This window comes from Vombatus ursinus, unplaced genomic scaffold (genome assembly GCF_900497805.2).
Source record: "Vombatus ursinus unplaced genomic scaffold, bare-nosed wombat genome assembly UNPS02014809.1, whole genome shotgun sequence".
Taxonomy (NCBI): domain Eukaryota; kingdom Metazoa; phylum Chordata; class Mammalia; order Diprotodontia; family Vombatidae; genus Vombatus; species Vombatus ursinus.
In genome coordinates, this window is record NW_020954587.1 from 15,506,275 (window position 1) to 15,578,363 (window position 72,089).

At 38.3% G+C, this 72,089-nt stretch overlaps 4 protein-coding genes across 5 annotated transcripts; 2 read left to right on the top strand and 2 right to left on the bottom strand.

The window, feature by feature from the left end:
• Window positions 1-3,281: 3,281 nt before the first annotated feature.
• On the top strand, window positions 3,282-3,653 carry KCNE2 (potassium voltage-gated channel subfamily E regulatory subunit 2). The gene has a single exon (XM_027875449.1). It carries the CDS (start codon window positions 3,282-3,284, stop codon window positions 3,651-3,653), a length of 372 nt encoding a protein of 123 aa, XP_027731250.1.
• Window positions 3,654-5,879: 2,226 nt separating this feature from the next.
• SMIM11A (small integral membrane protein 11A) lies at window positions 5,880-28,576 on the top strand. 2 transcript variants are annotated; one of them, XM_027875577.1, is made up of 4 exons: window positions 5,880-5,923; window positions 18,023-18,134; window positions 24,274-24,455; window positions 28,413-28,576. In XM_027875577.1, the coding sequence occupies exons 2-3, from the start codon at window positions 18,114-18,116 to the stop codon at window positions 24,439-24,441; spliced, it is 189 nt and encodes a 62-aa protein (XP_027731378.1). In that variant the 5' UTR covers window positions 5,880-5,923; window positions 18,023-18,113; the 3' UTR covers window positions 24,442-24,455; window positions 28,413-28,576. The 2 variants fall into 2 exon arrangements, with proteins under 2 accessions (XP_027731378.1, XP_027731379.1); XM_027875578.1 differs by lacking the exon at window positions 5,880-5,923 and adding an exon at window positions 17,072-17,326.
• Window positions 28,577-41,254: 12,678 nt separating this feature from the next.
• FAM243A (family with sequence similarity 243 member A) lies at window positions 41,255-42,013 on the bottom strand. Its single transcript, XM_027875450.1, has one exon. The coding sequence runs from the start codon at window positions 42,011-42,013 to the stop codon at window positions 41,255-41,257; it is 759 nt and encodes a 252-aa protein (XP_027731251.1).
• A 6,664-nt stretch (window positions 42,014-48,677) lies between these two features.
• LOC114052762 (small integral membrane protein 34A-like) lies at window positions 48,678-64,506 on the bottom strand. Its single transcript, XM_027875466.1, has 2 exons — window positions 64,440-64,506; window positions 48,678-48,988 (listed from the first exon to the last, which is right to left on the bottom strand). The coding sequence occupies exons 1-2, from the start codon at window positions 64,504-64,506 to the stop codon at window positions 48,678-48,680; spliced, it is 378 nt and encodes a 125-aa protein (XP_027731267.1).
• Between the last annotated feature and the right edge of the window lie 7,583 nt (window positions 64,507-72,089).

The window sequence follows — 72,089 nt, forward strand, 5'->3', positions numbered from 1 at the left end:
TATGGTATACTTGGAAAATCCTAGAGATTCAATCAAAATAAATTAATTGAAACAATTAATAATTTTATCAAAGTAGCAGGATATAAAATGAACTCATATAAATCATTAACATTTCTACATATCACCAACAAAGCCCTGCAAGAAGAGATAGTAAGAGATGCCCCATTTAAAATAACCATAGACAATATAAAAGACCTAGGAGTACACCTGGCAAGACAAACCCAGGAAATATATGAACATAACTATAAAACACTTTTTATTCAAGCAAAATCAGATTTAAATCATTGAAGAAATATTAATCGTTTATGAGTGGGCTGAGCCAATATAATAAAAATGACCATTCTACCTAAACTAATCTGCTTATTCAATGCCATCCCAATTAAACTACCAAAAAAAGTATTTTATTGATCTACTAACAAAATTCATTGGGAAGAACAAAAGATCAAGAATATCAAAGGAATTAATGGGGAAAACAATGTAAAGGAAGGAAGTCTATCAGTACCAGATCTTAAACTGTGTTATAAGATGGTAATTACCAAAACTATGTGGTACTGGCTAAGAAATAGAATGGTGGATCAGTGAAATAGCGTAGGTATACAATACACAGTGGTAAATGATTATAGTAACCTTCTGTTTGATAAATGTAAAGATCTAAGCTTTTGGGATAAGAACTCATTATTTGGTTAAAAAAAAAATTGTTGAGAAAACTGGGAAGCAGTCTGGCTGAAACTAGGTTCAGACCAATAATTTACACCATTTACCAAGATAAAGTCAAAAAGGAAATATGACTTAGAAAGGGAGAGATCATAAGCAAATTAGAAGAATGTGGAACATATTACCTATCAGATTTATGGATAGGAGAAGAATTTATGAATAAACAAGAGATAGAGAGCACTGTGGTATGCAAAATGGATAACTTTGATTATATTAAATTAAAAATATTTTGTATAAGTAAAACCAATGTAGCCAAGATGGAATGAAAAATATTGGGGAAAAATTTTATAGACAGTTTCTCAGATAAAGACCTCATATCTCAAATATATAGAGAACTGAGTCAAATTTATAAGAATATGAGTCATGTGTTTTGGTTTGTTTTGATTTCCTTGTCAAAGGTATAAGCCAAGGTGAATATATAGAAAATTCTCTTCACAATTTTTTTTAAGTGGTGCTTGGGCTGGAACCTATTGTTGGCCAATCAATGGTAGCCAGAGTAAATTGGGTTTAAGAAAATTATCTAGTGGCAGCTAGGTGGTGCAGTAGATACAGCTCTGGCCTTGGAGTCAAGAGGACCTGAGTTCAAATGCAACCTCAGACACATGACATGTACTAGTTGTGTGACCTTGGGCAAGTCACTTAACCCTGACTGCCTCACCAAAAAGCAAAAAAAAAAAATCTAGCCCATAAATCCCAAGATAGCTTGCTATATTTCAGCCATCAAAATTTAAGTTCCTTTGGGCAGAGCACCTTCAGATATGGGCATGATACCCCATGTGGAAAGGAGAGGAGAGGAGGCAACCCATATCTTATCCAAGTACTTATTAAGCAATATATGCAAAAGCATCTTGCTAAATAATAGAAATAAAAATTCAAAGCAAAAAAAATCCCTACCTTCAAGGAGCTTATAGCCTAATTATTCAGATAAGGACCCCTGCTTCAAGATATTTGTTTTTCTGTGTGCAAGCCTGATGATGCCCTTTGGGTGTGTCCTCAATTGAGCCTAGCTGAATAATATCTAACTCCCTTGCTAAGCTTGTGCTAGTCAGATCTTGTATATTTCTCCATGGTTGGTCATGTTGTCTTAGTCCTCCTTGGGCTATAATTTAATGGTCTAAATTGACGGCAAAACTTTATGATTTCAAGTTAAATTAAACTGTAAGAAAGCTAGAACCTCCACTCATTTCCTTGCATACTTCAGCCTGGAGAGTGAATCTTTAACTCTTCCTGAAAGCTTGCTCCAGGACCTAATTGATTATAGACTTGGAGATGAAATTTGATTGCTATAACAGTCAGGTGGCAACCAGGGGAAGTCTGTTCTTTCTGATGGGTTGTTGATTGTTACTATATCTTCTTGCCATATAACCTACTTATTAGGAAGTACAGAGATCAGGGGTGATATTTAATGGAAGTATAGACATTCCTGGTAAATGTTTATTACTAACAAACACCTGTATCTGATGGAAAAAAAAATAATATGAGTCATTTCCCAACTGATAAATGGTCAAAGAATATAAGCAAGTAGTTTTTGGAAGAAGAAATCAAAGGTATTTGTAGTCATATGGAAAATGCACTAAATCACTATTGATTAGGGAAATGCAAATTAAAACAACTTTGAGATATCATCTCATACCTATCAAACTGGCGAAAATGATAGAAGGGGAAAATGACAAATGTTAGAAGGGATGTGGAAAAATTGGGACACTGATTCACTGTTGGTGGAACTGTGAACTGATCCAACCATTTTGAAGAGTAATCTGGAATTATGCCCAAAGGGTAATAAAACTGTGTATACCCTTTGACCCAGAAATCCTACTATTGGGTCTGTTTCCCAAGGTGATCAGGGAAAAAGGAAAAGAACTTACATATTCTAAAATATTTATAGCAGCTTTTTTTGTAGTGACAAAGAACTGGAAATTGAGGGGATGCCCATTAATCAGGGAATAGCTGCATGTGATAGATTATGATAGAATACTACTGCGTAGTAAGAAATGACAAATAGATTGATTTTAGAAAAACATGAAAAGACTTGCATGACATAATGCTGAGTGAAATGAGCAGAACCAAGAGAACATTGTATACAGTAACAGCAATCTTGTTCAAAAAGTAACTGTGAATGACTAAGCTATTCTGAGTAATATGAACATTCAGATCAATGACAAAGGACTTATGAAGGAAGATTCTATCCACCTCCAGAGAAAGAACTGATATATGGAAGTATGTATTGTATGGTTTCACACACACACACACACACACACACACACACACACACACAATGTTGGCCTTCTCTAATTCAGAATTGAGAGGCAGGAAGGGAGGGAGGCAACTCAGAACTCAAAATGTAATAAAAAAAAAATTGTTTTGAAAAAAGGAGAACCTTGTTTGAATTCCTGGCATCCCCACACATGTAAGTACGTTTTCACTTGCATGAATGATTCAAGATCTGAAAGTCAGCTTGAAAAAGATGTTCAAAATGAGTAGAAAGAGATTTTTTAGAAATTGGAAAGATCCTTTTTTTTAACCTTCAATAATTCCTTTTGTCTTTCCAATAGAAGTTGGTGGGAAACATGTCTGTTTTATCCAATTTTACACAAGCATTGGAAGATGCTTTCAAAAAGATCTTTGTTACTTATATGAACAACTGGCGCAGCAACACAACAGCAGAACAAGCAGCTCTCCAGGCCAAAGTCAATGCTGAGAATTTCTACTATGTCATCTTGTACCTCATGGTGATGATTGGTATGTTCTCTTTCATTATTGTGGCCATCCTGGTGAGCACAGTAAAATCCAAGAGACGGGAGCACTCCAATGACCCATATCATCAGTACATTGTGGATGATTGGCAGGAAAAGTACAAAAGCCAAATTCTGAGTCTAGAAGATACCAAGGCTACCATTCATGAAAATGTTGATGCTGCAGCATTCAAAATGTCTCCTTGATGATTGAGAAAGAAGTCCACATGCAGAAGACATGAAACTATCATCTGCCTCTCTCTCTGCATACATATATACACATATGTATCCATTCATGTGTACTTGAATGTGTACATGTATGTACATTTGGTACACATGAGTATATATCATTCCATATTATATTACATTTATATTAGTATTTTAGCTAAGCGGACAGTATGGCAATGTGTGTGTGTGTACTGCAAGATAAAAGAAGTGAAACTAACTGATGGCTTGTTTGAGAGAAATTAAGTTCCTTCTTCTCTGCTGAAACCTCTATAGCAAGTCAGATGGTAATAGGCCAATCAAAAGGCATGGTATCTTAATCTATGTTACTCATGTTTAATCCAGTATTTTATGCTATATATATCTTTTACTCATTAGGCACTGTAAACTTCCTGCCCAGAGCAACAATAAAGTTAAATTTTGAAGTGAAAGGTTTTGTTTTGTTTTTAAGATGCTGGGCAGGGGAATGTAAAGATGTACAAGTAACAGTCTTTTTTCTTGGAGCATTATGTTTTCTGAGTTTGGTAAGAAGTCACAGTTCTAGTTTAAATGAAGAGTATTTTTTGTATCCCTTTGTGAAACCAAGATGTTAATTCAATCTATCATTTATTAGTTGGATCCATAAAAACTCATCCATTTGCTTATGATTGTAATGAGGATTTGCACAGATTATGTTCATAGCTTTCCTATCTGCTTCTGGCTGACCAGTGAAGTGGTTCAGCTAGTTCTGGAGTGCTTTGGGGAAACAAACCTCTTGCTGCCTCCATCTTGTGCCAGGGTATAGCCACAAGGAACAGCTAAAAAGTGTGAGAAAAAGTATCCTCTATAGAGGCCAGACTCAGAACCCTCTCTAGCTGCTTCATTTTGCTCGTGGTCATGACTCAACACTGAGGGAACATGGTACTAGGGTTTGACAAGAAAATTCTATATGTTCCCTCGATCATTTCCCCAGACCTTGACAGCAGCTCTGGGATAGAGTACTATGTCAGTTAAAAGGGAGAAGCAGCTTAGGTCTTTCTCATCCTTCGACCTTGGTGGCATCATATGTTCTGGAATTTCTGGTGAATGGTAGGGGGAAGGGCAGCTCACCCTATCCCTACTGATCCCACATAGTGGTTAGGTTGTGATAGTGCTGATATTGCTGATAGTGCATGACAGCTAAAGCCCATGTCCTCATAGCTTTACCCTGGGTTTTAGTTTGCTTCTTCTGAGTTCATTCTTTTCTGATCCTGATAAATTAGTATTGGTCCTGAGATGGAGATGTCCAGGCTTTGAGGCCACTTTGTAAGTTTGAGAGGTTTGGTGGTTCTGAGTTCTTTGGGTATATTTGATGGAAAGTATGGGGAAGAGGCCCTGGCAGCTATGCTTGCCTTTTAGCTAGCTAACTGGCACTTAGATTACAACTCGCCCAAAGAGAAACTCAAGATCTGGCTTGGACTGGCAGAAGATATAGGCCAGAACTTGTCTGGATAGTGCAGGGCTGAGGTGAAAGATAACAGTCCCTCTTCAGCAGTCCAGCAAACTGCCTCACCTTCAGATGTTTAAGACTCCAACCTCTGGGCAAAACAGTGGGTACTGGGAGCTGTTTGAGTGTCGCAGCCCTTCTTTTAGAGGAAGTGGAAAGGGATAAAGCATTTATTAAGAGCCTACCATATCCCAGGCACTGTGCTAAGAGATTTGCAAATATTGACCCTTGCAACAACCTTCACAAGGTAAGTGCTATTATTATCATCGTTTTACAGTTGAGGAAACTGAGTCTGATAGAAGTTAGGTGATTTGTCCAGGATCATACAGCTAGTAAGAACAGAACAGAAACAATGGGAGAAAGAAGCACCAACGAGCAGGAAAGGTTTGAAAGCTACACGTTGAACTTATCAAATACCTAGAAAGAAAAAATGAGCTGTCCATAATAAAGATTATATACAATCCTCTTTTTTTTTTTAAGTATGTATGTTTGCTTCTTTTTTGGCGTTTAAGTTCAGAATGAAAATAAACAGAAAAAAATCAAACTCGCAGCTGGCCCCACAAACTCTGCAAGAATGGCTACAGAAAATACAAGCGGGTAAGATGCAGGACATTCAGATCTTTGCAGCAGAGAACTGTGCACTTAACAGATTATGCTTACTTGTGCCCTGCCCCCTGCATCAGGAACTTCTGGATGTCTGTTGGGAGTTGTAGTTTTAGAGCACAAGAATTCTGGGAGCTGTAGTTTAGTTGCACTTTCCTTGCGCCACGGAAATGGCTACAGAGAGGTATGTATAATGAGATTTCTGAATGTTAAGGTTGGGAGGTGTTTGGGGGAAGGATAGATGATTTATCAGAATGGTCTTTTTTTTACCCCAAGGAAATCAACCAATCAGTCAACTAAAACTTTTCAAGCATTGACTGTGTGCCGGGCGCTATGCTAAACTCTGAGGATACAAAGAAAGGCAAAAACTAGTCTCTACTCTCAAGTACCCTCATGTTATAATGGGAGTGGGAGGTGGGAAGGGGAGACAACGTGCAAAGAGCCATGCAAGATTGATACAGGATAAATTGGAGATAATCAAGAGAGAGGGAAGGCACTAGCATTAAGGGAGATCGGGAAAGACTTCCTACAGAAGGAGGGATTTTAGCTGGGACTTGAAGGAAGCAAGGGACAGCCAATGAAAATACACGAGTCAGGAGATGGACTGTATTGTGAGAGGAACGGCAAGGGGGTCCGCATTTCTGAAAAGCAGAGTATGTAGAGGGGAGTAAGTTGTCAGAAATCTGGAAAGGTAAGAGAGGGGCACGTGGTGAAGGGAGCTCTAAGCACAGTCAGGTGCGAAGGGGTGTGTGTGTGTGTGTGTGTGAGTTCTTAAAAGGACAGTTATTAGACAAGCAGTTTTCAAACTTTTTTGGTCTCTTATACCCTGAAAAATTATACAGGACCCCAAAGAACTTCTGTTTATGTGGGTTATATCAATTGATAATTGCTGTTTTAGAATTAAAACATCTTAGTATTATTATGAAAATAATTTTGACTTCAGGACCCCTGAAAGAATTTTGGGGACTTCTAGGGAGCCCCTGAATACACTTGGAAAATCACTATTTTAGAGTGATAGACTATTTTTGGAGTGGAAAGGGACTTTAGACATTGCAAGGAGGTTTCATTCTTTATTACTTGTGTCCCCAGCACCTAACTGTGTCAGGCATATTGTAGGTATTTAATAATTACTTACAGATTTATTAATTGATTGATCACCTAGTTTAGCCCCATTATGTTAGATATTAGCAAAGGAACCGCAGAGAAATGAGATGACTTACCCAGTTACATTTAACATATTGTAAAAATTACTGGATTTGTAGTCAGAGGAGGTGGGTTCAAATCCTAGGTCAATATCACTTACTTCTCTTTCCAGGACCTCAGTTTCCTAATTTGTAAAATGGACCTGATGATCCCTAAGGTTCCTTCCAGCTCCAAATGTTATGATTTTAGACCACTTGCATGGCTCTTTTAAATTTTTTTTTGTACACAAATCTTGGCCCCACCCCCACCTCCAAAAAAAAGTAGCAAGGGAAGGGAGAGCATTGACAGCAAAATTTTTGAGGAAAGGAGTACTACTACTTGTTACACACCTTCTCTAGTGGGAATCCTGGAAAACTGTGGAGGGGGGCAGTGTGGTAGAGACAGTCAGCCTAGAAATCTACCATGTAAGGCTTTAAGATATACTGTCCAGAAATTTCTGCTTTAGAAATGTGGTTGGAGGGTGGGTTGAGAAGAATATGAGTGAATGAACAAAGCATAAAGTTTAGCCTTCAATCAAAATTCAATAAACGTAAATTTGTCATACATTTATTAAGTGCCTACTATGTGTTAATGCCTACATTGTGCTAGTAATACAAAGAAAAAAATGATACATTGCATTTTCTCAAGGAGGTTGGGGGATATGCTGGGGCGAATACTTTTTAGTCATTTCCTACTATTCCTCATAAATCCATTTGGAGTTTTCTTAGCAAAGATGCTGAAGTGGTTTACCATTTCTTTCTCCAGCTCATTTTGTTGAGGAACTAAGGCAAACAGGGTTAAATGACTTGCCCAGGGTCACACAGTAAGTGTCTGAGGCCAGATTTGAACTCAGGAAGATCAGTCTGTCCACTATACCATCTAGCTGCCCTTGAGGGATAAGATGCACATACACAAATAAGTTGTGAGAATCAAGAACAGAAACCAGATAGGAATGAAGACAGTGTGAATATGGCTGGCCTTGGCAATTCCATGAAAACTGAGGTTCCAAGAGAAACTGACAAAGCAGAGGAAGGGACCCCTTCAGGGGCAGAGTGATCAGAGACAGAATTTAAAACAACAACAACAACAAAAACCAAAACTTGTCAAGCTAGAACTATGGCTTAGATATTAAAGATAAAATTTAACAGGAATAAATATAAAGTCCCACATTTGGATTTTTAAAATCATCTTCACAAATATAAGATGTCAGAGGCATGGAAAGATAGCAATTTGCATGGAAAAATACATGTGGGCCTTTAAGCTCAACATAAGTTAACATGGTTATCTGACTGCTAGAAAAGCTCATTTCAACCAATCTGTCAGTAAACATTCATTAAGCACCTTCTATGTGCCAGACACTATGCTAAGTGCTGGGGAGAGACAAAAGAGACTCCTGTCCTCAAGTAATTTAGTCTAATGGGATAGACAACATGCAGACAAATACATACAAAGCAAGCTAAATACAGAATAAATCTTAGGCTATATTGAGAAATATAATTTCCAGAATGAGGGAACTAACCTAGTGTAGTTATTAGACCTTGTCTTATTCAGACCCAGGCTGAAGTATTACCTTCAGTTATACCTGAGGAAGGACATTAATAAACTGAAGCTCTAGGATGATGAGGGAAAAGGAACCATGCCATATGAAGACCAGTTGAAAGAACTGGGAAATGTCTAGCCTGGAAAGAAGAATTGAGGATAGGGGAATGGCTGGCATGAAGAATCAAGTGATCAAACATTGATTAAGCACTTACTGTGTGCTAAGTCATAATCGAGGCCACGGTGTTACAAATACAAAGTATAAACTAAGCCAAACTAAGGAGTTTACATTCTAATGGGGAGAAGACAACAGTAAATGTGTTAGTATATAAAAGAGAATAATTAGAAATATGTAATACAATATAGTTTGTGAGGGAAGGCTTCATACAGGAGGTGATACTTAAACTCTCTTGAAGGAAGAGAGAGTCTAAGTAATAGGGGGCATGGTACAAAGTCCACCAAGGCTGGAAACATAGGTTGGGACCAGGTTGTGAAAGGCTTTAAAGATAAACAGAGGGATTTAGGAAGAAGGATCTCAGTTCTTCTAGGTACCAGAAGGCAGAACTAGGAATAATGAGTAGAAAATGGAAGGGTAGATATAGGCTAAGTGAAGGAAGAACTTTTTTTTTTTTTGGTAAGGCGATCGGGGTTAAGTGACTTGTCCAGAGTCACACAGCTAGTAAGTGTTATGTATCTGAGGTCAGATTTGAACTCAGGTCCTCCTGACTCCAGGGCCAGTGCTCTATCCACTGTGCCACCTACCTGCCCCAGAGGAAGAACTTCTTAACAACGATATGTAAAAATGACATAGGTTAACTAGAAAGGTCATGGATTTCCCCTTACTTGAAGGTTTTCAAGTGGGTCTTGATGTTTGGTATGTTGTAGAACAGATGTGTCAAACATGCCTGAAAAAATCCCAAGTAAGGGTTACAATATAATTGGGAAATATTTAACAAAATAAGTAAAAATACAATATGGCATAGATAATGTTAATTTGTGGTTTTCTTAATCTGTGGATCCCTTTCTATTTGAGTATGATACCACTATTGTGAAGTATTTTTGGTCAAGTTCACCATGGACCAGCTGGCTTCTGAAGTTTGTTTCCACTCCATGATTCTATGATAGTTATTCAGTTTGGCTGGAATGTAGGGTGTGAAGGGGAAAGGAAATATTGATTTGAGCTATATTGTGAAGAGCCTTGAATGGCAGGTTCAGGAGTTTATGATTTATATTCAAGACAATAGAAGGCCAGTGAAGGTTACTGAGCAAGGAAGTGACCATGGTCAGCCAGACCTGCACAGTAGTTAGGTTATTTTGGCAGCTGTGTGAACAGTGGATTGAATTAGGAGAATACTGGAGTCACATTGGTTAGAAGGTTTTCATAATACATAGGTGATGAGACTCAGAATGAGGGATGATCATAAGGATAGAGGATTTAGAGTTGGAAGGATGCTTAGAAATCATGAAGTCCAACCCCCTGATTTTACTGGTGAACAAATGGAGCCCCAAAGAGGGCACACAATATATTAGTGGTAGAATTGAGACCAGAACCAGATCTACAGATTATAACTTGCTTTCCACTAGGTTTCTTCCCTCTTTTGTTAGGAACCCAAGTTTTGACTTTTAGTCATCAGTAGGTAAGACTTTTAGCTGTCCTTCCCAAACTAACTCTTCTTTAGGTGGTCATATGAATTCTCTTGGATAGAATCTGAGTTGTTTGTTTGTTTGTTTTTTAAGTCACAGAAAGCCTTTATTACCACAAGGGGATAATAATAAAATATTGGAGATCACAGGAGCTTTGGCAGTGTAATTGGAGAGAAAATGGTGGAGGCAAGGAAGGAATGATAGGAAACCAATTTTTAGACAGGCCTGGTTGGTTCAAGGAGCTGTTCCCTGGGAACAAGAGCGAACTACTTTGTGCTACTCAGGAATCAGCCTTGCTTTGCAGGCTTCCTCAGAGAAGAGGATAAATGATATTCAGAGGACTCCAAGGGTAGTAGCTGTGCACCATAAAATGGAGATTAAAATTAGGCCCATTGCATCAGTAAATGTATTTGTAGCTGATGCCAAGCACCATGTGTCCTTTGCCTATGGTAAATACATAGTGCTATACTTATTCAGACTTTCTACTTGAGACAAATATGGAGAGTCCGTTAGTAGTTCGCTGTTATGTAGGTATCCTGCTTTGGGTTGGTTAGTTTTTTTGGGGGGGTGGGCGTTAAAAAAAATAAGAAGTAAGTCTGAACACATCAGTGCTCTGCTGAAGAAACCTCAGTGGCTTCTTTTTGCTACCAGGATAACAAAATACAAATTTCAAGATGTTTGGCTTTTAAAGCCCTTCAGTCTAGCTCTAGCCTACCTAGTTAGAGTGATCTCACATTAATTCCTCCCCCCACCCCAATTCTACAGTCCAGCAAAACTGGTCTACTTGCTGATTCTAGCACATGAAATTCTATCTCCTGCCTCTTTATCTTTGTAAAGGTTATCCCCCATGCCCAGAATGGCTTTACCTCATGGAGCCCCTCACATCCTCCAGAGGACCCTTCTTGAATTCCCAAATTGTTAGTGCTCGCCCTCTTCCCTGAAATTAATTTATATTTACTCAGTATATTGTAGATGCTTATCTATGGATGAGCAGATAGTGCTTTTCTTCAGTAGAATATTAGCTCTTTGAGGGCAGAGACTTTCATTTTTGGCTTTACGGTCTCACAGGCTCCCTAGCATAGTGCCTGGCACATATAGGCATAATTAAATGGCTCTTGAATTGAAGCAGTCCCACATTTGAACAATGTCCCAAATTCGTTTACCTTGTTGATTGCTTTTTGGTTTTAAGTTGAAACAGATAAGGTTGGGGGGGGGATGGAGCACTTACTCTTGAGGAACAGAATCTTTGAAGATCATACGGGGACATGCATAGTTTTGAGCTAAGCCCAAGGAAAGCTGAGGAGCATGTTTTAAAATTCTTGATGTTGAAAGGTTTCCTACTTGGTCTAATTCTAGCCATCAGCCCACCATACAGGCCTATCTGCCTCAGCAGGAGTATATATAGCTACAGAAAAATTACTGACATATTTTTAGCTTTTTTGATTCTTATTTACTGAGGGAGGGTTCTAGAAACACAACTCATGAAGCAGAGAAAATTGTAGCTGCAGGTAGTTTTCATTATTAAACCATTTTACAATCTACTCTCTCTCTTCCTCAGTTCTTCTGCTGAGGTTTTATTTAATTTTAAAACTAGACCTGTGATTTAATTGCTCTAGGGAGCTCCTGGTGAGAATGCTCCCTTAAAACAGATCAGCAACAACTACTCTGTGACTTATATAATCTTAGATAGTTGTTTGGAACACTGAGAAGTTGAGTGACTTGCCCAGGGTCATACAGCCTTGATGAGATCTGAAGAAGGACTTTGAACCTAACCTACACACCAAGTCTCTCTATCTACTACATCATTTTGACTATTACTGATGACTTTTACAACAGTATCTTTCCCAAAACGTTTGAATCTTATGACTCCAGGTATGTGGGCCTGTAATGTTACAAATTGAATTAAAGTAAAAATTCTTGCTCTGTAAAGAACATTGTTGTTGTTGTTCAGTTATGTCTGACTCTTCATTACCCTGTGGATCATACTATCCATGGGATTTTCCTGGCAAAGATACTGGAGCGGTTTGCCATTCTCATCTCCAGTGGATTAAGGCAAACAGAGGTTAAGTGACTTGCTCAGGGTCACACAGCTAGTAACTGTATGAGACTGGATTTGAACTCAGGTCTTCATAACTCCAGGCCCAGCACTGAGCCATCTAGCTGTCTCCTAGGCAAATGGAGGTTAAGTGACTTGCCCAAGATCACACAACTAGTAAATGTATGAGACTGGATTTAAACTCAGGTCTTCTGGGGCAGCTAGGTGGTGCAGTAGATAGAGCTCTAGCCTTGGAGTCAGGAGGACCTAAGTTCAAATCTGGCCTCAGACACCTGATACTTACTAGCTGTGTGACCCTGGGCAGGTCACTTAACCCCATTGCCTAGCCAAATAAATAAATTCGGGTCTTCTTCCTCACAAGGAATATTAGAGATCATATAGACTAACTCATTTTACAGATGACAAACTGGAACTCAGAGAAATTATTCCATTTGCCCAACAGCCAGCCACAGAGTTAGTTAGTCTCTCTTGACATGGTTCTTAAGAATTCCTTTCTACCATCCTCAAACTTAGCCCTCCATATCTTATCTTTGCACAGATTGGCCCCTATACCTATTGTTTACTTTGTCTTCACCTTTGCTTCTTGATTGTATGTCCAGTTAATATGCCATCTCCCATGGAAAACCTTTCCTGATGCCCCTAGTTGTTAGTGGTTGTTACTTCCTCAAAATATCATGCATATACTTATCTTTTTATTTCTCTCATTTTATGTTCCTCAGAGTAGGATGTCAGCTCACTGAGGTCAGGAGTTGGGTTTTGTTTTTGTTTTTAATTTTTTTCTTTATATTTCAATCCTCTCACAAAGTACCTGTAAGTAAGTACATGGCAAATACTTACTGGATTGGGTTTTGTATTGATTCTGTGCCTTTTGCCTTACGTGACTGACTACCTCCAGTTGTCCTATGTGCTTAGTCGTGACAAAACATTTCTGTGCCCCAGTTAAGGGGCACCTCTCCCTCCCACCCACTAGTCCTATTCAATAGAAACTCTAAGCCTCCAGAGGAGCAAACACCATTGCAGGGCATCATTAACTCAACCACCTGTAAGTGTTTACTATGTTGATCAGGCACTTTGGAGGCACTGGGGATATTGACTCCAGGGAAACAGTAACTGCTATCAAGGAGTTTACATTGTAGTGAGAAACAATGTGTACATATGTAAGTTTATACAAAATACAAGGTCTTCTTGCTGCTGCAGCTGCTGCTGTTGTTACAAAGGCTCTAATAGTTAGGAGGATCAGGAAACACTTAATATAGAGAGTGGTAAGTTTTGAGCTAAGTTTTGGAGGAAATGAGATTCTAAGAGTTGAAAGTGAGAAGCGAATACATGAAAAACAGCCAGGACAAAGGAAAGGAGATGAGACATGGAATGTGTTGTATGAAGAACCTATTTGATATGGAGAGCAGAATTTTCTGACATCAAAAATACAAATAAAATGTGATGTGCATGTTCAGTTGTTTCAGTTATGTCTGACTCTTTGTGATCCCATTTTGGGGTTTTCTTGGCACAGATACTAGAATGGGTTGTCACTTCCTTCTCCAGCTCATTTTACAGATGAGGTAACTGAAGCCAATAGGGTTAAGTGACTTGGCCGGGGTCACATGGCTAGCAAGTGTCTGACACCAAATTTGAACTCAGGAAGCTCAGTCTTCCTGACTCCAGGCCTAGCACTCACCCAACTGCCCCCCAAAATGTAATAGCAACTTGTTTTCTCATCATAGTCTTATACCCTTCACCCCAGCCAGATCACGAACTTATCTACCTTTATACAACCAGGTCTGAATATATACCTTAGGCAAATAATAACAGCCAGGCTATGACATTCCCTAATTTTTGTCTTTGACTTCCAATTTTGGTTCAGAGGGTCAAGCTTCATAATGTCCTTTTTATTCTTAGATTTCATCCCCAAGAGTACCTGGAGGTTTCTTTACTCTCCTTAGTGAGAACAAATGAGTTGAATGAATGAATGAAAAAGCATTTATTAAGCACTTATTATGAGCTAAGCCCTGTACTAAGAACTGGAGAAACAAATAAAAATGAGACATTCCCTGCTCTCAAGGTGCATGTATTTTATTTGAGAGAGAAAACACATAAAAGAAAGTTTGTATGCAGGATGGATGGAAAGTCCCAGAGTCCTAATAGTGAAGAGGCTGGACAGATGGCAAGGCCAGGGATCTTTAGCTCAACTGAGGTCAATAAAGATACTATACTTATTACTGTGTTCCACATAAAATTTTGTTCCACCATCCAAAATTGTGACAAATGGTAAAAACAATACATTTTTATTTGTATGAAACACCAATGAAAATTGTAGAAATAACTTATAACATATATACTAGGCATAGCCTGATATTTTCATCTAATATGGGTCAAAAATCTACCACCACTAGAATAATATGAACCCTGATTATAAGTGAAAGGAAAGGGGACCTTCGATTCTCCTATCACGATATTAAGTAAGTTTTTCCCTCCAGGGTAACCAACAAGAGCGTGTTGGGTTTTAAAATTTCTTCCATTATCTTATCTGACTTTGCAAAGTCACATGGAAACTTTGCCTTTTGTACCGGCTTGTTCTAGAGATAATCATAACCTTGAAAACCTGAATTATGATTTTTTGTGTGTGTATTTAAAGTCTACGTGGCATTATAATTGAAGGTTATTAACTGTTTCATCCTTGAGGTTCAAACTTTTTGGACCCAAGACCTACTTAGCTGATTTTTTAGCCTAATGATTATTGATTACATTAATCCCCAAAACACAAAAGAATAATAAGCAAATTCTTTTTTCTACTTTTTTTTGACAACTTTTCACATTGTTTGCTTGAATGAATGTTCTCCCTTTATATTAAGCATCACGTCTGCAAAGTACCTTGTGAATAAGCCTTTTTTTTCTCTGAAGCTATGCTTCTAGGTTAAGAGTTAATCCCTTCTGCGTTTATCTTAGGCATCATTACCATTTCTACAGTTTTGATTTTTTTATTTCCAGTCTCATTTTTAATATCTTCTCTTTTGTGCTTATTGTAGGTTATTGATTATTCTCTTTTATAGCAAAGTGGTAAAAAGTTTATTCATTAATTTGCTAATGATTCTTTGGTACCATTGGCATGATCCTTTGTTCCATCTTTAGCTGATATACATTACATTCTCCATGATCCTTCAGTGAATTATCACATTTGTGGATTAGCAGTATAGGATTATTTGCAATAAAATTTTAATCTGATTCTAATTTTCCTGAGCCCATATACTATCAATGCATAAAATGACTTTGACATTTGCTTAATCAAAATAATTAGGAAGGCAAACATGCTATAAAAAGAATCATATCATATATTCCAAAGTTAAATTTTATATATTATATATATGTATGTGTGTGTGTATATATATATGTATGAGTGTGTGTATATATGTATATGTGTGTGTATATATATATGTATGTGTGTGTATATACATATATATATATATGTATGTACACACACACACACAAATATATATGTAGTATTCTGTGCAATTTGGAATAGTCCATGCTGCTGCTGCTTCCATTTAATGTGTTGTATTGAAGTTGTTCTTTTGATTGCAGGTTGCAAACCAACAACAAAAATAGAGACCCTAGGAACAATCCCAAGGACTAAAATTCTCTTTATTCTGACCATGACTACTACTTTGAAAATAAGTTATTGTTACCCAGGAAGGAAATCCTAGGACAAGAGTTCTTAACCTTCTTGTATGTCAGGGGTCCCTTTGACAATCTGGTGAAGCCTCTTTACCCCTTCTGAGAATGCTTTTTTAATATAAATGTTAGCTACTAAATGCATAAAATAAAATACATGGTTTACAAAGGAAACCAATTATATATATATATATATATATATATATATATATATATATATATATATGTATAAAATTGCTTTTTGTTGAGGCAATCGGAGTTAAGTGACTTGCCCAGGGTCACAGTAAGTGTCAAGTGTCTGAGGCAAGATTTGAACTCAGGTCCTCCTGACTCCAAGGCCAGAACTCTATCCACTGCTCCACCTAGTTGCTCCTCATATATATATTTTTAAAACCAAGTTCTTAGATCCTGAATAAAGAGACCTTGTCCTAGGGGTTGAAAACAAGCTATGTATTTAAAGTGCCATATTCATTCATCCCCAAAGTTGAGTCATCAATAGTCATTGGTTAAAAAGGCTAACTATAGGGGCAACTAGGTGGTGCAGCGGATAGAGCACTGACCCTGGATTCAGGAGGACCTGAGTTCAAATCCAGCCTCAGACACATAACACTTACTAGCTGTGTGACTATGGGCAAGTCACTTGACCCAACTGCCTAGCCCAAAAAAAAGGCTAACCATTCAAGTCTGTATAGAAATCCAGGTTTAAGAACTATTATGTAGTATAAAAATAGAGTAGAGATTTTGTTTTGTTTTGGTTTTTATATTGGTTTGTATTCCCTTAGGGATTTGACTGAGGAGTAGTCAATAATTTTGGGTGGGAGGTAGTTAAAAAACTTAAAACCAAGGAGCGTGCATTTATTAGGTGTTTTAATATCTTTGGCATGTGGGTGTTTGTGCGACAAACAGAAAAAAGTTAAGCAAGAAGCTTATAATCATTGATCATAGAGCTGGAAGGGACCTGAGATGTCATCTTCTATACCCTCTTTCATATAGCTGAGGAATTTAGGGCCCAGCAAAGAGAAGTAATTTACCCAAAATTACAAAGCAAGTGTCAGATCTAGGATTAGAATCCTGATTTTCTAAACAAATTCTATGTCTCAATTATGATAATGGTGGTGTGCCATAGTTCTTCCCACTTCTCTTTCCCCCACTGCTTCCTTAGGTCTTAGGAAGAACTCTAAATATGCATTGGCTTCTCAGGACAACTGTATGCATCCTTCTCTTTGGTTTTCCCATCCTTTTAGACATTACTTGAAATCAAAACATCTAAGCCTTGATAAGAGACTTGAAAAGCAAGAAACAAAAGAACAGTGCATAAAATACAAAACACAGCCCACAGACAGAGATAGGAGGTGTGGAGTGAAAGGCAAATAGGAGCCACATCCTATTTCCACAGAGGGCATATAAATCTTCAGTAAAGACTGCAGTGAAACCCGCTCACCTCTGAGAAGCACATTCTTCATGAACAGCTGCAGTAAGGATCTGTCTGCATTCAGAAAGGTCAGAGCCTGTCTTGGGCTTATACTATTGATACTTACTTAAAACCTGTTCATTTCTGGCCAAGCTGTCATTGGTTTTGTTGCTGTCAGTCAGCTTCTTACACCAAGCTCTCCTAGAGAAAAAATGCTTCCAGAATGATGTAACATGTGTTATTTCCCTTTGCAAAATTGAGAGATCCAAAATGCATTGAGAGGGGCAGTACCTTGGTGGGACAAGGTGTTTAGGCGAGAGGTTTTTGTGTCATGAACCCCTTTGGCAGTCAAGTGAAGCCTATAGACCCCATCTCAGAATAATATTTTTAAATGCATAAGATTACAAAATGGGCAATTATATCGAAATACACTTACCAAATTAGTTTAAAAAAAAAAGTTCACATGCACCAGGTTAAGAACACCAGAATCTTCTGGTTTAAGGGATAGGATATTAGACCTAAGAGTCAAGAACACATGGGTTCAAATCCTGCCACTTCCAGCTCTAAATCATATGATCTTAGGCCTCTTTTCACTTTGTTATGCTTATAGCCTTCCTAGGCTTCAGTTAATTTATATGGAAATTGGAGTTAATAATGCCTATAGTATCTCCTTCAGGTGGTAGCTGTGAGGCTCCCTTGAGAAAATTATGTCGTGTTTTGCAAACTGTGTAGTTCTATATAACTGTAGTTATTGTTGGTAAATTAACTGTCCTTTGTTTCTCCAGATAAGTGGGATCTGCCTCTTTTTCCTTTCTCTGCTTCCTTTGTTCTCTCCTGGTGACCTCTAGCCAGGAGCAGTTTCACAATTGATCCAATATGCGGGAGCCCTCCTCCAAGGTAAGGAGAATTTTGAATGTTCAGAAACTTGGACAGAAACTTTAGACTTGATGTCTGTGCTAGCAGAGCACAAAAAAAACTTGTAACAAAAATCTAAACCATAGGGTTTTCACTGTGCAGAATAGGTAACACTGGCCCTAGTGTAAACTCATTAACTTGAGCTGGCAACCAGAAAGACCTGGAAAGCTTGTAACTGGTTATTACTAGGTACACCAATCGACTGGTGTCTGTTATCACCAATTAAAAAAATAAGCAAAAAGGTTGTGGGAAGAGAAGAAATTCTTATGAAGATAATGGTTTTCAAAGAAAGGTGATTAATCAATGAGATGCAATATAGAACAAGGTGTATTAGACAGTACCCAAATTATATGGCTTATTTAAATAGGAGTAATAGGGGACCATGTAGAAAGATTTCCCCCCTCAATACCACCTATGTGGATAAAATCACTTTTAAACATGAGAGTGTTATGTCTCTACCAGCTAAGCCAGGAGATCTCTGTGTGCCTACTGAGATGCCATGTTAATACATCAGGGAGTTGACTATTCTGGAAACATAGTCTTCTTATTCAGTAAACATTTTAAAATTGAAAGTAGATGGTATTGCCAGATTATAATTTTTCCCCCCTTATTGTAGGAAATAAAAGTGAAGCCCTGAACCTGTGACAAGGGCAGGTTCATCCTATTTTTAAAAGTTGTATTTTGAGAATGGTCATGTTCAATTCACTGTCTCCTCGCAATAAAGTTCATAGTGTTAGGTTGTATAGTTCATATGTGGTAGGAAAAACATTTAATGGAATCCCAGAATCTCAGAGCTGAAAAGGTTTATTTTTATCCATACCTAAAACAGAATTCCCTTTGACATCCCTGACAAATAATCATCCAACATTTGCTTAATGGCCTCCAGTGATGGGGAACCCAATGTCTCCAGCAGCCAATGAGGTATCATATTGTAGTTGTTAAGAGTACTATGCATATGTATATAGTCAAGAAGACCTGAATTCTAATCATGATTTATTCAATTAATAGCTGGAGAAATACCTTCTCTGAGCCTGTTTCCTCCCCTTTAACTGAGGGCATTGTAATCAATGGTCTCTAAAGTTCTTTCTGATTTTAAATCTATGATCCTATGTTTCCCAAGGCAGCTATTTGAAGCACTTAATGATGGAGCTCTAATTGTTAGGAAGCTTTATCTTATGCCAGGCCTAAATCTACTGCTCCAGCTTCTCCCCATTGCTCCAGGTGCTGTCTCTAGGGCCAAGCAGAATAAGTCAGATCCCCCTTCACATAACAGCTCTTCAAATACTTGAAGGTAATTGTCATGTCCTACTATCTCTGCTCTTCTACAGGATAAATATCCCCAGTTCTTTCAAGTGTTTTCCCTTACGTTTATGATGTTGATATCTAACCAGCTTTTAGGGTTTAGAAGTTATAATTCCTTAGGAAATAGTAATATTCTGTGTCAATGTCTGTAATTATATCTTTCTCATTTTTTAGAATCAGTAACTTATTTAAATAGGTCAAGTTGGAGTCTCCTAATTAATGAACCTATCATTTTTATCAGACAACAAATTCAGAAAGACTCCCACAGACAGGCCTGTCAGTTAAAATATAATCAGTTTTGCTTTTAGTAATGTTATTTGGTATTTGCCATGTCTAAGACCTCTTGACTCTGAGTTATCTTGTGATTCTACTGGTAAATGGAGCTCCAAATGAAGAAACTTCCCTCTACTAATGTAGAGTGGCAACTGTTCTGCAACTTATAGTCTTAGAGAGTTGTCTGGGGTTATTACTAGGTTAAGTAGTTTGGCCAGGGTCACACAGACAAATGAGACAAGATCTGAACCCAGGCGTTTCCAATTCTAAGGCCAGCTCTCTGTCCACTACTCTTTGCTTCTTTTCTCAACTTTCTTCTTAAGCAAAGCATTTGTGACGTACAGTCATAAGGCTTTCTTGGAATGCAGTAAAGAAAATCAGTTTCCACAAGGAGATAGGAGGAGGCTAGAAACTGCCTTAGCTACCAAATAGTTGATCCTATTGCCAATTACAAAGGAAAGCTACAGGTTACAACAGTTTAGAAGATAAACTCATTTGAAAAATATTAGGAAGGAGGAGAATGGAATATTTTGAGCATTATCACCTCATAAGACACCAAGAAGGAAAATCAAGTTCATTGAAAAGCTTAGTGAGACGCTCATTTAAAACAGATCATCTCAGCATTTAAGGATGGATCTTAAATGCAACAGATGTGAACAATGGAAAAGATGTGTCAACATTTCTGTAACAACTATTTTCTCTATCAGTAACAGTGGATTCATTGTATTTAGAATCTTACTCCTCAGCGTGCGGCATGAGAAAGGAGGACTGTCAATAAAGAAAACAAAAGATGGAAAGAGCTAGATAAAAACAAGGATATAGAGAAAGCTAGACTTGAAGTGACACAATTTTGAAAGCACTGAGGGATCAATTCTCAACACATCTGAAAAAGTGGAGGATAACAAATAATTGGGAAAATTCTAGGACTTCATTATTATTATGGAAAAAAGACATTCAAGCCAATATCAATAACTGATTTTCCATAATCTCCTTTCCTTTTCTATAAAATCTTTGAAAATAATATACGGACTATAAAGTCAAAGTTCATAGTTTCTTCAAATATATACCAAAGGGATATCCAGGTTATTTTCCTATACTGGAATTCCACGGTATTGGATATTGCTTTAAGTAAGTGGCATTTCAAAGTTATACGTTATCTTTTTACACAGCAATGATATTTGTTGTAACAGGAATTGACGTGTATTTGAAATGTTTATCATAAAGTCCATTTTTATAGAATGGGAATGGTTCACAGTCAAAATATAGAAAATTGTCTTATCAAAAGGGGCCATTTAGCCTGAGAGTTTTATGGGGGAGGGGGGTTAACTTTGTTGAGGGAAAAAATTATTGGGATGAGAATAGGAATGCCAATGTTTCTAATTAGGATATAAACATATTTGAATGAAAACCTACATAAATTATTCAAAAGCATTGTTTAAATCTTAATATAGAATCATAAAATGTTGGAAATGGAAGGAACTTTAGAGATTATTTAGTCTAACCACTTCATTTTAGAGATGAGAAAAGAGGTCCAGGGAGGGAATTAGAAATCAGTAGGTAGTGGGTTCCTTTTTACTACAGGTTGTCAAGCAAATGCTAGATGATCAATTGTTAGGTTCAATATGCTCAGCGTTGACTGGTTTGGCCATGATTTTGACTAGATAGCATCTTAGGTCCCTTCCAGCTCTGAGATTCTCTGCTTCTATGAAAGGTCTAAGGTGTATCAACTAGACTAAACCAGTCTCTAACCTGTGGATGACTGGAGCTGAAGCTGGCAAGCTAGAGAGAGGAGAGTCAGGAATTAAGCAGAAGTTTAATTTCAAAGTAAGAAAAGTGCTTGCAAGTGGAAGTCCTCCTGAGGAGGGCTTATGGCTTATGGAAGAGGTAGGGTTTTTAAGCATGAAAACCACAAAAAGGCAGGACTCACACAGTCATTCTTAGGTCTTGAGTAAACAGTTCCCACAGCAAGCCCACCCATGCAATTTTGGGGGATAACACAGGTGTTCTTGGGTCCTGTGGGAATCGTTGAGCCTTGTGATTGTCTCAAGCCTTAAGGGTCATTGAGCCTTGTTATCATTCAGTGGGTTACAGAACCAGAGTTAGCATGGTAGAAACAGGATTACAGCTCCTGGTTTGGTTCACTTAGCTGTTACAAGCATGGGAATTGTTCAAAGTGTAGGGAGATATGATTGATCACTTTCTGCTGTGGTATGTCAGCTGCAGTTTCAGCTCTCAGGTCAGGATCCACTGGGAAATAGGGCTAAATAGTTAAAATAATAAATCCCAGTTCTGTGGTTTTGCTGTGTCTGAGATCATCCAGCAGGTGAGCGCAAAGGATTGTTATTATGCTACGCTCAGGGCACAGCTTGCTTGCTGTGCTTTAGCTCTGGAAAACAGAGTGTCTCCTAATATTTTGACAGGTGCAATGTGAAATTTCAGAAGGAAGAAATTACTTTCTTCTGGGAGATTATGAGGACTAGGGAAGGAAGTTGGGCTTTTAAGGATGGAAGGCAGCAGTAGGAGGTGGAGCATGAGGAATGGTATGAGCAAAGACATAGAGAAGAAGGAAAACAGGCTAAGATGGAGGACAGGGAGCATTTCAGTTGGGCTAAAACTGAAAGGTGCTTAGAAAGGTAGATTGGAGTCAGACTGAAGACTGCCTTGAATCAATCTAAAGTTTAATCCTTGTTTAATAGGCCGTGGGAGCCACACATTTTTTGAGTAGAAGATGACATGATCTGAATACTGCATTAAGAACATCATGTAAGACATAGTGAAGGATTGAGTAGAGAGGGTATGGAGTATGAAAAGGAAGACCAGTTTGAAGGCTGTAACCTAGATGATAAGAAAGGAGGGCTTGAACTCCAACACTGAGAGGAGGAGCCGGATTTGAGAGATATTACAAAGACAGAATCTGTAGGACTTTGCAACTGGTTGGCTATTGGGAGTGAAGGAGAGAAAGAGTCAAAGATGATTCTCAGGTTATGAGTCTGGGTCACTGGGGAGATGGTGCTGTTACCAACAGAAATGGAAGAATTAGAGGGAGATGCTGATTTGGGGGGAGGAGATGATAGCTCCATTGGTTGTTTGAAGTTGTCATATTGATGAGGATGATTTAGATTTGTTCTGTTTGGCTTCAATGTGCTGAACCAGAATTACTGAGAAACAGATTTTGGCTTGATATAAAGAAAACATCTTAACAATTAGAGTTATTTTTTTTTAAATCCTGCTTTAGAAGGTAGTGAGTTCTTTTCCTAACTGGAGATCTTCAGAGGAAGACTGTATGATCACTCATTGGGTTGTTGTAGACAGAATTTTTATTCAAATTGAATTAGATCCTTCCAGCTATGACATTTTCTGTGACTTTCTTACAACTATCTAGTATCAGGGACATAGTTTTTACCATTCTTATTTTATAAATGAAATTTTCCTTGAACTATTATTACATAAAAGTAGGATTTTACTGTAAAACCAACTCTTTATTATCTCCCTTCTAAGACACAATAATCAAGGGTGCTCTAGGATTGGAAAGTTTGGATAATTAAAATCTGTAAGTAAATCTCCAGACCTCATTTTAGTCAGTAGTATAAATCTCTTCAATTAGATGATTTTTCTCTCATCATTTAACAAATAACTTAATTGGCACCTAAATGATGAAGTGGATAGAGCAAAGGACTTGGAGGTAAGAAGACCTAAGTTCAAATCCTGTGTTAGACATTTGTTAGCTGTGTGACCTTGGCCAAATCACTTACTTGCTTTGCCTCAATTTCCTCATCTGTAAAATGGGTGTAATAATAGCATCTATCTCACTGGGTTTCTGTGATGACCAAATAAGTATATAAAGTACTTAGCAAACCTTAAAACTTTATGTAAATGCTAACTATTATTTTTCTGTTTATCCTCAAGTGGAAATATTAATAAGCAACCAGAAGAAAAAGGTTATCATAGCATTGTAGACCTCAAGGTACTTTGGAATCATAGGGTAATAATAAATTTAAGAGTTGTATTCTTAGTACACTTAAGACCATCTAATCCAACATTCTCTTTTTACAGATGAGGAACTGAATTTCAGAGTGATGACTTGCCTTCTCTCCCCTATCCCTGCCCCAGTAGCAAAGCTGGATTTTGAACCCCAGATCCTCTGAGCCAGAATCCAGCATGATTTCTACTGTTCCACATAGTCCAATGCTTGATTTCACATGTAAGGCCAGAGTAATGAAAATGACTTGTCCAAAAATCACAAAGGTAGTCAGTGGCAGAGCCATGATTCTAGTCCTGGTGTGTGACAACTTTTTTTTTTCTAGGTAACATCACATATACTGTGGTGCTTCCAAAGAATATATAGCATAAACTGAATGGTCAATGCTTGAGTAAACACAGGTTGGCCATATTAATAATTGTGCATTTGTGAATATTAGGTGGTCATTTATGAGGCAGACAGCAAGAATGAACTGAGGGATGTGAAAGCAACTAGTCATAGTTATCAAAAGAAATGCCAAGTAAAAACTATCAAAACAGCTCAAAAATGACTTCTGTCTTCTTTCAGGCTTGGGAAAACTTTCCTCTTCTGATCTATATTTTGATCGCAAAATCTATAATTCTTTGCTTGGCATTTGCCGGAGCCAAAATGTGGCAGAGAAAAAGACTGGAAGCACAAAGGCAACAAAAATTGGAGGCCACACCAAAAAAAATGATTGAGAAGAAAGATGAGTGACGTGTCTCCCAAAGGTACTTTGGACTTTTCTGATGTGTGATGCATATAACCAGTAAATGTATTCGCAATAGACTTGAAAGTTAGCTACTAAAACCTTTCTGCTAATTTGCCATCTGATCTTTGGCAAGGTCTTTATGCTCTTAGGGGAGCTGCTTTTGTTTCTTCATATTTAAAGTGGGTTTTTAGTCTACTCTACATCCTGGAAATACTAAGAAAAAATATATTTATTATAACATTTTATAGGTATCTCTAGAAACAAAACTCCCCCTATACAAATCATTTTAGATTTATTCAGATTATAAAGAAAATGACTTAAGCAGCAATTTTTATGGAGTTAGCTCTGGAAATACATTTTGAATTCTTTTCTTCCAAGCTAGAGAATAATGTTCTGTTGAAGTTCTTCCGAGCTGGAGTTCTGTTGCAACAGTATTTAATAAACATTTGTTAAGTGCCTACAGTGTTAAAATTATAGAGGGAGCTGTAGCATGGTAGACAGAGAATTGAAATTCTCCTTCCTTCCTCATTGAGTTCAAAGTCTCACAGTCTTTGTCTTTACTACAACTCCTGCCTTATTAATAGGGAACTTCAATATACATATTGATGCTCCCTCAACTACCATAACTTCCCAGTTCCTCAGTCTACTCAATTCCCATGATCTACTTCTGCATACTAACCCAGCTACACAAATATGATCATACTCCTGATTTTTACCATCACCCACAAGTATTTTAGCTTCATATTTCATGAACTCCGAAATTCCTTTATCTGTATTTATTCCATATTTTCCTATGCCTTGTGATCCCTAACTCTATTCTTCATCCCACCATCATGTCTAGTCCCTTCATTCCTCAGTTTTTTCCTAGGCTATCACTCTTGCACTGTCCACACTTTCTTGTTTTTGCTATCTTGATCTGTTGGTGAATCAGTTAAAATCTACAATATTATCTTCTCTCAAATCCTTTACCTCCTTTCCATATTATCAATCAAGTCTTGGTGTCAGGGTGGGGCACTCAAGTCAGGGTGTACCCTGATCCTGGATTACTCCTGCCATCTTCCTTCTTCACTCCTGTTTATGTGCTGCTGAACAGAGCTGGAGGAAATCATGGAACTGTGCTGACTGGGTCCTCTACAACTTAATGCTATATAATCCCAACTGGGCTTTTACTTCAGCAAGGCGATAATCCTTTTATGTCTCTGTAATATCCCACTTACCACAGTGGCTATTCCAAATCTTTTCATCCTTTGTTTAGCATTCTCTTCCTCTCCCTCCCTCCATAATTTCCTGAAAAAAAAATTGAAGTGATGTTCTGAGAGCTCTTTCTTCTCCCTGCCTCCTTATCTCACTCAGATATTGTCTCTCAAAATCTCTACTTTCACTCCTCTCTCTTGTGAAGAGGTGGTGTTTCATGCCAGGGCAAATCCTTTTCATATGTCCTTGATCCCACCATTATCTCATCTGCTCCAGCAGATTGCCCCCCACTATCATCCCCACTCTGTCTCCAATCTTCAGTCTCTCCCTGTCTTCTGGCTCCTTCCCTGTTATCTACAAACAAGCCCATGTCTCTTCCAACCTTAATTTAGTCCTACTTGTGGATCCTTGATCCTACCATTTGATACTACTATCCCCATTAGCTACCTTCTTTTAAATCTCCTCTTCTCAGATAAACTCCTTGAGAAAACTGTCTACCCTAAGTGCCTCAATTTCCTAGCTTCTCACTCTTTTGTAAACCCTCTGCAATTGGACTTCCAACTCCATCATTCGACTGAAACTATTCTGTCTGCAGCTAGTAGTGATCTCTTAATTATCATATCCAGTGGCCTTATCTCAATCTTCATCTTCTTGATCTCTTTGTAGCCTTTGGCATAGTCAATCACTTTCCTCTAGATTTTTGTTACACTGTTTTTTCTGGGTTCTTCTCTTACCTAACTGCTCCCTCTCAGTCTTCTTTACTGGATTTTCATCCAGGTGTTGTTCATTAATTATGTGTGTCCCCCAAAGTTCTGTTCTGAGCCCTCTTCTCCTCTACAATATTGCTTGGTGATTTCATCAGCTCCCAAGGATTCAGTTATATCTATGCAGATATATCCAAATCTATATATCCAGAACTAGTTGCTCTCTCTAGCTCATACACTGCATCACTAGCTACATTTTGGATATCTCAACCTGGATGTTCCAGAGGCATCTCAAACTCAACATGTACAAAATAGAATTCATCTTCCCCCTCCTCCCCCCCCAAAAAAACTCCCCCTCCTTCCTATTACTGTTGAGGGATGACTATCCTTTCAGTCACTCAGACTCACAGCCCTAATGTCATCCTCAATCCCTCACTTGCACTCACCTTATATCTAATCTGTTGTCAGATCTTGTTTTTACCTTCTTAACATCTCTAATTTCTCCACTCACTCCCTAATCTAGGTCTTCATCACCTCTCTGTTAGACTAATGAGCCCCTTTGCCATTCCAATCTACTCTTCACTCAGCTGTCAGTGATATTCTTAAAGTACAAGTCTCTCCATGTCACCCCCCCCCCCACTCAATAAATTCCAACGTCTCTTTGTTATTTCCAAGATAAAATATAAAATATTTTGTTTGGCGTTTAAAGCCCTTCACAGTCTATCATTTTCTATTCTTTTTACACTTTACTTTCCTCTGCAGACTATATATGATTCATCCACTCTGACCTTGCCATTCCTCATGCACAACACTGTTTCCTGACTGTGCATTACTGTGCATTTGCATTGGCTTTCCCTCCAGCCTGGAATGTTCTCCATCCTCAGCACTGACTCCTTGATTCTCTGGCTTCTTTCAAGACTAACTTCAAATTTTACCTTCTCTAAAGGAGGTCTCTCCTGATCCCATCCCCTCAACCTCTAGCCCCACTGTTAGTGCCTCCCCTATGAGATCATCTTCCGCTTACGGCGTGTGTATCTTGGGTTTACCCTTATTAGCATTTTGTCTCATTAGATTGTGAGCTCCTTGAGAAGGGAGACTATGATTTTGCCTTTCTTCATATCATCATCACCTGGCAGAGTGTCTAGCAAATAGTAAGCACTTAATAAATGCTTCTTGACTAATTGACTGATTTGGAATCAGGAAAATCTGAGTGTTAAGTCCCACTTCTGCCACATTTTGGCTGTATGACCCTGGACAAAACACTTAACCTTTCAGTGCCCCAGGTCATTCTCTAAGATTGTAAATTGCAGAGCAGATTGCTGATCTGATTTGGTAGAGTGAGTTTCCTTTATTGGTAGAGGAAGTTTCCTTATCAATGAAATCACAAGTCTGCTTAAAAAAAATTGTGCCCTACTATATCCTCATACTGGGGATACAAAAATGAATCTGGTATCCTAGTCAGCCACCTATATTAATTACCTCTTAATAAGATTTATTTTTGCCCTTCCCATCATAATGAAATGTTATCTCCATCTCCTGACTTAAAAAACAAATCTGCTTAAAATTATTAACTGCTTTAGTGTCATAAGTCCAGTTGGAAGAACTTGAAATACAGATAAGAAGAGAATGTCATAGAGATAACTGTGCACTTGTGTTCAAGATATAATTTTATCTTGCAGTCTCTCTTTAGCCAAGAGGAGGAATTAACAACAGGTGTGGGAATATTAAAACTTAAGATTTAGTCAACAAGCTCCCATAAACCTCAAAAGTTAAAGATCAAGAAAAGTAAAGAGAAGTGTAAATTGTAAAAACACTGGCTTCAAGATGGCAGGTTTTGGTTATTTTCTGTTTCTCCTACAGATTTTTCAAAGATTGGCTAATGATGTTTTAAATAAATGGAAAATTTTTGAAGAAACAACTTGTAAAGAAAACAATCCATATCTGCCAACAGATATACTTAAAGTTTTGTTTGTTAGATGTGTTAAGGGACTGAATCTTAGATGTAGAGTAGAATGTGGAAAATGATGGTGATTATTTCTCCAAATACTGACCAGTCTTTTTAAAAATTTTCTTTCTAGATTCTGCAAACTGTCTGGTGATTTGGATAGACTCCAATTCTAGGAGTTTGGTGTGTCAAGGGAATATATCCCCGCCTGTAACTTCAACTTAAAACAGTGTATAAGTTTGCATATGCTTTATTAGGAATTGGCATCTAATTTACATATTAAAATGGTATTCTCAATTTCTTGTCTGTGAACCTCTGAATACTTGGAAATTGTCATGGGCTTTAGAACTTGGAGGGTCATTCAAGCCCAATATCCTCATTAAAGCTTTTTTTTTTAAAATTGTATCAATATAGTTTGTTTTTATCTCACCTTCATGTGGAAATATATCCTTCCCCTCTCCTCTTTCCATTGAGACATCTCTTATGATAATTAAAAAAAAAGTGGAAAGGGAAACAGCTTAACAAAGCTAGTGTTTCTAAATTCCCAACAGATAATCATCTTTAGGATTCAGGAATGAGAAATTGGAATTCTCAGTAATTCTCTGAAATTACCAAATTCTTGAAATCCTAAATTAGTGTTTTATTTTTTATAACATTTCATGTGTTTTTACATGATAATAAGTGACCGTAATAATAAACAGTGAATCATTTTTTTATGAACAAGGCTATACTACAAGTTTTAGAAGTTTTCTTTAAAAAGAAATGATATATAGTCAATCCTCAACTTTCACTGGAGTAACATTCCTAGAAAATATCATGAAAGTAAAAAAAAAAATAGGAAATATGTTGTTAGGTTCCTGTGACCACCCAAATCTGTAATATTTTACTAGAGATTGCTGAAAATACAATTTTCTGTGTATAATTCTTTATAACAAAGCATTAATTCTGATAATATGCACTTTTCCTAACACAGTAACCATGATGTAAGTTAAAAATGCAGGGGAGAAGAGACAGAATATGGAGGGTAAAGGAATGGAATGTCAGAAGAACCCTGAGGTAAAAAAGGGAAAGGGGCAACAGCTGACGTCTCTAATGTCTGTTTTTGGTTCTGGCTCAGGATTGAACTGTTCCCAGTAAAAAGCATGTGCCTCAGGGTGGGTCCTCAACCCCTAGTCAGTGCTCAGAACTCCCACCAGGGGCTCTGCTCCCTGGGGGGCAGACAGGGGACCACTGAGGAGCAGCAGGGGATCCTGCCATGCTGGTAGGCCAGGATGCTTGAAAACCCAATGGCACGGGCAGTGAGGGAAGGTGGGATGCTCAGTTGGTCACTGGAAGGCAAGAGGATGGGGGTGACCATCATTTGATTTATCCACAAACTTAGTTGCTTTTCCATTTTTTCAATTCCCTCATCATGAACTTGAGAGGTGAGTTTAGCACTTTCTGGAGCAGATTCACAATCACTTTTACAAATACTTCCCTCCTTTTTGCAGAGATAAACTTGTACGTCATTGTGCATTTCATTTTTTCTTTACTGCGAATAGTCGTGAATGTGCTCAGTTGCCAACGTGAAAGTGAAAATAAGGTTATTAATACAATCAAGCAAATACTTTAAGTTAAACTCAAAGGAATGTTGAAGATTGTAATAATAAATTTATGGCTGATTATTATTACAAACTAAAATATTGTTACAGTGATTTAAATCATATCTGGCAATAAGCTGACTGATTTCCTTTATTTTTCTCAATACACTTTCAATATTCTTCATACTCTTTACTCATCAGTATGGATATTGAAAAAAATTGCTTAATAAATAAGAAATATTGTATAGTGATCCAATCCACATCACAGGGGTTAAGGGACGTGGTGCCCCTTCCATCTGGAAAATGTATGTAAAATTTTTTGACTCTCTCTTTGTACCAACCAGAGATGAAGTCTGATTTTTTTTCTTTTTCTTTCATGGATGTTTACAGTACCTTATTGTAAAATTTGGGTTAAGGCTCTGTGTCATCTGCTGGCCTTCACATGTCATCTGTGCCTTCTGTAGACTCCCCAAAAATTCCCATTTAATTTCTTATGCTGACCCATGATGTATCAAAACCACAAAAGTCACAGTGTGAAATGGATAAGTGTATAATAGTTTTTAACAGAAAACTATATTCTATAGCAAGTATTCAAACACTGGAAAATGCCAGCAAACATTACTGAGTAGTTTTTGAATAACACTAACATTCAGGTCTCCTAGCAAGGTTAACCACGCTTTACAGAATCACATGTTGAAAATGCCAATTTAAGCCACTGCAGGGCTGGTCACCAGGAACAGTGTGGGAGAGGCCTGCACAAACATGAAGCACAAGTGTGATCAATGCTTGTTCCTCAAGGGCACCGACCTCTTCAAGCACTACCAGCAGTGCGTGCAGGAAGCAATCAAGGAGAAAGAGATTCCTATAGAAGGGCTGGAGTTCCTGGACCATAGCAAAGAAAAATCTGAAAGCTCTTCTTGACCTTGACTGTAGCCTCCAAGATGACCTTTTCAACTACAAACATTAAGACATCAAAAAGACTGTTCTCTGGAGGTGACCATTGATTTTACAAGCTTTTTACAGGAAGATTCCCTTAAATTTCTTTACAAAAGGGTCATAATGACCTTTATCATTTGGTTTCAGTTGGTAGATGACACCTAGCTGGTGTGGCATCTTGCAGTACCAAACATGGCATAAGAAAACAATTCTTCAGATGATCAGAATGTTACTTGGTCTGCTGCACTTATATCGTAGTTTGCGTATAAATAGTGATACCTGTACTCCTGAGACAGGATGGATAGGTTGTCCTGAATGCTGAACCCACACTGATAAATATTAGATAAACTTTTTTTTTCCTGGAAGCACACCTCTGATGCTCTGGGAGTGACTCCACTATTTAAATTGTAACCATTTTGTTTGGATAAAGACTGAATAATGGTTAAAGGTATGGAGCTAGCCAAAAAGAGGTCAGCCTTTAAGAGACCACTGTCTGCTTTTAGGAAGAGGATTCAAATGGAATAAAAAAAGCAGGAAGTTCTTGAAGCCTTCTAAGAAACCATTTTGAGCTCCCAAAGTTTGGTAGTAAGCACACAAATTAAGGTGTCTCCTAGTTTCCTCTAAATCTTGTCAATTTAGCTTTGAAGATACAAAAATATGAAGAAATCTAATTTTCCTGATTCTCAGGCTGTTTTATAATAGTAATAGTGACTAAAAAAATGCTCAGATAGAAAAGGCACTTCTCACAGCTGAGCTATAGACTATCTGAGGTGGGTTGGTAGAAGAGGGTTATTCACAAGGCCTCTTGAATACCATGACACTTGCAAAAGGTTAATTGGGATAAAAGGAATAGAACAGTTTGCTTTATTTGCCTTATTTGTCCATCATGTTCTATAACATTTGAAATCACAGAGATGGAATAATTGCATTTTGAAAAAAAAAAAAAAGAAAATGCCAACTTAAGGACTTTCTTTGCTTCCAAAAACTTGCTATTTCTTGTAACAAAACTGATAGGATTTCTATAAAGTATACCATACATATAAACTTATTTATTTGCAATAATGACTCATCATTAGCAGCAGACAGAGCTAAAAACACACACTTATAAGATGGCAACTTATAAGATTAGATCATGACCACTTCTCTCCTTCTGTTACGGTTCTCGGAAATGTTGACTTTAACCTCTGACACTAAGGTGTCTTCTTTTCCCACTCTTGCTTTTGGATTCCTTTGAGCCAATAATATCTCCATGTTGATTGTCAACCTTTAATTCCCACAAGGGAATTCTCATACTTCTTCCCAATTTCTTGAATGATTTCTGTCAGGGTCAAGAAAAAATATAAATTTCTCAAGAAATGCTGAGAAGGAATTTCCACATGGAAACACTAAACAAAACTAACCTATTCATCAGCTGAGTCTGACAGTATAGTCAGTGTTCCATACTTGTAGGCCTCCCTACCTCTGCAAAGAAAGGAGAGCCATTTGGGACAACACTGATCATTAGCACTGCATGGCATTCAGGGGAGTATTTTAGTTGTTGTTCTTTCTATTTACATTGTTTTTATTATGTATGTTGTTTCCCTAGTTCTGCTTGCTTCATTCTGCATCAGTTCATATAAGTCTTCCCATGCTTCTGTGAATTGTTCATATTTTCCCTTTCTTATAGTAAAATAAGTTCTGTGTTCATGTGCCAAAATTTGTTTAGCCATTCCTCTAATCTTTGGACAGAATCTACTTTGTTTCCAGTTCTTTACCATTACAAAATGTATTGCTATGAATATTTTGATCAATCTAGAACCTTTCTTTACCTGATCTCTTTGCAAGTATATGCCTATTGCTGGAATCTCTAAGTCAAAGGGCATGTTCATTTTAGTAATTTTGTTAGCATTAGTCTAAATCCAACCCCTTCATTTTATAGATGTGGAAATAAAGTCCACCTAAGGAGATAGTTACCCAGGTATAAAGGAGCCAAGGTAGGAATCAAAATCAGTTTTTTGACTTTAAATGATGATGATAAATATTTATGTAGTGTGCATTTAGGGTTAGGGTTATATGGCATATAGAATCATGGATTTAGAGCTAGAATATCACATAGTTCAAGTCCATCATTTAATAGATGAGAAAATTGAGACTCAAAGAAATTAAATGATTTGCTTAACGGTCTCATTCCTAACAAATGTTGGAGGCAAGATTCAAACCTAGCTCTCAATCTTGATTCTAGATCTAGTGGTTATACTGTAGCATAGTTGTCTAATCTAAAGAACAGCTTACTCTTAGGAGAGGTGGTATTGGAAAACCTAAGCCTTCTAAAATATTCTTCAAACTTTAAAAAAATTCCATCTTTTTTCCCCCTCATCTGTAAAATATAGTTAAATACCTTCTCTGCTTATTTCACATTGGGAGGACCCAAAGGCTACACATACACACACACACACGTACATATATAAGTATGTATGTATGTGTATATATATAATATATATATACACACACATATACATACATATATATAGTCACTTGAAATTAAAGCATAGTGCAAATACAAAGTATGATAGAAGCATTTTTAGTACAAAATACCATTCATTGTCTATCATGGGAAAGAAAGAAGAAATTGTATCTGCAAGCTGGTTGGAAGAACTGTATTGACTATGATACAGATTAGTGTTTGATAAATGTTTTCTCTCAGCTTTGGTGAGTCAGTGTACTGAAATGAGATAGAGTGCTAGATTTGGAGTCAGGAACACCTTGGTTCAAATTCCCTCCCTGATGCTTGGTAGTTCTTTGATCATGGAAAATCCACCTATTCTTTCTCAACCTCAGGCAGCTAAGACTCCAGATTAAAGATGGGTTGCAATCTGCCTCAGTGGAGGGAATTCCTACACTAACAAGAACATGGCTTTATAACATATTGGCATGTGCTGCAGCAGCTATTGAAGCAGCCTGGAAGATGGAACCATGGAGCTTTTAATTACCCAAGAGACTGACTGGCAACTGGTAGAATGTCTATTATCTCCCAGCAATGGTAATTAGACAAATTGAAGCACAGCAGTGCATTTTGTTGCCTGGGCTTTGTATTATGTATTTTAGCTGCCTAGAGGTTACTGCCTTCCTTATGGCCTCTCAGCTGAGTTTCTGTCACCAGGCGGAATGTTGAGAAGTGGGATCCTTGGAAGCTCTTGTCTTTGGCTCCACACATTGAATCATAGGCACCTTTCTTTGCCCCTCAAGTACGTTGTTCAATCCTCTACCCTCTCTTCTTTCTTCATTCTGTTTTGTGAACTCAACAAGTGACTCATCAGCAACTTAAGTGACATGGCCATCTGATGTTTTGGGTAGAGGCAACAGTACAAATAAGCTCATTAGTGACAACACTAACACAGCCGGAGGTGATCAGGCACTAGATTGGGCATTCACCTCTGAAACCATATCCACAAGCACAGCTTCTTGCCATAGAGTTCAACTCCCACATAACTTGCTTTACTTGAGTCATAACTTCCTTGATTGCCAATTTCTCAGACAATATCTGTGGTGAGTGTATGACTAAGGTAATGCTAAGGCATCAGAACCACTAAACTGGGGGATATTGCTTTCTCTTTCTCTGTATTTGGAAGTATATTATTAAGGAGTCAGCATGATATAGTAGAAAGAATGCTGGATTTGGAGTCAAGCCCTGGGTTCAAATCTCAGGATTTCCCTTATCCATAAAATGAATGAGTTTGAGTAAATGGTCTGTCTTTCCATTTCTAAATCTATGATCCTTTAATCAATCAATCAATAAACATTAAGTACCTACTGTGTGTCAGGCACAATACTCGATACAGAAGATTCAAGGTAAAATATGAAATAGCTCCTGTCTTCAAGGAGCTTATATACTATAGGGGAGAAAATATGTATAAGTGTATATATATATAAAAAAAACAAAGTAATTCGCAGTTAGGAGATGGAGATGTGGAACTAGTATCTGGGGAAATCAAATCCATCCTTGTGGAATTTCAGGTGGTACCTGAACAATAAGAAAGCTAATTTGCCTGGACCTTAGAGATTATGAAAGGGAGTAATATAAAATATGACTGGGAAGGAACCAGGTTATAAAGGTGTCTAAATGTCAAATGGAGGACTTTGTAATTGATCCTAGAGGCTATAGAGCAATAAGTAACTATAAGAATAGTAAATGCACATATTATTCTGTATTGTTACCAAGAACATAATAGTCTAGTTTATACAGAATGCACAGTGATACTGCTGAGAGATTATGAGCTATTATTACAGCCTCTTTGCTGATAATTCTTTTTTATTTATTCATATACTGACTTAACCTGTTGCAGATGATCCTCAAAAGAAGTCCCAAGACAGAACAGTTTGCTTTGATCAATGAATATAAAAAGGTTATGTTTATACTTAAGTACAAAGGGAAAAAAAACTCTCTTAAAAAAAGTCCCTCTTTCATTTTCTTGAAGGGTATAGTGGGCTTTAAAAAGAACAACCACTTCGATCAGTGGAATAGGTTAAGTACTCAAGACATAGTAGTCAATGATTATAGTAATTTACTGTTTGATAAATTGAAAGACTCCAGCTTCTGGGATGAGAATTCACTATTTGGTAAAACTGCTGGGAAAACTGGAAAAGAGTATGGCAGAAATTAGGCATAGACTAACATCTCATATACCAAAATAAGTCAAAATGGGTACACGATTTAGACATAAAGGGTGAAACTATAAGCAAATTAGGAGAGTAAGGACAGTTTGCCTGTCAGATCTATGGAGAAGGGAAGAATTTATAACTAAACAAGAGATAGAGAACATTGTGATATGCAAAATGGATAATTTTGATTACATTAAATTAAAAAGTTTTTGCACAAACAAAGCCAATGCAACCAAGATTGAAAGAGAAGCAGAAAGCTGGGAAACAATATTTATAGCCATGTCTCTGATAAAGGCCTCATTTCTAAAATGTATAGAGAATTGAGTCAAATCTATAAGAATACAAGTCGTTCCCCAATTGATAAATGGTCAAAGGATATGAACAGGCAGTTCTCAGAGGAAGAAATTAAAGCTATTTATAGTCATATGAAAAAATGCTCTAAATCACTCTTGATTAGAGAAATGCAAATTAAAACAACTCTGAGGTACCACATCACACCTATCAGATTGGCTAACATGACAAAACAGGAAAATAATAAATGTTAGAGAAAATGTGGGAAAATCGGAACACTAATGCTTTGTTGGTGGAGTTGTGAACTGATCTAGTCATTTTGGAGAGCAATTTGGAACTATGCCCAAAGGCCTATAAAACTGTGCATACCCTTTGATCTAGCAATACCACTACTAGGTCTGTATCCCAAAGAGATCATAAAAAAGGGAAAAGGACCACATGTATAAATATATTTATAGCAGCTCTTTTTGTGGTAGCAAAGAATTGGAAATTGACGGGATGCCCATCAACTGGGGAATGGCTGAAAAAGTTGTGGGATATGAATATAATGGGATACTAATGTTCCATAAGAAATGGTGAGCAGGTGGACTTCAGAAAAACCGAAAAACCTGGAAACACTTGTATGAACTGATGCTGAGTGAAATGAGTAGAACTAGAACACTGTACACAGTAATAGCAACATTGTTTGATGACTAACTTTGTTAGAATTAGCTCTTCTGAGCAATGCAATGATCTAAGACAATTCCAAAAGACTCATGATGGAAAATGCTATCCACATTCAGAGAAAGAATTATGCAGTCTGAACGCAGATTGAAGCATACTATTTTTCCTTTTTTTTTCTTTCTCATGGTTTTCCCCTTTTGTTCTGATTATTCTTTCACAGCATGACTAATGTGGGAAATATGTTTAATATGATCATACATGTATAGACTATATCAGATTGCATGCCATCTTGGGAGGTGGCAGGGGAGGGAGGAAATTTAGAACTCAAAATCTTATAAAAGCAAATGCTGAAAACTAAAAATGAAGTAATTAATTAATTAAAAAAAGAAAACAACCACTACATTAAGATGCCATTAAATCTGGAAATATCTTCCTTCTGTTTCAGCCTGAATTAGTAGACACATTGTTTCCTAATTTGGGAATTCCTGTGCCTAACATTTTGTTTATGTATAAAACTTCATTTGCTTTGCTGACATGCAGTACTTATCTCATAAGACTTCTTGTGAGGAAAGCACTTTCATAAAATTTCCAAGTTGGAAAAGATCTCAGGAGTCACCTGGTTCAGTTCATACCAGAACCAGAATTTCCCGTGCAAGACACCAAACAAAGGGGCAACTTGGTGACACAGTGGATAGAGCACCAGCCCTGAAGTCAGGAGGACCTGAGTTCAAATCCGGACTCAGACCAAACACTTGACACTTACTAGCTGTGTGACCTTGGGCAAGTCACTTAACCGAATTGCCTAAAAACAAAAAAAAGGAAAAACATGGCCAACAAGAGCATCATTGCATAATGCCTGCAGTGGAGAAAAACTTACTCTTCAGGCAGGCCATTCCATCTTTGGATAGCTATAACTTAGGAAATTTTCCCTTATATCAAACCTAAATTCATGTCTTTACAACTGATCAAACCTAGTTTTTTTATCTTTGCATCCAAGCAGGGCAAGTTTAATCCTGATACTACTTGATAGTTTTTCAATTACTTAGACATTTCTCATTCCCCAACCCCTTGCCCCCAGCCCCTAGTCTTCCTTAGGCAAAATATCACCATTGCCTTTGACTGATCCTTACATGGCAAGAACTCAAAGCCTCAAACCATCTGGGCCTTTGCACCAACCATCCCCATTGCTGGACTGCACTTCCTCCTCACCTCCACCTCATAAAATGCCTCCCTTCAAGCTGCAGTTCAAAGACCACCTTTACAGGAATCCTTTACCAATACAACTGTTAGTTACCTCCTTCCCTAACTACCTTGTGAGTAACTTACCTTATACTTTGTATTCATTCGGAGCACACATGCACACCCAAGCACATGCAAGTTTGCGCACGCGCATCTCACACACTCACACTCACACACACACACACACACACACAGAGTCTCCTTTTATAGAATATAAGGTCTGTGAAAGCCATAATTTTTTTTCACTTTTTTGTCTTTGTATCCCTAGTATTTGTAGGACAGTGACAGGCACATAGTAGATGATTAACACGTAATTGTTGATTGACTATTTGATTGATCCTGGGTGCCATTTTAGATACTTGCTAGTTGATCAATTTGTCCTTTCTGAAATGTGGCACCCAGAATTGAACACAATATTCTAGATGTTGTCTAATCAGGATTGAACAGGGCAGGATTATCGCCACCATCATCCTAAATGATATGCCTCTGAATCCAGTCTAATATTGCATCTACTTTCTTGTCTGCTCTGGTTGACCCTCTGCCATATATATTCTGACACCATTCCATCGAAATTTCTCTTCTCACCATTACCAATGATCTCTTATGTGACAAATCTGATGGCCATTTCTTGGTCTTTATCCTTCTTGTTCTCTGTCCCATTTGACACTGCTGACTACCTTCTTTTGAATTCTCTCTAATCTCTGGGTTTTTGTGACACTTCTCTCTCTTCATTCTTCTACCTTTCGGAATACTTAAGTCTCCTTTGCTAGATCTTCACCCTGATATGCCTTCTAATTTCAGGTATATACCCTCCAGTCCTCTTAGTCCCTTCTTTCTTTCTTTCTTTCTTTCTTTCTTTCTTTCTTTCTTTCTTTCTATACTGTCCCCTTGGTAATCACATGAGCTGGCATAGATTTAATTATTTTCTCTATACAGATGACTTCTAGAAGTTCAAGAGACCTTAGTCTCCTCTAAACTCTAATCTTGCATCACTGTCTTTTGGACATTTCTAACCAGATGTCGCACAGACATCTCTGACTCAACACATCTAAAATAGAACTCATTGTCTTCACCTCCCCGCCCCAATCTACTCTTCTAAATTTCTCTATTACTTTTGAGACCACCACTATCCGTTCAGTTACCCAGGAGTACAACTTCAGTTTCATCCTTGATTTTTCACCCTCATCCCATATATCTTACTCATAATGCCAAATCTTGTCATTTTTTCTCCACATCTTTTGTATATTTCCCATTCACTCTCTTCACACACTTCTCTAGTTCATGCTCTAATAATCTCTGGCCTGCATTACTGCAATCACCTCCTAATTGGACTCCCTGCCTCAAAGTATGGAGATTATCATTCCAATCCATTCTCCACACAGCTGCTAAAGTCATTTTTCTAAAACACAGGTGCAGTGATCATGTTACTCTCCTACTCAGTAAACTCCAATGGCTTCCTATTTTCTCTGGGATCAAATATAAACTCCCAGGTTTGTCACTTAAACCCCCTCATAACTAGCACCTTCTGCCTTTACAATGTTTTTTACCTTCTACATTGTGGGGAATGGTTGAAAAAGTTGTGGGAGATGAATATAATGGGATACTAATGTTCCATAAGAAATGGTGAGCAGTTGGACTTCAGAAAAACCTGGAAACACTTGCATGAACTGATGCTGAATGTTCTGGTCCAGCCCTCCATGAATGTTCTGGTCCAGCCATACTGTCCTATTTGCCTTTCCTCATACGTGATGTTCCATCTCTAGGTAGTGATACAGCATGCCTTTGTGCTGGCAGTCCCCCATACCAGAATGTTCTACCTTCTCTCTTCTGCTTATCAGAATTTCTGCTGTCTTTCATGCCATCTGCAGGAGGGAAAACTTAAATTCTTAACTCCAAGGTCATAAACCTGTCTGTGAGATAAATAGAGTAAAGTGAGTTGCCCAGGGTCACACAGCTAGTAAGTGTCTAAGGCCATATTTGAACTCAGGAAGAAGTCTTCCTGACTCCAGGCCCAGCATCCTATCTACTGTACCACTTCACTGCTCTTCAAACACCTTTACCCTCATAAATTAATTATATAATTATTGATTGATTGACCAGTTGATTGATCCTGGTTGCCCTTTTAGATACTTCTCAGCTGATTAATTTGTGTTTTCTAAAAGGACAAAAGTAAAATTAACCTATGTTCGCCCCACAGTCATGCCCCTCAATCCTCTCTCCCATGGGTTGTGGGTTAGGATTTGATTGATTGATTAGCCTTTCCCTAAAGGCTAGGGCCAGAATTTGTGGTGTTTGGACTACCCCTTCTTAGAGTACAATAGCACCTGGGCAAATTATCCTCTGTGCTAACCTTTCACATAACTGAATTTACACCAGAATTCTTAGTTGTCTCTATGCTGACTGAATAGTTGCTGTTTGCCCTTAATTCTCAAAGAGAACCATGACATCAGGGAGGTGATGCCATGATATGCAAGTCAATTGGGTTTAAGTGAGGGAGGGCTGTGCAAAGTCACCAGCCTCACTTTCTCCTTGGGAGCCATCTGGGTCCAATGGCTAGATATGGATCAGGGCAACTGAAGATGGCCCAGCATGTAGTGGAGGTCCTTGGCCTTTTTAAGCTAAGGTCTTTACCAGGTCTCAGTTTGACTGAGGCAGCACCCATTCAGTGATTAAGGCTTAAAATACCCAGAGAAAGAAATATGGAGTCTGAATGCAGATGGAAGCATTCTATTTATTCTCTCTTTCTTTATTTTTTTGTTTTATTGCTTCATTCTCGTGGTTCCTCCCATTAGTTCTAATTGTTCTTTACATCATGACTAATGGGAAAATATGTTTAACATTGAATGTATGTATAGAGCCTATATCAAGATTGTATACTGTCGGGTGGGGGGAGAGAAGTGGGAGGGGGAGAAAATTTAAAACTCTAAATGTTATGGAAGTGAATGTTGAAAACTAGAAATAAATTAATTAATTAAAAGAAAAAAGAAAAAAATAAGGCAAAGAATGGCCTCTTTAAAAAAAAAATAGATCTGGGAGGGGAAGACCCTCAGGGTTTCTGGCCAAAAAAGAAACAATTGTTATTTACATTCATTCTGAGCCAGTCAAGGCCCAAACACTGACCAAGTAAGACTTGGTCTGCAACAAGGGTGATTTGGGGTTAAGGCTGGTCTTAAAACAAAAATGTGTCAGAGATTAAAATTTGATATTCTATGTGGAGAAAGAAGAAAGAAATAGATAAAGAAAAGGAAGAAAGAAAGAAAGAGAAGAAAGAAAAAGAAGAAAGAAACTAGTAAAAGTTGACTGTATGTGAGTTTATTTCTTCTTTACCCCAGTGAACTTACCACACTTGCTGATTGTAGAGATTTCAAGTTACAGTAGTCAGCCACCCAAACATTCTCATTCCTTTTTTCCTCTCTTGTTGAAGTATTGAATTGATTTAATGATATGTTTGTGATGATGCCACCACCAAGCTCAGAGAGCTCTACCAGCATTAGCAGTCTATTAGAATGTGAGGTTTGTGCCCAAATGGCCCAGGGCATTGTAGAAGGTAAAAAGAGAGCAAAGAATCTAGTTGTTAAAGAATGTCCTTGCAGTAGAGGAGTGCACCTGCTTGCTGGGGAGATTTCCTTCAGGAGCATTTACCTAGATAGTAGTTTTCCCATCTTCGAACTTTGTTGATGACTGTTTTCCATTTGATTGGGGTCACCCTCTCAATTCCTTTCCCAATCAAGTCACTGAAAAGTATATACTGGTAAGAATAGATGTTGTCAATGGACCACAAACAAAATTCCTTCCTGTTGTTGATGATAAACCATTTCAGAGAAGACCAGGCAGCATCCAAAGGATTTAGGTAATTGTAAGGGGATGGAAGAGGAAGAAGCTCATGGCCATTAGCTCTGGCTATCTCAGAACAACATGAAATGCTGGTTAAATTAATAACTGATGAAGTGTAAGGGTGAACTTCTTTGTCCTCTCTTACTTCATTCTGCATCCTTTCATTTATCAGTTTTTTGTCTCTGACCACGATGACACATTTTCCATAGACCTTTTTCACCACACTGCAGAATTCAAGGAAGAGACCCTCTTCCTGTCTGTTACATAGCTCATCTCTCAGGAACATTCGGTATTTCCAAGGAACCCATCCTAGACTGCTTCCAGCATGTACAACACTCCATGTTGGGTTATGTATGAAATTTTCATCATCCAGGCTTTCTCCTGTGACAAGATGTTCAGGGATATCTGTTTCCCCTAAAAAGATGGTTTTAAATCCATCAGATTGTAGGCTTCTTAGAGTTTTTATGTAATGGAGACACTGCCTCCTCACAATGCTGTCAAAACGATTCCTGTGAATGACATGTCTTAAGAGAGGATTTGCAAAGCGAAGCATGGTGGTTTCTTAAGTGTTTGAGGAAGCTTGCGTGGCTACATCTGCAGAGACTTGGCAAGTGTGGGGTTATGATGACCTCATAATGGCCTTTATTACTTCTGGGCCATTTCCAAGAATCATATACCATTTTTTTCAGAGTTTCAATAGAATATCTCCACACTTGGATATCCCCTAAGCATTTTAAATTCAACATGTCCAAAACCAAACTTATCTTCCAAATCCCTGCTTCTCTTAAGTTTATTATGGAGGAGGCCTATGGTACTACTATTTACCCTGACTGCCTTGTTTGAAACTTAGGCATCATTATCTCTCTTAATCACTTAGTTACCATGTTCTGTCCGTGCAGCCTCTAACATCTCTCACATCCAGACTTTCCTATCTGCTCCCCCTGCCACAAACTCAGTGCAGGCCATCATTGCCACCCCACTTCTATTGTTGTTGTAATTCCCTAGTAAATTTCCTTGTTTCTACTCACTGCTCCTCTTTATCCTTCATATCACTCTCAAAATAATCTTATGCATAAATTCATATCTATACATGTGACTCCTAAAAAGAAAAGAAAAACCTACCTGTTTAGGATGTGGTGGGGTGCCATATCCAAAATGACTCCGATATGGAAACAAAAGACATAAAATAAATATTCATATCAGGTAGGTTCCAGGGTAATCTTTACTGGGTACTAAATTTTCCTAAGCAAAAGCGTTTTGCTTAGCATTTAGGGATCTCTACAATAAATAGTAGAGGAATTGCCTCCTCACAATGCTCTCAAAATGATTCTTATGAATGACATCTTAAAAGAGGAATTGAAAAGCAAAGTATAATCATTTCGCCACCACAAAGGAAGAAGAAGACAGCAGTGTCTCTTTTTGTTCTTATTTATATTACTCCCCTTCCTATACCCCGTACTCAAAGCAAACTTAAATACTGCACTACTTAACTACTGGAGTGGCTAAATAGTGAAGTGGCTAGAGTGCTGAGCCTAGAGTCAGGTAGATTCATCCAGCCTCAGATACATAGTAGCTGTGTGACCATGGGCAAGTCACTTAACCCTGTTTACCTTAGTTTTTTCATCTGTAAAATGAGCTGGAGAAGGAAATGGCGAACCACTCTAGTATCTTTACCAAGAAAACCCCAAAATGGGATCATAAAGAGTGAGACATAACTGAAAAAATGACTAAACAAAAAAAAAATCACTCAACTAGTTCTGAACCTAATCTCCTTACCAGTATAATTATGTCAATTGAAGCAAGCGTGCTTAGTCAAACATTGAGCTGATGAAGTAAAGCTGGTGCTTTGTTATCACTGCTTCATTTTCTAGACATTCAATGATCACTCCTCTAATAGTACATTGTAGAATTTCATCAGGAGTCAAAGTTAAGCTCTTTGTCATATAATTTTCAGACTTCTCCTTTATCCTCTCCTTTTTTTAAAAAAAATCATGACTTTTGCCCTTCTCCAATTCTATGTTATCTCTCCCATACTCAACAGTTTGTTTCAGACATCACTGACAGTGATTTAGCAATAACATCATCTATTTCTTTTGAAACCTCACAGTACTATTTGGTCATACCTAGTGACCTGAACTCCTAAAGGATGATCTCTTATCATCATCTTACTCATGTTGAGTTTTAACTCCCAACCTGAATAACCTCATTTATGTTTTTCCTTATTTCTCTGAATTCCTCACATTCATCACTTCTTATGGTATAAACAGTTTCCATGTTATATTTCATAATTTTTGTTCAGCCTTTCCATAATCAATGGATATCCTTTTTGTTTCTTTTCTTTTTTTCTTTTTTGCTAACACAAATAGCTGCCCAAGATTTCTGTTAATCTTTAACACTGCTTTCTAGATATTTCCTGGAGTGTAATTTATGACCGATTAAATCATCATAATTAGATTATAGTCATCTGGTTGACAAGTCCTGCAAAGGAGGTTCTTTATTATGTCTTTGATACATGTCTTATCAACAAGGCAAACTTATGTACTGTTCTGAAGGCAACATATAATTGCCTTAGTATTGCTTAACAGAAAATCACTAACAACCACTAATGTCTCTTCTTCCTCTGACCCTTACTGGTGATAACTCACCTGAGAGCACCTGTACATCCACAACATCATTCCTTAGAATACAAAGAACTACTTCCTCCTAATAAGGTCAAGCTTTCTTCTCTTTGGGAAGAGCCTCATACCTTTTACTTAGCTTTAAGGGTGCAGTGGTTACTTTTTATGACACTGGGGGAGGGAGTAATTTCCAGCTCAATACAAATGACCAAATTTACTGTAAATGACTTCTATATATTGAGGACATAATGGTAACCTTAGAGACATGAGTATTCTGTCAGTCAAGAACAAACCACAAAACCTGAAAAAAGAATTTTATTGTCATTTGGCCAAAGAGAGAGAGCAGGAAAAAGGTGTGTCTCCCCTCTCAAGTCTCTGTGAGGTTACATTATATAGATACCAAGGACAGACAGCTGGGTGGCCAGCAAGTAGTGGTTAGGCAGTTTCCAGAAAAGGGTAACATTCAGGTAAGGTTGCTTGAGATGTATATGAGCAGGTAGGTATAAACATTCAATAAAATTTGGGCAAAGCCAAAACACAAGCTATTGGGGAACCCAAAACATAAGCTCTTTGGGTGGACCCAAGATCTTGGTGGGCAGACACAAAACAATACTTGGATAAGATCTAAGTATTCCTTACAGTGGTCTCTGGCTTCCCTAGAGGGTTTCTGAGGTCAGCATGACCTCTGTAGTAAGCCTTGGGTTAGATAATTTCCAGCCACATAAAGTTAGGTTCAAGTAATATTAATAAGTAATAGATTGTTTTCCCCACAATGCCTATAAATAGGATGAAACTGGGTTATTTTGACCTAAGGCCTTTCCAGATCCTACGAGATCCAAGAAGTAAGAGAAAGCCACACATAGATTGAGAGAGCAAGATAGACAGCATTGCCGTTACTGCTTTTTTCTTCATCCATCAGAAGGGCCAAAGGGAAAATAAAAATCAGCACTGCCTTCCTACCTGCTAGGAAGATAACCAAGGGAAATCAAGCAAAAAGGAGAGACCCTTCAGTATATCCTTCGGCCATACCCACTTACTTTGAGCCTAGTCAGGTAATGTGCAATTATTATCTTTCTTCCTAGGGTCTCTTCAACATATTCTTTAGCATCTCCTGAGGGTAGTTCTGTATTAGATCTGAGGTCCAGAGCTAGTCCCTACCTTCAAATGGATAACTCAGTTTTGAATCAGTGAGGTTCAATCTGATTAACAATAGAAAGCTACCATGTCCATCCATGTATGACTCTTTGCTATCTATTTTTTCAAAACGTGTTGTTTTGCCTAAAGTTGAGCAAAGGAGGATCAAGTTCTTATCCCCTTCCCTCCCTATTTCAAGTAGTTGTCATCTAATATTTATGATATCACCAAGAATGGCTAAGCATACTGACTCAGTGCTATGGCACAGATAACTCTCTGACTCCAAGTTGAGGGGAAGGTGCCAAACAGCAAGGGGAGAGGGAGTTTCCTTATTCAGAAGTTTCCTATACAAATGAAATAAGAAGAGTCGCTCCTGGTACTAGGCAACTAGGGTGCTTATCCTTCTATCCCCTCAGAGGATCCTCTCAGCCCTGGATACCTCCTATCTCCCCCCTCCCCCGCCCCAGTCCTGGGTCTCTCTACATAGAGAAGCTAGGCATTTTTCTTACACTCTTTTACTTTTTACGTCCACCTCTACCTCAAAGCTCTGATGAAAATTTCTTAAAGCTTAAATTTGGTTTATGTCTAATGTCTCCTGGGAGTAGGGTGAGGGAGGAGGTATAGAAAGGTACACAATATACAATATAGATCCAGTATAGGACAACTGTTTTATTTTCTCTACACAAGAAAGGCTAAAAACACAAAGACTTCCAGGTACACATTGACAAAACAGTTAACAAGCTTCTAACTTCTCTCATACTCTTCCAGGAGGTTGAGATTTAACATCTTGAGATCGAAACATGATGCAGTTTGTGGGACTGCTGAATAAACAACTTACACTTCATCTTGACTCTGTACTGTCTGAACAATCCTTCAAGGTCTATGCCTTCTGGTAAGCTTAGACAGGAGTGGAACGCTTCCCCTTGTCCATGCTCATCCTCTCTGATGCAGAAATTCTCCCGATGCCAGTCAGTTCTTACTGAGGGACCTTGGATCTTTGGGCCTCTCAAACTACAAATATTGTCTCCAGGGTTGCCTGCATCTCAAAAGCACTGCTCAATTGCAAGGGAAAGAATATAAAACAAAAGAAGCATCCAGGGGTCAGAAGTCCAGGTTAGGTTTGTCTAAGGTAGCAGAAGTGGCATCTGCCATGTGATTTCAAGTTCACTATTTCTGCTGGAGTTGAGGAAGGGTAGTTCATTTTCCACCCCTCATGGGAAGCCCAGGTAGGGAAAGCTACTTGTCACACATTGACTCAAAAGAAAAGAGACAGAGAGGGTTGTTGTTTTTTTTGTTTTTTTTGTTTTTTTTGGCTAGGCAATGAGGTGAAGTGACTTGCCCAGGGTCTCACAGCTAGTAAGTGTTATGTGTCTAAGGCTAGATTTGTACTCAGGTACTCCTGAATCCAGGGCTGGTGCTCTATCCACTGCACCACCTAGCTGCCCACCAAAGAGGGCTTTTTAAAAGTACATTGAGAAGGTCACTTCTCCTGGCTCTCTGACACATCTTTGAAACAGTGTTCCCCCTACTTCAGCCAGCCATCATGGAGTGTAGGACAAAGCAACCCCACACGTACTTCCATTCCCCAATGTTTGTTTAATCATTGCAAATCAACAATCCCTTGGCTTGAGGTCACATTTTCCCAGAAATGACCAACATTCAGGTTCAGCACTCATTGGAGTGTGCTAAATAATACTTGTCTCTGACTTCTTGGTAATCTTTCAGTTTAGGGTTGTTTCCCTAAGCTGTTGTTTCCCTGCTTTGGTCCCAGGCTCACCTGGATTTGCTCCAGAACATCACTATTATCAAGTTCTGAAATAAATCAAAGCCATGAGTTGAGGAATAAAGCATCTTTAATTGAGATCACACGGTAGCAAACCTGCCACCCTAGGGTATGACCCAAGAGTGCAAAGCACATTGGATTTATCATTAACAAAATTAAATAATTATGTGTGTCATATATAAGAATTAGGTTCAGAATTTTCTAACTTTTTAGTTTGTATTTGAATATTCCAAGTATATCAACATGACAATTTGTTAACCCACATCACAAGGTGAATATAGGTGATAAATTGAAGTTCCTTCCCTTTCTGGAATTTGAATTTGAAGTGCTGAATAAAATAGATGAACAACAGAAATTAATGATGGTGGAGTCTATGCCAATTTAAAAGGCATCTTTTAGCCTTAGCCTACATAACTACATTGGCATATATCATATTTGTAACTAAAAGGGCAAATTCTACAAATCAGATTCTCATAGATTCTTTTTAGATTTTCCTTTCAGTTTGTTGTTGGTAGTGTCTGAATATATAGCTTAGATATGGATAGGAGTAGCAAAGAGTATGCAAAAATGTAAATTTTCTGGTCTAGAATTTTCTAATTTGATGTTCTTATCAGATCTACAAGATTTGAGCTAGCTTTTAATACCTGACCTAGTTATTGACAAAGCAAACTTGAATTGGATTAAGATCTATTCTGTAATAAATTTTAACAGAAAAGGGAATATCTGAAGGTGACCTGAACTGGAGAAGCAAATCTTCTAAGAAGCTGATCTGAGACACCACCTAAACAAGAGGATTGAATTAGGAGATGTCAGAAACCAGATAACTTTATGAGATGTCCAAGCCCTGAGATATGATGGACTGATGAAGTAGACAAATGGGAGTGAGTTACCCTTCTCTTTTTGCTTCTGATGAAATGGACCCTTACCTTTTTTTATTATGTTCCTCTGTTCTGTATTCTGTTCTGCTTGCTTGTTGAAAACTGCCTCCACCAAGTTTTTGTCAATGTGTTGATCAATCTCTCTCTCTCCTTTCCCCATATTATTGAGTGTCATAGCAGTTAGTGATTCAGTGAGAAGACTCTGCCTTCTCAGATTCAGAGGGGGGAATGACAGAAAATTGATAATATAATTGTTAATAACAGGAAATTGTTAATACTAAATGTTACTTGCCACTCCCTTAATGATCTTAGTAATGTCAGGATTTCAGGAATGTCCTTACATTCTATATATGCCCTTACATATACAAATATCCTTAAGATATATTTATTCTTGATTAGGTTGAGCTGAACCACACCTTAAATCCCCCCCCTCCCTGAGATTTTACCTTGTAAAGGAACCTAGCTTAAGCTGGATCTCAGCTTCTTCTTTCTTGCCCCCTTTCATTGGGATTCATGGCTTGAAGGGTAAAACAGCCAGAATGAAGTGGTTTTTCTTGCCTGGATTGCTAAGGGCCACTGGGGTCTCCTGACCAGGCTTTGCTACCTCATACTGCCTCCTCCCCCCTCTCCTCTTAAAGGAATAAGAAGCTTTTGCATGGGTCTTGGAGTTGGGAAATCCATTGTGCTTTGCATCCATGTGACATCTCCCAGGGTGGCAGGTTTACTACCCTGTTATCTCAATTAAACATGCTTTATCCCTCAACTCATAGCTGTGATTTATTTCAGGACTTCACAAATTCATACTTAATGAGCTATTTTTGGTGCTTTTATCTTGGAGCTTTCTTTTTTTAGCTTGATTGTGAGATCTGGATAATAAATATCTTCCAAGTGCTTTTCATTCTGGAGGATATTGCTGGCCAACAAAAAAAAGAATATAATGCCATATATACTAAAGATGGTGAGAATATACCACGTGGCACTTGTCCCATCAGGAAATTTCAAGGCTCGGGTGGAGTTGGTATGGTTCTTTCCGTCTATGAAATTCTTAGTCAAGTGCTGCAATACAGTGTTGGTTTGAGTCTTGTTTGAAAGTATTTGAGGGATCCACTCAAACACTAGGAAAGATAGAGACTGAAATGAGATTATTTCTTTGGCTATGGTTTAATGTCTTCTATATCAACAATCCCTTGTGTGTAATGTTGGGTGTATTTTCTTTAGGGGGATCAATAGCAGAAAAAGTGTGTGTGTGTGTGTGTGTGTGTGTGTGTATTTTTTTCCCTAGGCACAAACCGACTCATTGCCTACTTACGGATTCTCCTGTCTTTAGGCCTCTCTCCAGTGGCACCAATTTAGATTGCTGTCACACCCCATAGATTAATGGAGGAAAAACATAATTTTAGTTTCAACTTATTTCATTAGCAAGAGTCATTTCTCCTATTTTGATTCAGTGGGGATTTTCCCACAGAAATTTTCAGAGGAAAATTATTGTCCAGGTGGCAAATAACCTAGCAAGCACAAATGTTATCAGAACAATGTTTTCAAATGAGCCAGTAAGACTTGATTTTGAGCAATATTAGAAACAGTATAGTCAGTATACAGTATTGTAAAGAAGTATTCAAAGGTGGAAATATACACACTGGACAGATTATAGAATAATTGTTCAAAACCTATAGTGAAAATAGTAGATTCTCAATAAATGCTTGTTAATTTAACTTCTTGTTTATAAACAAAAACAAAAAACAAACAAAAAAAAACTTGATATTGGACTCAGGTAAACCAGAATTACTATATTGGGGATGATATGCAGTAAAGCTCTGCACTCTTATACTGACAGTAAAGCTAATCATGTACCTATTTAATGACACAAGATGTGGAATAAATAACTTTTCACACATGCAGTTGGCCAGTGAAAATCTTCCTCTCTCAAAACAGCAACAACAACCAACCCCTGAAATTACAGTGAGCTTCCCACAAGACTACTATAGTGAGTAAAAAGATTGGAAGTCTGAAGTAATGAAAAGAAGACAAAAAAAGTTAAATCATGTATTGCTTGCTGCATGTTTTTGTTTCCAAAAGTCTACAGTTATCTTAGAATATATGTGACATTTCTTTAATCTTTTCTGACTCGTAGAATAAGAGCAATTCTAGGAGACACATCAGCCCTCTCTGCATAAACAGAGATGCCTTATCCACTGAATTCTAATTTTAAAACCAGGTAATTCTTAACATGAGAAGTCATCTCTATGCTGATAGTAATATAGAATAATTATCTTTCTTTGCTTAAAAGACAAATATCAGTTCAAACATAAGTTCATAGGATTTACAGCTGGAAGGAACTTTAAAAATCTTTTTGGCCAGCATCCTTGAGATGCAGAGACTTATCCAGGGTCACACAAGTCATTAGAAGCAAAGATGGGATTCAAACCCAGGGCTTCTGATTTAGTCCTTCTATACCTTCCACTACACCATGTACTAAATTCTAAACTAATACTCTATAGTACATGAGAGGTAACTTACAACTTGCTCCTTATGTCATATACTATTTATAATACATACAGATGAGAATATTGTTGATAATAATAATGCATGTAATGAAAAAACCTAATCAATGTCCCTTTAAGATATAAGTAAGAATATTTATATTCCATGTCTGAATATTTTCCCTTAGCCAGCTTCTCTTTTGAAGTTGAGGATGAGCAATAATAGAAAGACAAGAAGATTAAATAGTGATTTGTTCTTTTCTCTCATGAATAATTGCATTTATACTACACAGTTTCCTAAGCAAGAAATTACATGATACTCCTAGAATCAGTTCATCAAGTGACTAGATGCATTTTGCATAATCAGAAGCCTCAAAGCTAAATACTGTTCACTCTACAAAAGGAAAACAACTTTCCCATTCTGGGTCTGAACTAAGTCAGAAACAAAAAATAATGTTAGAACCTACTTGTCTCAAGCCATTCCATGTCTCATCCTCAGGTTTCAGTGTTCTCAATATAGGGGTGCCAGACTTTATAATCAGGATGTTTCCTGAAATTCCTCATGCCAACACCTGTCTACAGGTGTGGCAAAGACAGGACAGGAAACTCCAAAGAGTCAAACATAATACCACTGGTGTGTTGACAAGGAAGGAAACCAGGACAGCACATCTAAACAAAGACTGAGGAGGGAGGGAAGAAGGAAGGAATTAAAGAGAGGAGGAAGGAAGGTGGGTACAGCACTGGCTTCTGAATCAAAGGACTGAGGTTTATATCACATGTCCCAGCAATGCTCAGGATTGCTAGGGAAAGATGTTTGCATGGAATATGGAGTATGGTAGGCAGAGAAAAGTTCATTTCGCAGAATACTCTAAAGACCAACTCTAAGATGGAGCCAGTTTCCCACTCTCTACTGCCTCATTTGCCTCGGACTACAAACATGCTTAGCTTTCCCTATTCTAGGACACATGACCTTGATCTGATATATTCTCACTCTCATTTGCTCTCTGTCTTCTAAAATGTCTAATTTCTAAAGTTGTCTCTATTCATTTCTTTACCACCCACCCATTTCTGAATTTCTTATAATCTGCAGTAGTTTGGCGCTATTGATCACCCTCTCCTCCTCTCAACTGAGAATTATAAAATCATTTAGTCCAATGTCCTAATCTATAAGTCGGGAAAATAAGTCCCAGAGAGTTCAAATTATTTAACCAAGGTCACTCAGCCAGAAAGTAGCAGAGCTGGGATGTCAACTCATGCCCTTTGGTGCCACTTACCTCCCCACTGCTTCTATGAGATCTATTTTTGTAATTCTCTTTTTTTCCCTTCCTCTTCTTCATTTTTTTTTTTTTTGGCAAAACTATTGGGGTTAAGTGACTTGCCCAGGGTCACACAGCCAGTAAATGTCTAGTGTCTGGTCTGAGACCAGATTTGAACTCTGGTCCTCCTGACTCCAGGGCAGGTACTCTATCCACTATGCCACCTAGCTGCCCCCTATGATTCTCCTCTTGCTTCAGTCTGCTTCTTCACTGTCTCTTCATCATCCACTTGTTAAGCAAAGGTGTTCCCTGAGGTCAGTCCTCTTCCTTTATCTGTCTCTATACATTGTCCCTCATTAATCCTATCTACTCCCATGGTTTCAGTTTAATTATCAGTTTATGCAGATGTCTATCTCACATGCAGATTTCCTTCCCAGAGTTCAACTTCCATATTTCCAGCTGCTACTAGAAATTTCTGCCTAGATTTTCCCATCAGTGCCTCAAACTCAGTTGGACCAGAACTGAACTCATCATCTTCTCTGATCTATCCCTCAAGTCATTTTAAGCTCCCTATGTATTTCCCATTTTAAGGACCACCCTGATTACAAACTTGAAAATTCCCAGCAGGTCTTCATTGTCAACCAAATTGATGATCAAAGTCTCCACAATCTGGCTCTGGTCAATCTTTCCAGTCATTTCTTCCCCTGAATGTGCTCTGTAGACCAGCCACATTGGACTTCACCCCGTCTCATCCTACTCTCTTCTGTATTCATGCTTTTGCTGAATCTCAATCAGTCCTTATTCCTGGAATGAACTGCTTTCTCATTGCCATATACTGAAGTCTTTCTATTTCTTCAAGGTCCAGCTTCTGACAACACAAATTTTAGAAGTAACCTGTTATAGTGAACATTGTGTGGGACATGGAATCTTCAAAACCTGGATATGCATACTGCTTCTGACACTTACTGTCCATGTGACCCTGAGCAACTCACTCTCTCAGCCTCAATTTCTTCATCTACAAAATGAGGATAATAATGGTAACTACCTCCCACAGGATTAGAGGCAGTTAGGTGGCACAGTGGATAGATTGCTGGGACTGGAGTCAGGAAGACCTGAGTTCAAATCCAGCCTCAGAAACTTACTAAGCTTTGTGACCCCGGGCAAGTCACTTAACTCTATTTGCCTCAGTTTCCTCATCTGTAAAATATGCAAACCACTCCAATATCTTTGCCAAGAAAACCCCAAATAGGGTCATGAAGAGTTGGGCACGACTGAAATGACTGAACAACAAAACCCGCAGGGTTGTTGTTAAGATCAAAGGAGATAACTTAGGTAAAGTGATCTACAAACATTAAAATACTATATAAATATTAGCTATTATTAGCTCTGTCACTTCAGTCAAGTCATTTAACATTTCTGGGCCTCAGTTTCCTTATCTATAAAATAAGGGGGTTGGACTCAATGAGGTCCCTTTCCAGATCTATGATCCTATAAACTTTACCATTAAACCTTCCATTATTCCTCTAGTTGAAAGTGATTTCTTACCTTCAAATTGCTTGTTATTTCACTTGGGTTCTACCTTTTTAAAAGCAAAAATTTTTATCCTTTGTCTTGAGTATGATTTTAAGCAACTTGGATGATTGATTTCAAGCTAAAAGTTAATTTGGAGGTCATCTAGCCAAGGTACTTTGTTTTCAACAGATGAAGAAAGTGAGGTTGAGAAGTTAGTTGGCTTACCCGATGGGGTCACACAAACAGTAAGTGTCAGGATGGGAATTGAAATCAGGTCCTCTGACCACAGATGCAGTTTTCTTTCAACTGTACGACACTGCCTTGAAGTCTACTGTAATTAATTTTTTTTCATAACACCTCGACTTTCTTTGTTCTTATCATGATCACCTTGTAATACAATTGACTTTCATCATCCTGGTCAACCTCCTCTGAACACTCTTTAGCTTATCCTTGTCATCCTTTTTTTTTTTTTTTCAGCAATTGGGGTTGTGATTTGTCACACGGCTAGTAAAATGACAAGTGTTTGGTCTGAGGCCGGATTTGAACTCAGGTCCTCCTGACTTCAGACCAGTGCTTTATCCACTGCACCACCTACCTGCCCCTATCCATGTCATTCTTAAATGGTGGCACCCAGACCAGAATAAGTCAGTCAGTACAACGGGACTATTACCTACCTCCCTGCTCCCAGATATAGTGACTCTCAGCTCAGCTAGATCACATTAGCTGAAGCCTTTGGAATAGCAACAGTTCTGGCTCAGTGTCAGATGGTTCAACTTCAGAAAGTAATGATTTTATCAGCAGAGAAGAAGTAGCATTACCTTCTGCTATGCTGCTGCAATTTAAGGACTATGGGACCTTTCCATCTGATTTGCAGCTGAAACCTTTTCTGTATGACTCCTCCATTAGAATGTGAGCTCCTTAAGAGCAGAGACTGTCCTATTCTTCTATTTGCATAGTACTTTGCACATAGTAAGCACTTAATAAATGCTTTATTCATTCATTCACTAATCAGGTCCCTCCAGTCATTTGCTAGTGCCAATTCAACTAAGGTCCTTCTATATCACATCTATGGATGTGGTAAAGCAAAGCTATTATCGAAGCAAGAAGGTCAGCTAGGTGGACTTGTCAGAACTGATTTCAAATGTGGCCTCTGGCACTTACTAACTATGTGACCCTGGGCAAGTTACTTAACTTACATATGCCTCAGCTTCCTCATCTGTAAAATGGTGATAATAATAGCACCTGTGTCTCATGGCTGTTGTGAGGCTAAAATGAGAAAATTTGTAATGTACTTTGCAAATCTTACAACTCTACATAAATGCTAGGTATTATTAATTTCTCTGTTGGAAACCTACCTACAGTTTGTAATATCCCCGAGAGCCCCAAACTAAGGGCTAGTTGTCCCTTATGTAAGCTTATACACTATAAACATACAACCCTACAACACTAGAGTTTAGCTTATTTTTTTATTTTCATTTCAAAAAAATGTTTTATAGATCCCTCTTGTTTTTTACAACAGTCACTTCATTACATACCCTTCAACAATGAACCTTCCCCTCCATTATATCAAAGAAAAATCATTAAGCAAAACAAAGTACAACTAATGTTGCATTTAACATTCTGAACCTGTAGTCCCTCACCTGTATTGAAAAGAAGGAAACACATATGATCATCTCTTCTCTGGGACCAAAATTGATTGATCATTGTAAGTAATTTTAATTCAGCTATCTTTTATCATTATTTTTATCCATACTGTTACTGTAATTGTTCATCTTTTACTTTGTTTCTGCTTTCTTCATTCTGTATCAGTTCATATAAATCTTTCAGTGTTTCTCTGAATTACCTGTATTAGTACTTTCTCATGGTGAGGTAGTATTCCATTGCATTCATATACCATAATTTATTTAGTTACTCCCTTGTCAGTGGTCACCCACTCTCCACCCCACCGCATCCCCAGATTTCTCCTGGCTGTATTTCTAATAGTGACTATTCAGTATTTGCTGCACTCCATTCTCTTTTATTACCCTCCCATTTTTCTTGATAATTGCCTCTCACTTAGCCCTTTGCAGTAACAAAGCTTCATTCTGGTAGCCTTACACAGAAACCTCTATTCTCATTCCAAGAGAAGCATCTATAATTGACTATTATATCACTCTTCACCCGGTGCTTCCTTTGAGTGCAATCACATTTCCTGCTTGTGGACTGCAGTTGACAGCATCAAGGCCTAATACAAATAATTCCTTAGATAGAGTAGAGCATATGGAAACACATATAGTGGAAAACAGTTGATGATTCAGATTGTATCACTAACTACCATTCTTTTGATTCCTGCACTGACTACTAATTTTCTAAGTCATATCAGCTGTGGCTGTTTTTCCAACTTTTTTTTTAAGCTAGGCAGTGGGGTTAAGTGACTTGCCCAAGGTCACACAGCTAGTAAGAGTTATGTGTCTGAGGCCGGATTTGAACTCAGGTCCTCCTGATTCCAGGGCTGGTGCTCTATCCACTGCCCCACCTAGCGGCCCCTGTTTTTCAAATTTCTGAAAAATACTCTGTGTGCACATGGACCAGGTCCAATTCTGGTGACCTGATGCAAGAGTCAGTTTCTTTATCTCAATGTCTATCTCAGCTCAATATCTGGCACATAGTAGGCCTTATATAAATGCTTATTCCCTTCCCCTTTTTTTGGCTAATTGCCCTTACCTAAAGTACTCCAGGAAAATCTCTAAGTCAGGGGTTCTTAGCCTGGGATCTGTGAACTTGTTCTTTAAAAAAAATCATTATATTTCAATATGATTTCTTTCTTTCATATTTCTATGTATTTTATGCATTTAGAAACATTATTCTTAGAAGGTAGGCTTTACCAGACTATTAAAGCAGCCTATGACACACCCAAAAAGTTTACGAATTCCTATTCTAAACATAGTCATTTTACATCTTATGTCTAGGTTTTTCCAAATATGGATGATAGGAGTCCCCAGTTCTTGAACAAATACCTAAGATACTAAGTGCATCTTAGGTATAGGACAGTTTTATTTCACCCCATAGAAATGCAAACAGCACAGAGGATTCACTTATCTCATAAACAGATAGGGAAAAACACATAAAGTAGTCAAGTATCTTATTACTCTCCTCTGCTGCCTCCAGGCCCTCCACATCACCCAAAGCAAGGGACTTGAATAAAGGGTTACTACTCGGGAAGCACTCTGACATTCCAGTGAAATCTCTTACACACACACATGCGTGCACACACACACACACACAGAGTCCCTTTCAAACTCATAGTTCCACCCTTGAGGTTTAGACAACCCCCAGAGGGTAAATATTACTTTGGGAGATGCTAAATAATCAAATCCTCTTCCATTAGGCCTACACTGTAACATAACTAATCAATTTTGTTCTGAAAGTAGAATTCTGCATTCAGGAACCATGTGGACCTTTCTCTTCATTATCCAAGGAATATAACATATCAGAAAATCTTTTTCTAGACGGTCTAGTGGTCAAACTCTTGAACTCATAAACTCTCAAGTTTAGAGTTACCCATAAGGCAATTTCCAAGGCTGCCCAGGAAATTTCATTTCTCTAGGTTAGAAGACTAGATTCTAAGATAATGCTGCTCAGAGAATTCAAAATTCTTATTCCTCTATACAGGAGTTGGGGTTTATCCACCAGGACAGATTTTTAATCAGTGGAACTAGTTTCAAATCCCCCAACTTAATATGTGTTCAACTTTGGGCAAGTCATTTAACCTCTCTGAATGTCAATTTCCTTATGAAGGTCAAGAAATATTAATAAACCTGTGATCTTATGATTAATTGACCTCTAAGTTCCCTTCTAACTTTCAACCACCCTCTCAGGCCTTGTGCTAGCAATTCTTCCTCCATTTGCTTTGGCCGGGTCACCTTCAATTGTTGTGTTTGTGTTGGGGGAATGCCAGAGAGGAAGGTTGGAGAGAGGAGGAAGTAAGATATCCCCACTACTCTACCTTGATGAGCTCTGAAAGAAGACACAAGGGAAAAAGGCAAAGAGGAAGTCCTAAGCTGACTGTCAAAGACAATGGAGACAGCCAGCTAATTCTCAGCCAGCTTTTCATCAGCAGGCAGCTGCAGTCTCTGAAACCCAATCAGTCACTCGTGGATTTGCTTATATGCCACGAGGAAGTGCCCTTCAGTTATTGCAGAAAATGATTCACACCTTGCTATTTCACTGGGTTGATTGGGAAATTGCTCAAATCACCATTCTCCCTCTTTACACTCTTCTGAGAGTCTAAAACACACTCCCTCCTCCCCAATCCTAGGGTTAAGATAAATATTGCCTCCTCCACTGAAAGTCAAACATTTAGAGAAAGATATCAAAATTATCTTCTTGTATAATGACTACAGAAGCCCCACAACAGATTAGCTGGATTTCTAGTTTGGTTGTCTTCACCCTTTAAATTAACACTGCTCCCAGTATTTTAGAAACAAAAAATAGCTTTCTTCTACTCATCCTTATTAATCTGGGAAAAAGAGGAGACCTGTGGTTTCACTAGTATGCTATCATTTTCAGTTATGCCTGTCTCTTTGTGACTGTATTTGGCATTCTTAGCAAAGATACTGGAGTGGCTTGCCATTTCTTTCTCCAGCTCATTCTACAGATGAGGAAACTGAGACAAACAGGGTTAAGTGACCTGGCCAGGGTCACATATCTATGAAGTATTTGAGGCCATTTTAACTCACAAAGATGAATCTTCCTGACTCTAGCATTCCATCACTTCACCACCTAGTTGCCCACTGGTATAGGGAATTCCTATATAAGGCAACCCCTTCTACCTATGCAAGCCAGCAACTTCTCTGCAACTTAGACTTTTAGAGAATGGCTTGGGACAGTGTGAGGTTGAATGTCTTGTCAAATAGACAATATTTATCAGAGGTCATAAGCATCTACACCTTCCTGGCTCTGAGGTCAGTTCTGTCTCCACTATGACAAAATGTCTCTCAATCTCCCAAAGTAATAGTAGCAAAATTACTTTGTTATTTTTCTTTGGCCATATTATTTTTCCTAAAGCAAGCAGCAGCTAAAAACTCTGGGACATATCAATTTATTAGTGTCAGAAGGGACCTTAAAGATCATCTGGTATTAACTCCCGCTTTTTATAGATGAGGAAACTGAAATCCAAAGAGATGAAATTAATTGCCCTGAATCATACAACAAGTTGATAGAAGAAGCAGGTCTCAAAGTTAGGTATGCTGACCCCTTGGATTTCTTTCCACAGAAAACTTTTCTTTCATGTTATCACAGCCTGGGTGACTCAATGAGCTTGAAGCATTTGGACTTATGAGAGTAAGAGTGACTCTTTCTGCTGGGTTGTTTGGGTTTTTTTAGTTATTGCTTTTGCTTTTTTTGCAGGAGTTGGTGGTTATGGTATTCAGGGAGGACTAGCATCTCTGGTGTGAGGGCTTGCTAAGCCCTTTTCAGGGCTGCTCATCCAACTGGTCACCCAACTCTCACCTGTGGTTCAAAGAAGCTGTAGCATGTGCAGCAGCCTCAACCCCAGTAAACTATCTCATCAGAGGGGCTAAATCAGGTTGAGGGTAACTGACATTCCTCAGACCCATCAGTGCACAAGCACGTGAAGACTTCTGCCAGCAGAATGGGTGGATGAGAACAATTTGTTTCAAAGCCATGAAGGTAACTGAAGCAGTCACTATGGAGTGCTTAGAGCAGGGTCAGACATCAAAGAGGTCAAGGTCATCCACTGCATGCTGGGCCACTGACATTTGTCTTGACTTTGGTCCTGCGACTGGACTTTGGTGACTCTGGATGACAGAGTGAGGCTGAAGACTGGGCAACTCTGCCTCATTTGAAGCCAATTATCGGGCAAGTCAAGACATCACCTATGATGTCATTGATCCTCTTCAAAAACAAGGACAAACAATAACATGGTGGTGGGGTGGTGTTAATGAATCATTGCTCATCATTTCTAAGAAAAAGTTATCATGGCTAAAAATCATTTCTATTTCTAGTTTACTAATGGTTAAGGTGTTTGATTTGCTTAATCCCTAATATCTACCTTTAGAATCTGGAGAATTCCCCACAAAAACCCTTTATTCACAATGTTTATTACAAAATATTTCTAGGGGTTGAGCCATTAAGTTATAAGGGTTTGGGGCTCTTGGAGCTAATGGCCACATTAAACAAATTGACATTCTAACTCCAGGGATTGAAGTGATAAAAATATGGATTTCTTTTGATTGGTTACTTATTTTCCCTGGCACAGATTTTGGCAGAAGTTTTCAGCTAAATTTTACCTTTGGTTTCTAGATCTGTCCTCTTCCAGGGCAAATATTTATTCACTGAGTAATGTGATAACATTAAAATTGGTAAAGTTTTTGTTTGATTACATAAAAATGAAAGAAGTTGCCCAAGGTAATTTGTATAATCCAGTCCAGCTGTCAAGGAAGAAAACCCAAAGTGAAAAGACAAATGATGAAAGCATTTTGACAATCTGACTACAAAAAGATTCAAGAGAAGAGTTGACACAGCAGATATACTGTCCAGGTAGAAAAGACAAAAGATGATGGACTCACCTTGTATTAACTTGGATTGAGAGATTTGTTCCAGTGATCCTGATGTGGATAAGAAGAATATTAAGGAGGGGCAGTTAGGTGTCTCAGTAGACAGAGCACCGGCCCTGAAGTCAGGAGGACCTGAGTTCAAATCTGACCTCAAATCAAACACTTGACACTTACTAGCTGTGTGTCCTGGGCAAGTCACTTAACCCCAATTATCCTAAAAAAAAAAAAAAGAATATTAAGGGTTGTTTTTCTAGTACTTTGTGAGGCCCTTCCTGAGGGGAGGCTCATTCTGTAACTTGAGAGCATCCTAAAGTCCGTTTCCCCTTATCTTGAAATATCATAAAACTTCTTAACTTGTACCAAAGGAATTGCTTTTGTCTCCCTTATTCTGTGTCCCCTCTGTCCTTAATCTTTAACCTATGTCCTCCCTATCCTGTCCTTAATCTTTAACCACCATAAAACCCTAAAACTACATTATCATCCTGAACATCTATGGACTGTATAGCTTTCTGTCTATATAGGCCTAGTATCCCCCAAATATTAGTACCTTTTACTCAACCACATTGCTAAAGTAAAAGTCCATGTGCTTTCACATTAATAAAGCTCCCCGATGGCTAAAAGAGAAGTCTAAGTGAATTCTTTCACACCCAAACCACTCTCCCGACTCTGACCTCAACAATCCAAAAAAGAGACATTCCCACAGTCACCTAAATAGCATGTGTGCAGTGTGCAGGGCCATGGGACTCAAGTTCAAAGCTATAGAACATGAAACTAGGCCTGAGTCATTCAATGCCATAGATGTGGGAAAGAGCTATAAACTGCTTTGAGCCTATGTTACAGTGAAATCAATACATGGACCAGATGCTAGCAAGGATCTAGAAGAAGAGTTCACCAGCATTGATAATTGTTATTGTATGACTGTCAGAGCAGAGCAGACGAGGCTGGAAAATGAACAGTGTGTTACAGAGCAACAACTGACAGATATGGAGGCAACAGTGAGGCAGAGCACTATTAGAGAGGAGAAGAGAAAGCTGCAGCAAAAAGAGCAACTGAAGCTGGCACGGAAGAATACAAATTGGCCTTCCTTTTTTCTGGGAATTCTGTAAGTACTGTGACGTATAAAAAGTTCCAGAGACATAATTTTTGGGTAATTAATCATTTTATTATCTATCACTAGCAGATAATTATTAATGAAATTATTATTAATGGGATAATTCATAATTAATGGGATTGGTGATTTGGCTGTCTCTCCTGAACCAAAGATCCCTCATGGAACCCACGAACATGGCTGTTCCTAAGGGTGGCAATCAACTCTGATTGGTTAACAATTAATGAGAAGAATGAATATTATAATGAGAGGTAGACCTATTCTAATGAGGGGCTGGGGAGGATGTGACTTTGATCACTGTTGCTCCCAGATAACCCTGGCCTCAGCAATCTAACCTTCACTTCTTAAACTGTGAGTCTCAACCCCATATGAGTTCTTTAAAATTTTGGCAACACTAAAAGGTTTCTGAATGTGCAACAATCAAAAATTAATTCACAATCAAACACCAGGTATTTCTGGCAGTGCTTGCCCACGTTGCATTGTGCAATTTCACCATAGCCTTGGTTCTGAACACAAAGCATGCACACTTTGCACTTCTGACAAAGTATCTCTCCCCCAAGTAACTCCCAAGCCCGAGTAGAACACAATGGGTTACTCCACTTGACTGAACAAGAGTGAGGAGAAAATTATCCAATCTCATTATCAGCAATGTCTTTCAGATGCTGGCTTGACCTAGTGAAGAATGAGGCTATAGGAAGCGAAAAAAATCGTGGATCTCCCCAATAATGTGTTATTTAATAATCATTTCTCTCAGCACTTTACAGGTCTTGGGGCAACAGAGAAGGTGACCCTCCTTATGGATCACCATGAGAGTTTCTCATGACTCTATGCAGACTCAGATGTAAGTCCTTTGCTATGTAAATAAAATTGATCTGTGCTTTGAAGCTATGTGACCCCGAGAGCTTATAAGGGGAACTGAGGGTTTCTCTTAAGGAATACCAGATACTAGAGTTTCCATGTTCCATGTTTTGGGTGGCAAAAAGAAACCAAACAATTGAAAGGCACTCAATGTGTGTATTGGAAATTCATCTTAGCAAGGAGCATCTAATATAAGGGTTATATAAAATTTCAGGGACAATTTAAAACCAAAACAGAAATAGGCAAAAGATTCTAGGGAGAAGGAATGTATTTGTGGGATTTTCATCATTTTGAGTTTGGGTAATTTCTAATGGCATCACAATGAAAGTCAACACAGCATAATAGATAGAGTGCTGGAGTTGGAGGAGCTGTATTTGGAACTGGGAGAACTATACAGTTGAGTTAAGACAAGTCTCTTCCTCCCCACACTTTAGAGTGGGGTAGAGGCAAGAGGTATAATGAAGCCCCAAGGAAAGAAACACATTGAAAAGGAGAGGAAAGAGATAGAAGAGAATATAAGAAGATAGTGATCAGAAAAGCAAATAAAGAGAAAAGTAGAGATGATGCAGTTTGGGATGCTCAGAATCACAATAACATGGTTTGGGATTGCTGGGAACCTGGAAATGTCAGGGTACAGGGTGAGTCTGCCTGGAAAGAATTTAAGCACTCAAGCCTTCTTTCAGTCAAGGTGGCAAGGTTTATTGTAATGCCAATAGGAGTGGGCAGAGTTCCTAGTGAATCTGTACTTAATGGGAATGAGATTGATACAAACAAATATATATACAAAAAAGGGACAGTGAAAAGAACTGGATGGGGCTGGGCCAGGTGCAATAGTGAAAGGAGTATTAAGTAGTCTGGGGTGGGCTAAGAGTGACAGTGACAGTGACAGGACTGTCAAGTAAACTAATTAAGTGATCTACGTGGACTGGGGTGGGCCAGATACCTTGGGCTACTGAAATGTATGGGAAAATTCAGGGACTGGGTTGCTTTCAAAGACATGGTCTTTTCTTTTTATGGGCCCAGGTCCCATCACCCCATCAGAGAGATAGTAAAAAGTTTTAGTAAACTCAATTGAAATCACAATTTTACAGCTCTTTTCTATGTCCCCCTCCCCACTTTAATACACTCATACATCATTTCATTTCATCCTCACAATAAAGTGCATTATCTCCATTTCACAGATAAGGAAATTGAGGCTCAGATAAGTTTAGTGACTTGCTTAAAGTGACTAATGACTGCTAATAGGTCACAGAAATGAGACTGGAACTGAGGTCTTTTCACTGAAATGGCAAAGGTAAATCAGGAACTTAAAATCTAAAGCCTATTTTCTATCAAAGGGGTCATCCAACCAACCCCGATTACTCTTTGGGAAGATGATGAGATCTTTGGAGGGTAAAGACCTTCTAAAAAAATCTAATAAAAATAAAACCTAAAAAACAAAAACACTTTTGCATTGTATATTATGTTATGCTGTATCCTAACTGCTTAGAGTAGGCTATCCAATTTAATTTAATAAGCATTAATTAAGCATCTGCTACATATCAGGCACTGTGCTAAAAGCTAGAGTTACAAATAAGGATTAGAAAGACAACCTTACTTTCAACAGGCTTACAATCGAATGGGGATGGATAAATACACAAAAGGAAGTTAACAAGGGGGAGGGAGTTATGGGGTATTAGCACAGGGGTATGATGTTTGTGGAGTCAAAACCAAGCAAAGCCACTGAGAGAGAACAAAATTATATGGAGAGTTGAGCCCCCTATAAAGAAAATTTTGGGGAGAAATTTATGGCATCACCCTCCAGAGGGGAGAGGCAACTGAGGGAGAAGAGAAGGTGTTAAATATCAAATATGAATTCATCTGTATGCTGATGAGATTTCCGGGGATCATTTTATCTTGGTGGAGGCTTGACTTTCAGTGGAATCAAAACGAAGCAGAGATGCTGATTATGTGATGGTGTTGACTGTGGAGGGTTCAGATTCAGGGAACTATGGAAACAATGAGGCAAAGAAAACCACAATTGCAATAACTAGGATAACTTAATTAATTTAATTGTTAATGCAAAGAAAAGGAGATTTCAGGGGAGTTTACACTTTCAACAGTACAGGTAGCCCCAATATAACGGCTGTGGAAAGGGTGGCTGTATTAGTAGCTTCTGATTTCATGAATTTGATCTGAGTGGAAATCTTGGTGAACTAGGTAAAGTAAGGCAGGCCCCTTTTATAAGAATAAGAGTTCTTGATCTAGGAACCTAGCAATAGTTGGGTACTTGAGTGTTATATAACATGTAAGGAAATAAGGGAATTCCATTTGCTAGGTTCAGCAGCAGCAATTGCATGTCTGAAACAGAGTGAAATCTTTTCTATAACCTGTCTTTCTATACAAAAATCTTCTCTAAGTTTCTTCAACAAATAGTTCCCAAAAAATCTCACTAATTAAATTATATTAATTGCAAATAAGTCAATTTGATTTGTAAACACTTATAGAATGTTTTTAAAAGTCACTTTTGGGGCAACTAGATGGCACAGTAGATAGAGCTCTGGCCTTGGGGTCAAGAGGACCTGAGTTCAAATTTGTTCTTAGACACATAACACTTACTAGCTGTTTGACCTTGGGCAAGTCACTTAACCCATTGACTAGCCCCGCCTCCCAAAAAATGTCACTTTTATTAGTTTCAGATACCTGTAATAATACCAAGTAAGCTAACACTGATGGATTAGATAAGGATTTATAATCAATATAACAATTTTTCCCCTAGAAATTCAATATAATAAAATCCTACTTGCCCAGATCACCTAAGAAGGAGGCACCCACATGGGAGATGTCAGGGTTCTGGTTCTGGGAGACAGGAGGCTGGTGCATGCTTATGGACTTTCTGTGTTGGTTTACCATGTGGTTGAGAGTCACCGCTTTCCAATGGCTACATAGCTGGATCTGCCTGCAACTTTAAAACTACATGCCTGGGACAAGCTCTCTGTCTTTTCCAGCCAAGTTCAAAAGTAGAGGACTTGGTCACTCACAGAGGTGACCTCAGGATTTCAGGTTAGATGTTGAAACCAACCCATTAAGGAAGGTTTGAGAAGCAAGGGTCCCAGGAAGCTAGCCCCGGGGGACTTTGATCTTGGAACTATTTAAAACTAATGCCATATAGGAACTGAGTAAGTTATATACCTATTCTTCTCTCTCCAGAGACTGAGATGAATGCCCCAATAGTGTTGGGGTAAAATGTTTATTTTTGCTGTACTAGTGATATAGTACATTATATTCCTTTGTAAACGCTAATCTAACTGTTAAGAAGTTAAATGGAAATGGGGTGCTCAGACCACTAAAATTAGCAGGGAATACAATCAGTGGGGGATCAAGTCAGAGGCAGAGAACTGAGAACCTCAGAGTACTGGAGAACCTCCTGGGGGAGGAATAAAATGTAACTCAGCCCCCAACAATGGGACCAGAGTAACCCATTTAACACCAGATTCAAGGGGAAGGGGAAAGAGAAGAGAGAAAGAAAAGGAAGAAGGACAAGGGGAGGAGGAAAAGGAAGGGAGAGAAAGGAATGCCTGCCCTCCAAGACTTTATATTGTCTGACAGGATAATTCTGTAGGAGAAGTTTCATGTAGGGACTTGAAAATGTTCATCTTAATAAGTTCAAGCACTCTCCCTATGAGTACCATTACTTTGTATTCTCTCTCAGAAGAGAGATTTTGTAAAAACAAAGGTAAACTTCAGTCCAGGCTCTATAATTTATATCGATAGTATAAATATACCATAAATTATACCAAATTCAAGATTAGGGCTGGGATGTGGAGAGTGTGTAATTAGCTAGATGTTACTATACAAGTGCTAAGGCTATAACTAGCCTAGATAATATTTATATTTTGTAGCTAGTTGCTCTGCCACCCTGTGGGGAGAAGGTGCTATAACCAAGTAACCAAACAACCTTTTGCAGAAAAAGATTGTAGACTTGGAGTTAGAAGGAATCTAGTCTCATCATTTTATAATTGAAGAAATTGTAGCAGAGTGGGATCATGAAACAAAATTATCTCTGGGTTGGCATCTATCAAGGAATTTTGTATGATCTTAACATATGCATGTAAGATACCTTGTTGGAGGAGAAGTCCTTCTAATATTTGGTAGTAGTTCTACTTGGTGAAATAATGATTTCTACTTTGGACATTTTAGGTTCTGGATGTTCATAGTATACATGGGAGAAATTCCAACAGATAGATGAAAATCTGGAACCAGATTTCAGGAGAGAGATTGGGACTGGGCAGATAGACTTGACATTCATCTACACAGAGCTAATAATTGAAGTCATGGGAGTTGATGAGATTATCAAGAGTGTAGAGTGTTGAGACAAAAGGGGGGGGTTTGAAACATGGCCCTGAGGGATATACAATTTTATGGGGTGGGAAATAGATATTTCTCTATATAATAAATGATAGGTACTTCCCTCAATAGGCACAAGTGATTCCATTCCATACTGATTTCTCCAGCCAATTGTTCCCTTTTCCCCTACTATCTCACTAATCTTGAATCTCTCCTTGTCTACTGACTGCTTCCTTACTGCCTACAAATATGCCCATTTCTCCCCATCCTCAAAAAACTATCTCTTGATCCCATTCCTTTATCATCCTTTATCTATTCTCCCTGTTGGCCAAACTTTTTGAGAAGGATATCTCTAATAGATGTTGACACTTCTTTCCCTCTCATTATCTTCTCAACTCTACACTCTGGTTTCCAACCTTCCAATCATTCAAATGAAATGTCACTCTCCAAAATTATGAATAATCTCTTAATGCCAAATCTAATGGATTTTTCCTCAATCTTCATTCTTCTTGACCTTTCTGCAGACTTTAACACAGTCAATCATCCTCTTACCCTTGATAATCTCTTCTCTCTAGGTTTTTGTGACACTGTTCTCTACTGGTTCTCCTCCTATATGTCTGACCGCCTCTTTTCAATCTCCTTTGCTGGATCTTCATCTAGGTCAGGCCTACTAACCATTGGAATTATCTAAGGATCTGTCCTCATCCCTCTTCTCTTAACCTATGTACTATTTCACATGGTAATCTCAACAGTTCCCATGGATTCAATGAATATCTCTATGAAAGGGTATGTTCAGATTTATTTGTTCAGTCCAAATCTCTCTTCTGACCTCCAACCTGACATCTCCAACTACCTACTGGACAGCTAGAACTACAAATCCCATAGACATTTTGAATATAACATGTCCAAAAGTGAACTCACTATCTTTTTCCCCAAACCATCCCCTCTTCCTGACTTCTCTAATACTATGGAGAGTGCCACCACCCTCTTGATCATTCACCTTGAATCCTTAATTCCTCACTCTCTCACCCACCCACCCCCATAACCAATTTTCTGCCAACCCTTGTCATTTCTACGTCCTCTTAACAGTTCTTATATACGCCCCCCTCCTCTCTTCTGATACAGCCATCACCCTGGTGCAGCCCCTCATCACCTAACACCTGGACTATTGCAATAACTTTCTGGTTAGTCTCCCTGCCTCAAGTCTCCCCTCACCTCTGTCATACTCCTACAGCTGAATCAGTGATTCATCTTCTGAGAGATTTCTGCCCTGATTCTGGAGTTTCCTCCAACATAATAAGATGATGTTGGAGAGGGACAGTATAAGGAGACAGGCCTACAAAGTTAATTTTTTTTTGGCTTTTTTGGTGAGACAATCGGGGTTAAGTGACTTGCCCAGGGTCACACAGCTAGTCAGTGTAAAGTATCTGAAGCCATATTTGAACTCAGGTCCTCCTGACTCCAAGGCCAGAGCTCTATCCACTGTGCCACCTAACTGCCCCCAAAGTTTGTTTCTAACACACATATTTGAAACTATATACTACACCAACTCTTGGTGTTAGCTTTAGATGATTTGTCTCTCCCAGGTCCAAAATTATCCAATTTTCAAGAAAAACCATTGAGGTAGAACTGCAAGCCATTAACTATTTATTAAAGGAACTGAATCATGAATTGTTCCCTTCGAAGATTTAGACCTTGGATCTTTCTTATGATCTGAGGTAACCCCTTCTCCAGGACCTTAGTTTTATAGTGCTTGATACCCAGACAATGCAGATGAAGCACAGAAAAATGCAGAGCCTCAGTTGATAGATCCTCTTTGAAACTTCAGGAAGGTCTATACAAAATACAGGTTCCCATTGATTGACAAACAAGCCAATGAGCAGACCTTGACAGACCTATCTTGACCTTTCAGGAGGTCCTACTGAACTGATGAGCAGACCCATGGACTGGCTGGTCAATAGATATCAAAACATCTACATGGGCTGATGGGCCAGTAGAAAGGCAGGCCACAGGTCAGCAGAGTCAGTTGTTGGCCAAATGCTCATAGCCACCTCCCCATGTTGGGCAATAGAGGGATAATGAGGGATAGAGGAGCAACAAAAATAGCGGGGGGACTTTCCATGTCATTGAGTCATCTCCGTCACACTGGCCTTAGTCACCATAACAAGGAAAAACAAGGGTGGAGATCCTTTTGTTAGCTTCCTATGATTAAGCAAGTGAACTTACAATCTGCAGTTCATAGCTCTGGGGTCTAATATACAGAATTTATGATCACTGCCCCTGTGGAATCCTATCAAACTGATTAATACTGATTGGAACAAAATAGGGGTCCAATTAATCATCTACCACACCCCTCAATTGCTTCTTCCATCAGTATTGCTCTGCTTTCCCTGAAATTGCTAGCCGCCTTGGTTCCTGTGGGCCTTGCCTGGACTTCTCCCCACTGAATGGTTCCCATCCTAATAAAACCTTCTCTTGACTTTACTATCTCCTCAAGCTCCCATTCTCTGTCTTTTCTTCTTTTTTGCAGTCAAATTCCTAGTAATGATATGCATACTTAATTTCAATATAATGGAAAGAGCAGTGGATTTAAGTTTAAAGGACCTCGGTTCAAGGTTTGTTACTTACTAGCTATGTAACCTTAGGAAAATGATTTTTCCTTTTTGAACCTCATATTTGTAATATTCCTTTTGGTAGCAATGACCCCTCCTGAAAGATAAGAATTGGAGGAATAAGGAGACTAGAAGACCATAGGCATTCATAGATTCATTCTATTCTAGTCCTTGGTGACCAAATGGAGAACTACACAACTTCCAGAGAGAGTTGAGCAGGAGGAAAAGTTGAAGGAAGGATGAGAAAAGGGTCAATGTGACTAAGCCAGGAACAGGTGGGATTCCATCTGGTTCAGGAAAGGCAGCAGTTATGGCACTGTGGTGTTGATAGGCAGAAACAAAAGGTATTGACAAAATAGCAAGGACTAATAAAAACTATGCTTCCTCAGTGATTTGGGGGAACTATTTATTCTCATTGTCGGACTGAATATCTTCTTCCAGTTTGCCCACTGAGAGAGCAAGGAAGCCTGGGAGAAAGAGGAGAGTAAAAGAAACCTAAGAAATCCCCTTTCTAAATGTACAAATGACTGCAACCAGAAATTGAAAGCATGAACCTTTAAATAGTCCATATTTCTTTTCTTTGTTGTTTAAGCAGATACTTAAAACATGTTTTGTTTTGTTTTTCTGTGAATGGTGTACAGATTCACACATAAACAGCAGGTACCAATGTGGAGCAAGGTTTGGCTAATCACTTGCTCTTTTTAAAATTCCCTCCTCCCCCCCACCAAAAAAAATTCCCTCCTCCCAAAAGGAAAGAACAGGAGTAGATTCCAGACCACATCTTTTTCCTCCAGTGGGTAACCTAGGGGTATGACCTTTCCTTTGGTCCCTGCTTCGATTCCATCACTTCCTCAGACGTGAGAGATTTGCCTGAGATGTCTGAAGCCTGAGACGCCTGACTTTAGTTATAATAATAGCTCACTCTTTAGCCTAGGATGTTGGTCCCTGTGGATCTCTCTCTATGCTATTTTAGGAGCTTATAAATAAAGATTTATAGATATAAAAACAATTGCTTTAAGATCCTCTCACACATACAGCTTAAAGGATCCCTCAGTAAGGGAAAAACCCAAATGGTTTAGAAGATTTAGATCTATGACCCCGTTAAATTCTGTGGAGTCATTTCCAACTACTCACTGGCATCCTTCAGTGCTTTCTTGGCAATTCAGACATGCAACATAAAATATTTATGATCAACCATAGACATTTTTATATGAAACAAAAATAGGCAATAAAATAAGTAATTAGCAATAAAAATAATACAGAAGTTACAGCTAGTATCAGACAGTAAAAGATAAAATCAGAGGGAATAAAAGCTTTCATAGCTTTAACTCAGTTTCTATAGGAGTGGTTACAACCAGCAGCTTCAGTCCAAGTCCTTTGCTTCATTGAGTGGAATGCTGAAGTCAAATGGCTACACCAAGTCCTTACTCCAAGTTATGTACTATTGCATCTCAAGATGCCTGCAGGAACTTAATCATCACAGCACTGTAGCTGCTGCTCCTGATACAACATTCGCACTGAGTTCAATCTCTCCTCAGTCAAAATCTAGTTCAAAGTCCCAATGCAATTGAAATTTTCCCTTCAACTTAACACTCTAAGTCAGGGGTGGGGAACCTGTGGCCTCAAGGCCACATGTGGCCCTCCAGGTCCTTGGGTGGGGCCTTTTGACTGAGTCCAAGTTTTACAGAACAAATCCTTTTATTAAGGGGATTTGTTCTGTAAAGTTTGGATTCAGTCAAAGGGCTGCACTTGAGGACCTAGAGGGCCACATGTGGCCTCGAGGCTACAGGTTCCCCACCCCTGCTCTAAGCAGTCCCTTCTTCTCTCAGAGCAGAGAGAAGGTTGTCTCTCTGAGACTACCAATCCTAGAATGGCCCATAGGAAAGCTGGGGGAGACACTTCATATTAAAGGGATAGAAGATGAATTTTTGCCTCCAGCACACCTAGGGATGGAGGTGGACACAATCAGAGCTAAGAGAGTGAGACTGATGTTTCTGTAATCTTTTAAATGAACTTAGTTCCACCTTTAACATATTTAATGAGTTTAAAATATATGGCCCCAGACGTTTGGACAAGATGATCTTTAAGAATGTTTCTAACCTAAAACAGTTCACCAGTTTCTTGGGGGTTTGATTCCTAGGTAATTTTGTATATGAACTTCTCATCTCATGTGTTCTCAGATACTGAGCTAGCCTTTCCTCTTAATCACACAAATGAATTTCAATTGTTCATTACAGGATTGACATTGGAAATCTCCTGCACTGAGTAACCCCTAGATGGCAGTCATTGCCTGCATGTTACTCAGTTACTTCAGTGCTCAAGACAGGCGCAGTACAATATAGTATTTTAATTTTACTTTTTTTAATTGTGAACCTAAACACACAAAAAAACATTTCCACATATGCAGCAAAACATAAGAAGAGAATTTTATGTGAAACTGAACCTTCATTTCATGCCACTCGCTTAAAAAACATATATAATGAACTATATACCTTTTTTTTTTATTTTTAAGGTCTACTCAGCTTTTATTTTATTTAAATTCTATCCCCGCCTTCCTCCCTTTCTCCTCTCCCTCCTCCTTGAGACAGTAAGCAAATATAGTCTATACATGTGCAATTATGTAAAACATTTCTATATTAGTCATTTTATACAAGAAGACTCAAATAAAAGAAAAAGAAAGTGAAAATAGCATGCTTCAGTCTGTATTCAATCAATATTAGTTCTTTCTCTGTAGGTGGATAGTATGCTTCATCAGTTTTCAGACAAAAAAATCAAAGCTATCTATACTCATGTGAAAAAATGCTCTAAATCATTATTGATTAGGGAAATGCAAATTAAAAAAACTCTGAGGTACCACCTCATACCTATCAGAGTGGCTAATATGACTAAAAAGGAAAATGCACTATTGTGCATTAGTTATGAAGTTAGTAGAGTTCTGAACTGATCCAACATTCTGGAGAGCGATTTGGAACTATGTCCAAAGGGCTATAAAACTGTGCATATCCTTTGACCCAGCAATACCACTATTGGGTCCATATCCCAAAGACATCCAAAAAGAGGGAAAAGGACCCATTTATACAAAAATATTTATAGCAGCTCTTTTTGTGGTGGCTAAGAAATGGAAATCAAAGGGATGCCCATCAATTGGGGAATGGCCAAACAAGCTACAGTATGTGATTGTAATAGAATATTATTGTGCTATAAGAAATGACAAGCAGGATAATTTCAGAAAAACCTGGAAAGACTTACATGAACTGATGCATAGTGAAGTGAGCAGAACCAGGAGAACATTGTACACAGTAACAGCAATATTGTTCAATAAAGAACTGAATGACTTAGCTATTCTCGGCAATACAATGATCAAAGACAATCCCAAAGGACTAATAATGAATTATACACTTTTAAAACTATCCTGTTGTCCAAGCTTCCTTCTGAATTCCTTCTGTCTCTTATGTGCATTAAAAGAGAGAGAGAGAGAGAGAGAGAGAGAGAGAGAGAGAGAGAGAG

Excerpts from the sequence above, each read along its gene's own strand:
- LOC114052762 (XM_027875466.1), bottom strand. The coding sequence starts at position 64,506 with ATGCACCAGCCTCCTGTCTCCCAGAACCAGAACCCTGACATCTCCCAT. Across the intron at positions 48,989-64,439 it reads TGTGGGTGCCTCCTTCTTAG|TGTTTGAGTGGATCCCTCAA; the intron begins GTGATCTGGGCA and ends TATCTTTCCTAG.
- KCNE2 (XM_027875449.1), top strand. The coding sequence starts at position 3,282 with ATGTCTGTTTTATCCAATTTTACACAAGCATTGGAAGATGCTTTCAAA.
- FAM243A (XM_027875450.1), bottom strand. The coding sequence starts at position 42,013 with ATGCTTCGCTTTGCAAATCCTCTCTTAAGACATGTCATTCACAGGAAT.
- SMIM11A (XM_027875577.1), top strand. The coding sequence starts at position 18,114 with ATGCGGGAGCCCTCCTCCAAG. Across the intron at positions 18,135-24,273 it reads TGCGGGAGCCCTCCTCCAAG|GCTTGGGAAAACTTTCCTCT; the intron begins GTAAGGAGAATT and ends GTCTTCTTTCAG.